Below are 72,089 nucleotides of genomic sequence, written 5' to 3' on the forward strand. Positions count from 1 at the left end.
AATGAAAAAGGAAAGTGTTTTCCTTTGAAAACTATATACTAGTTGAAGCAGATGGAAAGAGAGGAGGTCCGGGGTCCGTAGTACAAAGCAAAATTATAGTTTTAGGATTTTTCTTTTCTTTATGCTTTTGTAATGGAATAACTCTGTACTAAGGCTAGATGAATCCCTATGATGTTTGCAAGAGGATTTCCACTATTTTTATATAACAATTCAATTTGGTTCTTGTTATCGTTTCGTAATGATAGTAATTTTCTTCGCACGTCCTCGTGCTTATTTTATTGAGTTTTATATTCTGTTCATAGTGAACAACACTTTAAGTGAAGATAAATTATTAGTATTTTTGAGAACTTCAATACAGTGGGTTATAATGTTTTACCTTCCAAGACGTAAATATTCGTGTCCTAAATCGCCTTGAAGCAGTATTGAAGAATTTTATAGAAAATGGTTGAATAATCTAGTAGCCAACATAGTGGTGGAATCAAAGCCCTGGTGTGTTTCTTATTTGTTTATTTTATTAGCTTTCATTAATTTTTATCTTATATTATTCTTTGCCTCACTTGATTTAATTAGAAATTAAAGGTAACAAACTTAGTCCCCGTGGAACGAACCCGCATCTGTATACTGTCCAATCGACAGTCGTGCACTTGCGGCATATAAAATGTCCCATCAAGTCTTTGGCGCCGTTGCAGGGGACTAAAATTGTTATTTTTAGTTTCTATTAAATTTGTAAATAATTAAGATAGTTTAGATTTTTTATTTTTTTATTTATTATTATTATTTTCCAGATTATCTTGGGTATCTCTTTATTTTTGGTGTGCAGGATAATTGGAGATTTAAAGTGAAAATAAAATTTGCGCACTAAACAGGTAAGTATCCGAATTTTTATTTTTGTAAATAACTATATTAGGAAGTGTTTCGATTCTTTAGATTTTATTTTCTTTGTACATAATTATTTTAGGATTCTTATCAATTTTGTAAATATTTTTATTCTTTCCTCTTTTTTTTTTCCTTTTTTTTTATATAAAAAAAACACGTTGCACGCACCATTTGCATCTTCAGACAACCAATTTTAGGAAAACCGTGGAAAAGTACGCTGAACCGTGCCTTGGGCATTATGGGAGTTACCAACCGAAATTCCACTAGCCTCAGCTGATGAGTGCCAAATATTGTATATATTTATCCTTTTTTGTTGGCATTTAACTCATCTTTTATGCATTAATTCTACATTTTATCCCATATTCTGTATTTTCATTGTTTTCAAGAATAAATATTTTTCTTACTTAATTTTGCATTTTTAGGTAACAAATAAAATCTGGATGAAGTGCGGAGCGAAAAGAGCAGAAAAGTAGTGAAAAGCCGGGAGAAATTACGCGAGGAAGCCGCGAAGAATGGTGCGCACAACCTCATTTTCTACACACAAAAGCGCATCCGTTCTCAGCCATCAGATCAGTTCTCAGGAGCATCCGACGGTCGCTCCTTCATAGAGCATCAAAATCTGAAGTCTCTGCCGAGCACCACAGCGCTGAAATTCCAAGCCTTCAGATTAGATGGTAGTTGAATCCAGCGGTCACCTCATCACTGTGCATCAAATCCTGATGGTTCCGCCCAACACTACAGCACCTAACCTAATCTAGCACCGTTGACTTCGTTGTGTTCCGCATCCAACGGTCGCTACAAACTGCTTCTCTCTTAGACGTCCGATCTACCTACCATCGTCACATCCTACGGACCAGATAGCTGCTCATCAACTTCAGATAATCCCGCCTCACACCAGAACATCCCATACCCTAAAACTATCGAACCAACCTCATTCTTCCTCTTCCCTTCTCTTTCTTTTCCTTCTCCTTCACCCGACAGTTGCAGAGCTCTGCAACTGCAACTCCTGCCCCTGCCATGCCGCCAACACCATCACCTCCACAGTTCTGCCACCACCACCCCATCCCAAGTTTCTCTCTTGTCTCGTTTTTAGCATCAAACTAGGTGCTACAAGCTAGAACAGTGAGAAGCTAGGGTTACATAATCGCAAAGGGGACAAAACTTGAAGAGACAGGAGCAGAAGAAGAAGATAAAGCATGGGTATGAACTTAATCGCAGAGGGGACAACGAAATCAGTGAGTAATTTTGGGAATTTGAGAAAACCCTAATTTCAATTTAGGGTTTCGAAAAATTAGGGTTTGTTGTAAACTATAAATATGGATGTTGTTGCCACTGTTAAAACTTGTTCTTGGACTAGCCAAGTTTCCACCCAATTTGGGTTAGCCTAATTTCAATTGTTCTTGCACTGTTAACCATTTGCATATGTTTTTATTGTGCTGTGTATGATGTTGTTGTGTGTATCTGTTTGATGTTTGTTAGTTTAATGTTCTAAATTCACCACTAGGGTGAAGATGAAACCTTAATGCCACTGTGTAGGAGACTACAATTCTGGCCTCTCATCACATTGCTCTCACATTGTATGTCATGCATATAGTGTAGTTAGGATCCCCCTGTGACTGAAAGTGCAGCAACCCATGTGAATTGCTTATGGTCCAAACCTCAGACTAGTTATGCTTTAATCAGATAACTAGTACCTTGGGAGGACATTTTGGTTGCAATTGGAATATCCAACTTAGTCTAGGTTAAGAGGTGGAATCAATGCCCTAGTTTGCCATCCATCTTCAACTGTTAGTATTGTTTTCTTTCATTTGTTTTGTTTACATGCATTTTCTGTTTTGCATTTTCACTGCTTACTTTTGCTCCTGCTGCATTTCTTCTATTTGCTACAATTGCTGCTGCAGCTCTTGTGCTGCTGTGCAGTTCTTTTTCTGTCACTTTTGCTGCTGCTGCATTTCTGCAACTGCTGCTGTCAAGCTGCAGCTGCCTTTCTCTTCTACTGCAGCACTTGTGCTGCTTTGCTTCCTCTCCTGCCCTGCAACTGCTGCAGCCCTTGCTCCTGCTGTTGCTTCCCCTGCTAGTGCTGCTGCTGAAGCTGCTGCTGCAATCCCTGCTGTGCACCTGCTCCTGTTGTGCATTTCCCATGCAGTTGCCAAGCCAAGTCCAAATCACTCCCAAAGGCCCAGATTCTTTACTAAAACAGAAGCCCAAGGTCTAGACCAACTGTAAGACCAAGGCCAAAGCCTAGTTCTCTGTTAAGCCCAACTCATAGTTGAACTGCTGAGCCCAAAGCTCAAATCAGCTCACTGAAACAGAGCCCAACTTTCAAAAACCAAGCCCAAATCAAATTGAACTGTTGAGCCCAAGGCTCAAACCAGTTTCCCAAAACCAAAGCCCATTTGCACTTTAAAGACAACTGAGCCCAAGCTCAGTTCATTTTATGTTTACAAACCCACTAAGCCCAATCCATTCAAAGGGCATTCAAACCCAATAGTACATTAAGCCCAATACTTCCAAAGGGCTTCTAAGCCTAAAGCAAATCTAGGAACCCAATTAGCTAAGACACTTTTCCGAAACACACCCAATCTCTGTGGATCGACCCGTACTTGCACGAGCTACAACTGACGACCGTGCACTTGCGGTATTACTGTAGGCCCGTTTCCATTGCACCAAATTTATACGCCTTTCCGGACCTGCCATCAGCCTCGTACCTGTAGGTATATTTTGCCGAGGTAACCCGAGCCTATCAATTTTAGTCGACCCCGAATTTGCACGTGCACAAAAACAAAAAAATGTCGAGTTGGTATTATAAAGACCAATATAATGATCATTCGACTGAGTATTGAAATGGACAATATCCGTACAATGACCGAAATGTGTATAGTAGTTGGGACCACTACCGACCTTCTGAAGGTTATGGTTCTTACCATGGTGATCCCAATTACTATTCGCACGTCCATCAATCATACGAACAAGCTAATGAGCAATATTATAATGAAAAAAATGAGAGTTCTCCATCTTTAGAGGATTTAATCAGAAAATTGCCACCAGTTCCTGATGAATATAAAACTCATTCATTAGAAGATGCACTCAAACAGTTTCAACAAGTGACTGGTATATCACGTAGTGATGAATATTCAAGTCTTTCTTTAAAGGAATTACTTAAGAAGTTCAATGAAACTACACGTGAATCTGCGCGTCAATCTCGAATAATCCTGGATAGAATGAGTGAGACTGTTAATAAGTATGTGGAACAATATGCACCTAAAGATATTTCTCATAATGAACTTGAATTCCAAAATAGTATTTCCAATCTTATCCTTGAAAATACATATAATTATTCACCTAATTTAGAGGATGATATTAGATCTGAAAACACTGCATGTTTAGACAAGGTTCAACCATTTCAACCATCTTCGTACTTTTATGATGATGAGGATGGTGTCGATGAAGAAATTGAAATATATAGTCATAGTGACGAGAAAATTGTTACACCAATTGAGCCTTATGATTATAATGTTGTTTCTAGTTCAAATCCTGATAATGTTGATAATTATTCACCTATTCAAAAGGATAAGGATTTGACTAGGGATACCATAATTTTCGATGGTGTAGTATATCATTATGATTATGAAGTCGAGGATAGCTTAGAGGAAAGAGTTTATCTTAAGACTAGTGTTTTAGAGTCTAGTGATTCGAAAACAACAGTCCCTTCTGAGGATTATAGAAATGTGGAACCACATGATTACAACTTAGAAGAAATAAAAGACCATTTTCCTAAATCTGATAACTTAGAAATTAAGGAAATTGTGACTAGTTTATCCAAGGATATTGAAAATTCTAAGTTTGGGGGTGAATATCATTCTCCCCGTGGTTTAACCTTGACTCTTACAAAGGTCCCTATCTTGGGACTTGACGTTTGTGCCTCTACCATCTTAAGAGACTATCTTCATGCACGTTTTCCTGAACCTAGTTATGTCCAAAAAGAAACTCCGTTGATAAAAACCCATCCTCAGGTTGATGTGGTTAAGCCGGTCCATGATACCATAATTGACTTTGTTTTCCCACCAATAATTTATTTGTCAAATGTGGGAGTATCTCAATTTGAAATGTGTCGTTATATAGTTTTTAGAACTAAACCTAATTATTTTAGGAAATTAGAACCGTCGATACATTTTCTTAAGAATGACCACCACTTTCATTGTGGTCAATTGTGTGGGTCAAGTCTAATTGAATTTGAGGATCCACAATTATTCAGGTTATTATTATGTGCTTCTAAGTTTTTACTTGAGTTTTTCCAGACTCTACAACCTGATCCTCCGGATCCTGCCTATGAGGAAACTAAGTCAATAAAAATATTTTACTCAGACCTTTTCATAGAACCTGAGCCCGAACCACAGCTAGATGTAGTTGTCGTAAAAAGGAAACTAGATAAGGGTGTGCTTTATTTGTTCATTTTCTTGGCATTCCTTTTATTTGTGGTAGATATATTCGACTTTGATGACCCATAGAGGTTCCGAATATTGCTATATGATTTTATGTGGTGACTAATATACCGATGTCTGGCTGAAGACACTAAATTTAGCGCTTAATGAGAGGCAACCCACACATGGTGATTTTAAGGTCCCTCTGGAGGACCCTTTTGTACATTAGTTTTTTTTTATTTTTAGTTGTTTCTTGCTCCTCATGGAAGAATTGCTACGCTTCATCCAGGTACTACCTTTCTGACTTCTCTTTTATTTGATTCCTCATGATTTTTGGTGTTATGCTTTCATTATAAACATTGAGGACAATGTTAGATTTAAGTGTGGGGGAGAAGTTAACTTTTTGGTATTTCCTTACATATTATGACCAGTTGTTGAGCGGGTCTATCGTAGGGTATTTTCTTGCACGTAAAAAAAAAATATATATCATCATGATATGGCCAGTTGTTTAGCGGTCTTTATTTCTAGCTGTTTAGCAGACATATCCCGATATAGCTGTTTATCGGATCCGTCTAGCTGTTTAGCAGACATCTCTTGATCTAGCTGTGTAGCTGATCCGTTTGTTGTGTAGCAGACATTTTTCTCGGTCTTGCTTTTTAGCGGATCTGTCTCTCTGTTTAGCAGACATCACCCTTTATCCAGCTGTTGAGCGGGTATTCATTTTCTGTTTTGCTCGAGGACTAGCAAAATGTAAGTGTGGGGGAATTTGATAAGCACGTAAGTGGGACACTTTTTCACCCATAATTATATTAGCTAGGACTCATTTTATTGCTAATAAACTTGTTTTAAGTATTTTGAAGGAAATAAAGCTCGATGGACTGAAATGCGAAATTCTGCGGGAAAAATGGAGGAATGGAGTGATTTAATAAGATAGGACCAAAAGGAAACATGAAGATTTATTGGGCCAATTATTTGAATATGGGAGTGTGGTAAGCATGCCAAGTAAAAGTATGTCACGGCGTGTGTAGAAGTGTGGAGACCATTATAAGAGATTAATTATGATAAAAGATATTTGAATATATTTTGTTTAATGAAGAAAATAAACAAAATAAATAAGGAGATAAAGGATAATATATTTTCCAAATAAATAAAATGGTGACTTCATGATGAGGTATTATTTGACACGTGGCTCATTCTTATTTGAGGATTTTATGTTGTCCTGACACATGGCGCATTCTCATAGGGGCAATGATGTGGTAATGGAAATGAAAAAGGAAAGTGTTTTCCTTTGAAAACTATAAATACTAGTTGAAGCAGATGGAAAGAGAGGAGGTCCGGGGTACGTAGTCCAGAGCAAAACTGTAGTTTTAGGATTTTTCTTTTCTTTATGCTTTTGTAATGGAATAACTCTGTACTAAGGCTAGATGAAGACCTATGATGTTTGCAAGAGGATTTCCACTATTTTTATATAACAATTCAATTTGGTTCTTGTTATCGTTTCGTAATGATAGTAATTTTCTTTGCACGTCCTCGTGCTTATTTTATTGAGTTTTATATTCTGTTCATAGAGAACAACACTTTAAGTGAAGATAAATTATTAGTATTTGTGAGAACTTCAATACAGTGGGTTATAATGTTTTACCTTCCAAGACGTAAATATTCGTGTCCTAAATCGCCTTGAAGCAGTATTGAAGAATTTTATAGAAAATGGTTGAATAATCTAGTAGCCAACATAGTGGTGGAATCAAAGCCCTGATGTGTTTCTTATTTATTCATTTTATTAACTTTCATTAATTTTTATCTTATATTATTCTTTGTCTCACTTGATTTAATTAGAAATTAAAGGTAACAAACTTAGTCCCCGTGAACGAACCCGCATCTGTATACTGTCCAATCGACAGTCGTGCACTTGCGGCATATAAAGTATCCCATCACCAAGGCATGTCAACCATGCCAGCCGCACCACTGTGCCAATGGCAAACCATGCCAGCCACATCTTCGCGCCAAGGCATGCCAACCATGCCAGCCGCACCACTGTGCCAATGGCAAACCATGCCAGCCACATCTCCGCTCCAAGGCATGCCAACCATGCCAGCCGCACCACTGTTCCAATGGAAAACCATGCCAGACACATCTCCGCGCCAAGGCATGCCAACCATGCCAGCCGCACCACTGTGCCAATGGCAAACCATGCCAGCCACATCTCCGCGCCAAGGCATGCCAACCATGCTAGCCGCACCATGCGCCAATGGCATGCTTAACCCTTGGCCCCACCATGCCAATCCAACCGCACCTTTCCTTGGCCCCAACAATGCTAGCCGCACCAATGCGCCAATGGCATGCCAAACCCTTGGCCCTACCATGCCAAGCCAACCACACCTTGCCTTGGCCCCAACCATGTTAGCCGTACCATGCGCCAATGGCATGCCAAACCCTTGGCCCCTCCAACCGCGCCTTGCCTTGGCCCCAACCATGCTAGCCGCACCATGCGCCAATGGCATGCCAAACCCTTGGCCCCACCATGCCAAGCCAACCGCACCTTTCCTTGGCCCCACCATGCCAAGCCGTCCATACCAAACCATTGGCCCCACTATACCAAGACATCCGCGCCATTGGCCTTGGCCCCACCATGCCGGCCTTCCCTATGCGGCTACCAAAACGAAGGCGTGCGATGATCAACAGCCACCCTTCCATCCTAGATGCAAATCCTAGCCGTCCAAGGTCACCAAACAACGCATGGTAACCATTGGCCCAAAAACCCTAGTTTTGGCCACGCCAAACCGCGTCAAGGCATGGCATGCCAACCACCTTGCCGCTCCATACCATGCCGGCCTTCCCCATGCGGCTACCAAAACGAAGGTGCGACGATCAACGGCCACCCTTCCATCCTGGATGCAAATCTTAGCCGTCCAAGGTCGCCAACCAACGCATGGTAACCTTTGTCCCAACGCCAAAACCTTTGTTTTGGCCACGCCCAAACCGCTCCAAGGCATGCCAGCCATGCCACATGTGCCAATGGCATACCAACCACCTTGTCGCGCCATACCATGCCGGCCTTCCTTATGCGGCTTCCAAAACAAAGGCTTGTGAAGATCAACGACCACTTTTCCATCTAAGATACATATCTTATTCGTCCAAGGTTACCAGCTAACGCATGGCAACATTTGGCCCGACGCCAAACCCTAGTTTGGTCGCGCCCAAACAAAGCCAAAACCCTAACTTTTGGCCGCGCCTAAACTAGGCCATATTAGAGTCGTACCGGCCAAGCTTTCATGCCACTGGGTACCAAACGAAGGGTTGCAATAATCAACGGCTACCCTTCCTCTCAAGATGCAAAATCTCGACCGTCGAAGGTCACCACCGAGCCGGAAAGTATCCCAAGCTCAACATGCCGAACAACAACATGCTACATGTTTTCCACGAAAACACTCGAGACATCAACACATGTCACAAACTGGGGGATGCTCATTGGGTATTGGTTTGGCGATTTACAGCGTGCGGCGTACACTACGCTCGTTATAAGAAAGTGTCATAAGGATGAGGCGGTTAGTAAATACAAGAAGTAATGGTGAAACGCTTTATTTTATGGAACATCAATTCCAAGCGTTACCGGTTACCACCTCCTGCCATTTACTCACCCGTTTTCCATTTCTTAATGAGACCAGAGTACGTTTCACTTCGACTTGTATAAATAGGAATTACATATTTCCACCGAGCAACAGGTTCAGGTCAGGAGGATACAACACTGAGAAAATATTTGCTAGCTTTCCATCTGTTAGATTCCCACTTTCTGATACAAGTCGTGAAACAACTACTCTTCCAGAATCAACTATTCTGGTCTCAACACTTTCTTCGCTTCCCTCCCCAAAACCAACCCTTCTCCTTCACTTTGTGACCGAAGCAAGTCTGGAACGACCATTTCTTGGTTTAGGACGGTTTTGTACAGATCGATCTCTCGAATCTAGAGTACTCCCTTGCAGTACATTGTTTAGGATTTAAATTCGTTTCTCACCCACACACCCGAAATTACCAAAATCAGCAGAAACCATTTTCACCCTCAAACAGTTATATAATAGTAATATCACAGGTTGTGTGTAAGTTCAATCAATTGTGAATCCAACCTTTGGTTGTTGATTAAATTGGTTGACACTTGGATATTGGTTTTTGATACCATCCAAGTTATCTCTTATATTCAATCGGGCTCGCAAATTCCTATTTGTTTAATTGAGGATTGAATTGAGAATTTTAGATATAACTCTTTGATATACTTTTCTTAAGATTGAGTCTGACTGTCTAGTTGATTCTCTTGAAAGTATATTGGAGTTAGTCCATACAGATTGTTAAGCGAAATATTGGGTGTGGTTTTTAGACCCCCGCTTTTTCAATAGAGTAAAAAAACTTGGCATCAAAATTCAGTTACTTATGTGGAAATTGCTAAATGATGGAATTGCAGTTTACAAAAGATTGGCCAACCATATTACATGTATTATTCAAGATTGCAGACTGTGTGATAATTCTATTGAGTCTACTGATCAACTTGTGTTTCACTCCGATGTTGCGAGGGATGTTAATAAATTGTGAGTATCGAGGGATCATCAATTCAAGAGAAATGAAATAAGACAAGAGATTTAATGTTGTTCGGTCAACTCGACCAATGTCCACAGACAAAACTCCGAATGGTGAAATATTATTGATGTCCATACTGTTTGTACTGAGATAATTTACAATTACAATGACACTCTTTATGTATAGAGTGAATATGTAAATAATTAAGATATTATCTTATTCTTGAAAAAATATATCTTAATCAACTATAACATATTCTAATTAACTAGAATATAGAAAGTATAAGAAATTAATTAGATACCTCCCTGTACAGAAAACTAACTACATTACACAAGATTTTCTACTCATGGAAACTTAGATCGATCTCCGCCAATCTTCTGTATTGCTTGATCTCCGTTGATCTTCTAGTAGCTTGAGTCTTGATCACTTCATTTTGACCGTTGACTTATAGCTTGAGTCTTGGTCACTTCATATTGATAGTTGACTTTATCTTGAGATTGACCACCACGATATATTCCAACAGCTGTTTTTTTTGGATTTAAATGGGTCTATGAGTTAATAGAAACACCACTATCATGCAACTATTAAGCAGTTGGCTTCAAGAAAAGGGAGATTACTCTGCGTTTAGATTAGTGAGCTGTGCTGGATAGACAATATGGAAGGTTAGGATTGCCAAGATTTTCAACAACGACAATATCTCAATTCAAAGAATTATCATAGAGACTCATTTCTGGTACAATTACACTATACCTGAATGTGAAGAGAGTATGGAAAACCAAACATATTCTCCAACTGTGACAACTAGGAGACATACTGAGATTGATAGGGTTCCACCTGAAGGTAATTGTAAGAAACTCAAGTCAACACTGATGGTGCTTTTATTAATAACTCAGGTGCTTGTGATGTGGTGGCAAGAAACTCTGATGCAAAGTCTGAAGGAGGATGCACTTGCAAGCATAACTAAAACTCCCATATAAAAGCGGACACCAAAGCTAATTTATTAGCTTTGGAGCTTGCTGAGAAGATGGAATGGAAGGATATAATCATTGAAAGTGATGGGAAAAAATGATTAAAGTGTTGAATAACTAAACGGGAAACTAATTTAAATACCCCTCAAAATTACCTCTTGAAGTATACCCTTATTCAATTTTCAAAAATACCCCAACCTTCTAAAAGTGGAAGCAACTAGCACAAATTGCTTCCAGATGTGGACGCAACTAGCACAAGTTGCTTCTAGAAGACGCAACTATATACAAGTTGCTTCCAAAAATGGAAGCAACTTTCTCAAGTTGAGTCCAAAAAAAATTATTTTTTACCTCTCGGGGGTATTTGTGCAAGATCAACCATAATAGAGAGTATTAATAAGGCTATTGCTTGAACATGAAATCGAGATCGGAAAGACTTCATTCCGGTTATGCCGAGCCTGAATAGGGCATCGAGTAACTAAAATGACTTGTATCTTTGGAGGTTGGGACATGATTATGTAGATTACGGATAAAGTGAAAGAGTTTAACGAAGTCTGCTTCAAGTTTACAGAGAAGAGTGCTAATGAGGCAGCTCACAATCTAGCAAGTTTCGCATATAAAAACCAGATATTTAAATGGTGGACCAATTCTATTCCTCCTTGTATTGTCTCTCTGTGTCACAAAGGGTATTGTCATGTAGTTTTTTTCATTTTTGTTTTCCTGGCTCGTAAAAAAGAAAAAAAAAACAGTGGTGGTCGTAAATAATGTTCTCTGTTTTTTTTCTTTTTTTTTTCATAAAATCAACCTTTTATTTCAGAAAAAGAAAAAATTTGAATAGCAAAAGAAATAGAGAGACCAGATACCAGCTACGACCGTTTTGACTTCAAGTCAGCGGAATTATTGTCACACTTACAGGCTTACTGTGAGATCTACGTCCATTCAATGGTTAATTGACCTTGTTGTCAAGCTCCTGTTGCCGCGCTGATTAATGCCTACGGTTGGGGCGGTGCGGTGGCACGTAGTGGTAACCTTACGTGTGTGTGCTAGATTCAGATCGGTATTAACGTACCACTGTATTTCAGTATCTTTTGACTATTTCAAGTTTGCTAGAGTTTGCAATTCTTTTATGTTTTAAGTTCCAGCCCACCCTTGGTCCCTTTCAACACTGGGGATCAACATTTTCTTTATACAATCTTTTCTACCTTCTTGGAAGTTGCATACCGGAACCATACCCTTGTACCCATACCCTTGTACCCAGAACTCATGTCCATAAAGGAGTGTTTAAGTTCGATGAAACTACCATTTTATCCTCTATGAAATTTTAATACTACCAATTTATCCTCATTTAATCCTAATAACAAAAAAAATAATACTAAATCAAATCAAATCACTTTCATTTCCATTTCCACTTCCATCAAAATTAAGAATTAAAAATCAAAGACATTGTTAATAATCACCAAATTCACTAAAGTAGGTAATTTTTCGTTTTACCTCAAATCAAGTACTTTTCTATTAACCCAATCCTCTAGAATAGGTTTCAATAACAATTAATCACTCAAACAATCCAATTTTTTTAAATCAAAGTTTTTTGGATTTATAATACGGTCTACGTCAATGCATTTGTAAACCGATTTCATTTAAAAACGGTTGTTGTTTATGCCCACAAAGACCGATTGCTCTGGATGGCATTCTGGTCGGAGGAAATTGAACCAGAATCGGTCTACATTAATGCCCAATAGCCCGATTTGGTATGGAAAAGATAATTATTTTCCTGTGTTTTTTTCTTTTTGTTAGAATCGGTTTACACGATATATATAAAAATCGATTCCTAAGAAGAAAAGTTCTGTAATTTTAAGAATCAGATTACATGTATATATATGTAATCCGATTGTTATGAAGAAAATTTCCGTAACTTTAAGAATCGGTATACACGTGCATTACAAAAGTCCGATTTTAGGAATCGGTTTATGTGGGTATTGATCAAACTCCGATTCTGGGTTTACATCGTAACTTACAGAAAATCCAACCCAAAATCGGTTTGCAAATGCACTAACATAAACCGATTCTGGATCGAACCTTTTGAAAAAAAAAAAAAAAAATTTACAAGTGGTGATTCATAATTAATTTAAGAATTAACTTGATTAAACACTTTTTAATTTTTCGAATTAGCACTAATTGAACAATGTCATATGAGGCATTAACAAAAAATAATGGATAAGAGGTTTCCATGAATTACTTCTTAATGATCATATTTTGTCATGTAGTTATAGGCCCTAATTTAACCGGGATAAACAACGAAGTGAAAAATTAGGCAACTTCATGTCGGGTTCATACCGTTCTCTCTTTAAAATTAATACTAGTATGCTAGATTAAACCAAAATAAATAGTAGTAATATTTATCAATACTGTGTTCCGAAAATAGAACCCATTACATGATCAAGTACCAAATAACCAAAAAGTCTTTCCCTCTCTAGAAACTCGTACACATTGAAAACTACTAATTAAAGAAATACATATTAATGAAATAAGTGAATTTATAAAAACAAATTAACAATAAACTAGAATGATTAATGGATCGATAAATTAAGGGCATTTGCGTGCACCACCATGCCTAGTTAGTAAGTTCGCGAATGATTCGCGAATCATTCGCGAATTTTTCCGTATCACGAATTTTACCGTTTTATTCGCGTACGTTTGCAACTCCGAACCCAAGTCGCGTACTATGTGGCATTCCCGAATTATTCGCGAACCGTTCACAAATTTTACGTATTCCGAATGATACGTCCGCTTAATTCGCCATAAATTCTTTAGCTTTTACTTTTCAAAGACTCCATTTTTTGGGCTTTACTGCCTTCCGAGCATACACGACCGAATATTAGACGTGTTGTAATTTTTATGAAACAAAAACGACTGAAGAGATTTGAAGGTGAAGGTGAGAGAGATCTCAAACTCACTAACCAAGCATCTAAACCACCATACGACGTCCTCTTGGATAACTAATGTTGTATATATTATTAATATCATCATATTAAGTTTATTTTTTCTTTAAATAACTCACACATATGCATAAAAATTGGTCTATGACCTTATAAATACAAATTATTTGTTATATATAGATACCGAATTTTCAGAGCCGAACTCACATTTATAAATCGAATTATACACGTACGTATGCCGTTCCGAATTACTGACGAATCACGTCCCGTTGACCGAATTTTGGACCGAATCTGGATTTTACAAAACCGTATAATACTCGTACGTTTGCCGTTCCGTACGTTTGCCGAATCCCGAATTGCTAACTTGGCCACCATGAGTCTTCTGTTCAAAGTAGCATTTTCCGCAGGTTCCGTAGTTACCAGATGTACCAAGTGGAACACATTTGCATCGTGCACAACAAGTTTCACAAGCTCTCTTGCACACATTTTTCCTCGACTGAGCTGCGCATCGATCAACACATAATGCCGGGCAAGCTAATGGAAAACCAAACACACCCTTGATTAGTCATTTATTCATATTTTATGAATATACGGTTTCGCAAATTAATAAATTAGTAAGGCTTGAATAATGTTACCTGCAGGATATGTCAATGGTGTTGGAGCTGGTGCCTTCACTGGTGCTGGAGATGGAACCTTAACTGGTACTGGAGCTGGAATCGTGACTGGTGCTGGAGTTGGAACCTTAATTGGTGCTGGAGCTGGTGCCTTCGCTGGTGTTGGAGCTGGAACCTTGACTGGTGCTGGAACTGCTGGGACAGGTGCCTTAACTGGTGGAACTGTAGTCTTACCCGAGGCAGTTTTCGTCCCGACATTATCCGCACCCTGATTAACAAATTCAAACAAGAGACTTAATGTAAATTTAATTTACATTTTTTTCTTTCCAAATTACAAATTTGTAAACTCAAGATTGAAAATGAAACAAGTGATTTTTGATGATAATAATGTCAGAGCATGTTGGGCATGAGCAAGTGCAAACATGATTAAAGTGAAGGCATCTTACAAGATTCTAATGGACAAATGTTGCAGATAGCTTTATTTAAAAAAGCAAATATGTTCCTTTTTAGAAAAGTAAAAATAATTGGAAAATACAGCTTCTCAAAATGCAGGGGTTTAAGGTTTATGCTCCTTCCTAATTAAAAATGTTGTTTCCATTACTATCTAGAAAAATTTGTATTTGATCCAAAAGAGGAGCTTAAAAATATGCATCAGCTTCTCAAAACACAGCCTAAAATGAGTCAGTAAGACCTACTACACCAGCTCATACATCAAATGTTAGTTGCATGAACTTATTTGAGAATAGATTTAATAAATTTATGAAAAATGCTAGTATATGGAAAGAGTTCGAGTAGCATACCAAAGTGAAAACCGCAAACAAAGAGACAATCAAGAAGAGCAAAGCAACTTTCAAAGCCATGGTGCTAAAGACTTTGATCCAAGAACTTGTATCTAGCTACTTACTTGATCAATGAGAAGGTGATGAACTTAGCAATGAGAAATGAGAAACCCCAAAGGTTAGATTTATAGTGAAAGGAAATAGTAGAGCATAGAGGGAGATAAAGCTTAAAAGGGTTCTTCAGTACTCAATTATAGAGACAGCTTCGCTTCACACAGTAGTAGTTGTTAGGGTTTCTACCACTAGTCTCTTGTCTGCGTATATGCTATACTTGACTCTTTAGTCTTTTCACTCTGTCACTCCCCTCTCTCTAGAATTATTATTGATATTCACTCTTACTGAGTTATGACCAACTACTTTCTCTGCTAAATTTATTAATTAGCATGAATTGGACTTCTGTTCATTTGTAGCTGGACATATATACATACAACTTCAACCTGGTTGTAATGCCAATATTTCTCCTATGAAATATGATCCATTGATGTACAGCAAATGACACTGACATGAGCATAAGTCGCACAAATTCAAATACAGCTGAGCTGCGTATAATCACTCGCTCTTTGATATTTTATTGACAGTCATTGATTTTATTTCATTTGAACATGTTGTGTTTTATGCATGATAGGCAATTTTAATTTCCTTGGGACACAAAGATGCTTTTCAATGTCCCATTCGATGCATCGAATTGTGTTTGGGGAAAAGTTTTTGATTTTCGGAAAGGAGAAGGACACAATGCAAGCCAGCTGCTACCAGTAAGCGTGTTGAGATGGTGATAGAATTGATATTTGTTATGTTCACCATTAGGTCTCAACTCTCAACCCACCGATAGTTAACTTGTATTGCTAGCTAACCATTCCTATGCACACTGTATCCTCAAATGTTGGACCAAGAGACTGCACTGTTCAACACTTTCACGACCGTCAGCTATCATTTCACGGTGCTTGTCAATAAAATGTTAATTTTTGTGGTAAATTACCAGCTAGGTTACAAATCCCATGCATGGAGTACTAATTAAGTGAAGATTTATGTTACCAGTAAGATTCTCTATTGACTCGCATTTGCATGTGATTGTGCACTTTCACAAATGCTAGACAAGAGTCAAAACTTATCGAACGAATAAAGATAAGCAGAAAACTTTAGTAAAATGGAATAATTCTTTGCGAAACAGATAAGTTGGAATAATTAGGTTACAATTAATTCGTGTTTATGTTTTTATTGGCAGCTGTTAACGATTTTTATATTTTTAAAATGTCTGTAATTCGATTACAGTAGCTCGATTATCCCTGATTCGACAGCTTTTCATTGGTGTGTTTTTCCCCGTAGCATCTTCTTGGGTTTCAATTCCAAAGTGCAACTTGGAATAACTCCGTACTTTATCACATGCTGTAGTTTATTTAACGCCTAATGCAATAAAAATTAGGCAGTAAAGAGTAAGACTGGAGAGTAAGACGAGCTAAACTGGAATTAAAAGGAATTAAACTTATGTAAACTAAGTGGGATATGAGGAAGGTCGGTGTTGTGAAAATTGAACTTATCTATGCTGAGTGGGATTTGAGGAAGGTGGATGTTGCAAAGGTTGTCTGACATTCATCTCGCAGAGAATCAGAAATCATGTGACTGAGAGCTACATCCAAGCAAGATTTATTCCTGAAAATATGTAATAAATACATAGGCAGTTCATGTGACCGACCTGCATAAAAGCTAGAGTGAACTAAATGAGCATATGGTATATTCAGAATTCAGAAAAACAAAAATATATGGAGGTATCTGAGGTTACATCATTCAATACGTAAGCTAAATTAAGAATAAAAAGATTGGTTGAAAAAGAAAATGCACAGAATTGCAAAGTGTCACAGGGATACAATTCTCAGAGAGAGAAGAGATGACTGAAACATAAAAGCCTCTACAAAATATATTGCTCACTACCACCTATACGAATTTGGTGGGAATTCACCAGTCCTCTTTCTTCACTTTCCGTTCATAACCCACACAGTAATATGTTTTCAAATCAGATTAATAATACATTTGTCTATATTGAATACATCTACAACGCTATGCTAAAAATGCATTTTTGTTCGGAAAACAAATTGATATAGAATATATTTACATTGCTGAAAAATAGAAGAAGTGTTAAACAATTTAAAACTCACTGCATTTATGCAAGAACGGCCCGGTTGTTTTGAACAGATGATGCATCATCCAATCTCCTTAAACCTGCTAAAAGAATGAGTAAAGAAAAGTCAGTTTTTTCATCTTCTTAAACAAAATCATTCTTCCCTGTTATTGCAAATGGTAGTAGGAAACAAAGATGTAACTACTACCTTGTTTTTTCAGCTTATTTCGGAAACCTCTCTTCCTGCTAAATGCTTTTTCCTGCAAAACATGGACACTGGGTTATTTATGAACTTGGGGACTTGGGGATTTGATATGAAGTAGGAAAAACTGTTCAAGAACTTACCACAGGTTGACCTGTTTTCCCTGCTTGACGCAGTGCATCAACAAGATCCCTGTTGGATCTCGTGTACAAGCTTGTGACAAGTCCAGCTTCCCCTGCCCTTGCTGTACGGCCAATTCTATGCAAGAAATCTACAGCAGATGACGCAAACTCCGCCTTCAATAAACACATATATCATATTAGTAAAATCCCCTGGAAATATGCAGTAAGTGTCAGCTAAACAACTCAATACGAAAATTTCCAAGTTATTAAACCCAAACAAGATTGCATCCTACATAATGATTATTATACAAGTCTTAGAGTTGCAAAAATGTGAGGGTGGTAGATGACAGAAATTTAGTACGAGTACTAACCTTCCCTAAAACAACTGCTGAGCTTCAAGCTAACAGCATTAACGTGTCGATAGGTGATTAAGAAAAAACACCCTGAAAGAAGATAACATCCTATATGCAAGAATTGTATGTAGTGAACAACCATACACACAGAGAGACCAGAGTCAAGAACTAAGCATACACTGTTGCACATCTTTTAAAGTTTTCACGCTATATGAAGAAAATGTGTAAGAGACCACCGACGTTGACATATTCAGAAAACTTACCTGGATAACATGTGAAATATTTGGGATGTCTAGACCGCGTGCAGCAGCATCAGTACACACAAGAACACCACCTTTTTCTTGGAAATCAGTCAGATTCTTAGTACGTACTTCTAAAGAGCAGCTACTGTGGTAAAAAAAGCATTCAACACCAACTCTCAACAATATCTTAGCCACTGACTCCACAGCTTCAACAGTATTTGCGAACACCATAGTCCGACTAATCCCATTGTCATGCTGCATACCTTGCTTAACAGCATTTATGAGCTCATCTACTTGAGTATCAACTGTAACTTGAATCCACCTCTGCTCCAGTCTGAAGTCCCAAGTAAAACAATCAAGACGATTATATGATTCATCTTAATATATCACAGTTGATGCAGTACATTGGCATGCAATAATCTCGAGCATAATGATGAGATCGGTAAGATTGCAAAAGGTTTGTGGCCAAAAACTGGATCAAGAATTTGATCAGATAATCAGGCTGCAATGTGTCCTTAATCTTGGTCTTGGGGTTTCGAGACTAGACAAACATTAATCCGCAAGAAGATTACAACTATGGGATGGGCTATAACTGAGGGACAGGAACGATCGAGCCATTGACCCTTTAGTTGCCACATTTTTCAAATTAAGTTCACAATATAAGCTGCAAATCAAAAATAAAATTGCCAATTCTGCTGCACAAAATCATGTGAAAAATATAACCACAAATATCTGAAGAAGAACGTCTGATAAACAAATTTTATGAGTGAGGTACCTGGGGTTGTTACAATGTAGATAATTTCCACTAACCCAACTGGCATCCGGAAATAAACGCTTCAATACTCCACCAGCCATCTGCTTGCCATTTGCAGGAAGGGTAGCTGCAACAAATATGTATTGCTTGCTGCGCTCATAAATCTTTCTAGCCCTTCTCCAGTCTCTTGTTCTGCTCGACCCCGCTCCAATTTCCTTCGAGACCCTAAGGATACCACTGCTCTCAGCAACTTCAACGTCAGCACCTCCAACTTCAGCATCTTCCTCCTCCTCGTCTTCATCCTCAGTGCCTTCATCCTCTTTAGAATCGAATGCTGCTTTCAATTCCTCGTCCTCAGCCTCATCGTCATACTCAGGAAGTGATAAAGATTCAGCATTCAATTCTGCCGAATTTGATATTTGAGCACTTTTCGCCCTCGACAATACCTTCTCCTCAAACCGAAACATATGTATTAGCCGGATAACCTGATTCTGAAAACTTCCACAAAGCAACATATCTGTTTCATCAAACACCTGCATTACATTACGTGTAAATTGAGTATCATAGACTGTAATACATGCGAAACAACCAATCAAGTTAACTCAAAAAAAGAACTTTACCACATATTTCAGCCCACGAACAAAATCAGTACGACGTCGCCTATCAGGATCAATCGCAAAAAGATAATTTAAAAGAGCAGCCGGCGTTGATACAATAATATCCAGGGGAGCAACTGGCCATCCCTACAATAGCATCCCTCTCAAAGTAAGATATCCAAACACAGACATTAAAAAGAGTAAAACAATGAATTCTTTTATTTACCTGTCGCCCGCACACAGCTGCAACTCTTAATAGGGCTTCGCCGGAATCACCAACCAAACTATTTGCCATCTTCGTTACTTGTTCACACAACATCACATTAGGACACAGAACAAGGGAAAATTTACCAAACCGAGGAGCTCCATGATTCAAATCACTAGTACCCGACACCGAATCATCATCAGAGGAATCAGACTTGAGTAAGTTATTAATCAACGGGACTAAATACCCATGTGTCTTGCCACTACCAGTTTCAGCTGCAACAACTACATCATTTCCTGAATGTATTGATGGTATACAAGCAGCCTACAATATCAAAAACCAGAAAAAGTAACAAAATTTATCAAAACCCGAATCTCCAATTACAAAAATCTGTAAGGTGCAGCTAAAAGAATTCGATTTTGATTCATTTTTACCTGAATTAAAGAGGGCTTTTGAAGACCAATGCTGTGTAAGGCATTAGAAAGTTGTTCAGAAACACCAAGAGAAGTCCATGAAATTGAATCATCAGCAAAGAAACTAGTACTGTTATCATTTCTCCTCTTCACGTCTACGTCTTCAACTGAAGCTAATGAAGATGTTGCATAAGCTCTAATGCGTCTGCGAGAGGGTTTTAACCAAATTAGGGATTGAACCGAAGATGGTTTGATAGGTGAGAGAAATGATGATGAAGAAGAAGAAGAAGTATATGCTGACAGTCTACTACAACTATGAAGGATTGAAGATTGACGATATATCATCATCATTCTCATTGTTGATTATCAATTCTTATCACGGGTTAGGGTTCTACAAGGGTTTATGATTGGGGAGCAAAAATGATGACTGATTTTCTTGAAATTTTTGCCCCGGGAGATGATAAGGTCGTGCAGTGTATGGGCCTGTTATATCAGTATGCCTTGGGCCCGTTATCAGGATTTAACATTGACTCCACGTATGAAACCTATTTCGAGGCATACTGTATTTTTTTGGGGCATACTTATTCATTATCCCATTTAGGATGGGTTTATAAGGGGTGTCTAAAGGTACTGCAATTACCTATATATTTTTAAACAATTTAAATTATTAGAGTGTCCTTATCCTCAAAAACTTAAAATCAAAATAAGCTTTAAACTTAAACATCTTGGACTCCAATTCAATTAAGCAATTAATCAAGTAAAGAAAACACGAATCGTAGTGAGCGACGTTGGAGTGTGAAATCCAAATCTCAGTTGCTCTCAGATTTATTTTAGAATGTATTTGTAACAAATCCATCTTGTTTTTGATTTATTTTATTTTGTTTGATCGATGGAATATGATTTCAAAGATGAAATTAGGGTTTTCAGAATATCAGTTCAGCTGGTCTTGGAATATCAATTTTGAGCCGAATCTAGTATGTGATTTAGAGAAACACTTTGTTTGGCTAATGCGACTTTGCTAGATTTTGTTCGAATTAGCCGAACCTAGCCTTGTTCTTCGTTTTAAATTTTCAGAAGATCAGTTCGCTGATCTTGGAATATCAATTCTGAGCCGAACCTAGTATATGATTTAAGTAAACACTATGTTCGGTTGATGCGACTTTGCTAAATTTTTTTCGAATCAGCCGAACCTAAATTCATCAGTTACAGAGTGAAGTTCGGCTGACAAGCTATCAGCCAAACCGTTCATCTGGTCCGTAGATCTGGGTTTTAAAAATTCAATTTTTTGACAGATTCAACTTATAAAAAGGACATTAAACCTCGTATAGAAGTCTACCTCTGATTTGATCACATATTTTTGTCGCTTCTAATCACTAAAATCTCAAAATCCAAGTGTTTTTTCGCTTCTTTTTCTTCTTCCTCTTAAAAATCCCAACTCTCTCACATAAATTTGATTTCTCTACTAATTTACCACTAATAATTTAATTTTTAATCAATCCTTAAAAATTCCTAATTAATCAAATCTAATCATAATCATTAACACTATTTATGTAAGGGTAGTTATGCCATTATCAAAAAAGGTGGATAAGGAGTAATGTTTTTTTTTATTTAGTGACCCTATTTTGGCATTATTTAGTATGCCTCAAAAAAATTCGATATGCCTCAAAAAAGGTTTCCCGCAGATGACAGAACTAGGGGTGAGCATGGGCCGGTTTTTACTCATTCTCATCCAATCCAATCAATTATGGACCCTACTATATGGGTTCAACATATAGAAGCCCCACAAAATGGATCCTTCACTATCAACTCCATTCTTTCACATTTCGATATTTCTAGGCCCAAAGCTTTTAATTTTTGGGCCAGATTTTGAATTCTCCCTGATTGCTGACGTCATCAACTTTTTTAATAAATCTTTTAATACCAAAAATAACCTCCAGTATTTATACAGTAACAGAAACAGAAAATCAAATCAAATAGGATTTCTTATTTCTTCTTCTCTTTTCAGACCTATGAGATTAGGTTACGGTTATTCAATCAATTGAATTCATTTTTTTTATCTGTTTCATCCCGAGAAGAAGCACAATTACAGAGTTTATGTTGTTCTACAGCATTTGTTTAATTCACAGGATTAAACTACAGATTCGTTAAACCTATATTGTTGCAGATTATTTATATTGAGAAGATTTTTGCAGATCTGAGAAGATGAAGACATAAATCTAGGTATGTTTTTGTTGTGATTCCTTTTTTATTTTTGTTTTTTTAATGTTCGATCTGCTGATTTTGGTTATTTTTTTTTAATTCGATGATATCGACAAGAGGAAGCTTAAAAAACATCGTTTTAGAAGAAGAAATACAAACCTAGGTACTAATCTATTGTTGTTTGAGTTTATTGATTTTGATTTTATGATTTTGATTTTTTATGATTTTTGATTTTTGATTTTTTTTGATTTTGAATTTGTTTTTATTTTATTTTATGGAAAAACAGAGACAATGCTCAAAAGTGCACAGATTCATTGTTACAAAAGTTGGCCATCTGGGATATAATTAGCACCAAGATGAACCCCCAAGTTTTGATGAGTGTTATTATAGTTATCCATGACAGTTGGAATTTTAATAGACTGTAATACATCAAAAAACAGTTGCAAGTTGGGACCTTTCCAATTTAAGTTTTGGAGTAAAGTAGAGTGACTAGTTATGTGAGCTAGTCTAATAACATTATTGTTTTGCTGAGGAGCTAGCTTGATTAATTTGCCTAATGAAAAATCAATATCTTCAAAATTTCCACCATAGCTGAAGGTGAAACTTCCTTGAAATCTTTCCTGAACTTTCATTTGATAACCTTTTTGAATGGCTTGTAAAATTCCTTCATCCTCTGCAGCAAAGTCAATGTTGGATCTCTGCATCTCATTGCCCCAGTCCAGAGCTAGTTGAGCTCCTCTGCATGCTCTGTCTACTCTGCTGAGTCCAATTGTAGGGTCTTTGTAGTTTCTTGCTCCCACACATTGACCTGAGAAGGACAAATCAACAAGCGCAAAGTTAGTGAATGATTGTAAATCACCATTAGACATGTTATTATTTACTTCCAGAATATTCATGCTAATAGTGATTCAAAATTTCTCTTTGTGATTTCTGACCAAGCTCTCAATTCTCAGTTGCTGATCATTATCAGTGTCATGGTAATATAGATTGTTCAGAATATTCCCTGGATTATTTATCACTTTATTATAAGAGCACAGGTGTTGTGTGATCTTCAGAGTAGTATTCTCAGCAGAATGGCTAGTGTTTCTGAATACCATATCACATCTGGCTTTCCTGTAAACCAACGGATAGTAGAAAAAGTAGCATTCCAGCTTGAGTTAGGGTTGCCATTGAATAACCAGCTATTGAGCCAATCATGAAAGGAAACAAAAGCATTAAAGAGCTGGTGAGATTCTCCAAATAGTTTTTCCCAGACTTTGGAAGCAGCTGGGCAGGCCAAAAGAACATGAGTAATATCTTCTTGAGCATTCTTGCAGGGAGTGCATATGGGATCACTAGATATTTTGAATTTGTTGATACGAAGAAGAGGAAGAAGAAACCAGATTATTTCAGAAGAATAACAACAAAACTATATACGAAATCTGTTGTTGTTGTTTGATTTCAAGTTTGTTTTTAATTTTTCAAGTTTGCTTTTGATTTTGTTTTTGGATTATTTGCATGTTTTATTTGAGAAGAGATTTAGTACTAGACGAATTCTGTTTATAATTCTTGTTAGGTTTTGTTGATACTGAGAAGAAGAAAAAGAATTAACAACATTGTATCTGAAGAAGAACAACAAATCTAGGTATAGATGTTGTTTTATAAAATGTGTAACTTCAAGTTACATATATTGTTATGTAGTTATTGCATGTGCGATCTGAGAAGAGATTTACTAGATGAATTGTGTTTATTATTGTTGTTAATATTTGTTGGCACAAGAAGAAAACAACAAATCTAGGAAGACATGTTGTTTTGTAAAATGTGTAACTTCAAGTTACACATGTTGTCCTGTAAGATGTGTAATTGTAAACAGTTATAGCATTTGTATCTATTCTTTTCCTTTGTTGAGTATGTTGATTGCTCATTTTATGTTTAGCTTGCCGCATAGTATATAATTCTCATGAGGGGGCAACGGCCCCGAGTGAATTGTGTTCGTTTGTTTTTTGATATTTTTATTGTGCGTTTGTATTTTTCAGGTTGTCATGGATGTTGTAAGTTGCATTGTTGTTTTTCGCTACTTTTCAGATTTCATTACCACTCGAGTTGATGTTGAAACCACACTTGATGAGTTTTAGGTCGAAGTTTGCAAGCAATGGAAACAATTTACTCCACTTGGCATTTGTTTCTTCTTTCGAGAAGGTGGTAAAGATCTTCCGGTTGACTGTGATTATTCTCTTCAAGCTCTTACATCGCTCACACATAGTAAAAAGAAAACATGTTTTGATATTTTCTTGCAAAATGTTACTCATGTGGCCTCTTCATCTATCTCTAGGGAAGCTTCTTCTATTTCTAATGGTTCTAGTACGTCTTCATCGAGAAACAATCGTTCTGTTGGAATGTATTTGGAAGATAAAAGCAAGCCTGCAAAACCTTTGTTATCGGATGGTTGGCCCAAGGTCCTTGGTGAGATTGGTCGTGTGTTTGTTGAAGGAGTTAAGGAATTCAGGATTGCTTATACCAAGTATCGTCTTCGCACTGGTTTCAACATGGTTGTTGTCGGGAAACCGAGGTTATGTTCATCTCGAACCGGCATGTTTCCATATAAGTCAATTCCATGAAACATCCTACTTTAGATAACTTATCTCGAATCCGTCTCTTACATCTTTAGATTAGAATAACCGGATAATACTAGCACGAATATATAATCAATACGATAATAGACAATCACACACGACACAAAGATTATGTGGTTCACCTTTGTAGGCTATATCCACGACCAAAACCACCATGAAAATCTTTCTTTATCATAACAAGTTATTACATCGACACGCTTCGTATAATCAACTAGTTATGTAACCCACTAGCGGTAAAGGTTAGAAGCAACAAGACATATTACGAAGAGTTTACCTCTTCCTTTGTTCTTCTTCTTCCATAAACCTCCACCGCCATGGTTGCTTCGACTTTAGACAAGAAAATGAAGAACATCATGAATTATAGATTCTCCCATATGAACCCAAGAAACCCTAGATTTTCCCCATACCCGCTCTTTATACAAATCACTCGTCTCACATGAATTTTGCCCATCACCAACCATCGTAGGACTCAACAGTTGTGACCATCAATCACTCTCGTTAAGAGAGGATTCTACAGTAGAATGAATTTCTACTCACAATATAAGCCCTCTTATATAGTAGTCTAATCCTTGCTTCCCAAGTATTCTAGAACTTCCAAAAATAGTCTAACACCTTAATTAGGAAACCCTAAACTTGGAAAACACTCCTCCGAACCGTCATACAAGTTTCCTAATCCAAGTAAACCTTGTAGACATTCCCAACCCGAAACTGCCCTTTAGCTACGGTTTTGAAAGCATTAGATCACTGTTTTCTGCTACAAAATTGTTACCTAAAGTCTGTTTTCAGCTTTATGGTTTTGTATACGAACAAAACCCCAACAATCACCACCTTTTGTGACGTGAACAAAACCTCCGTCTTCACTCCAAAAAAGCATGAATGCTTACCACCTTATACAAGGCCATCCTTGCGGACATCATCACTAGCACGAATAAAAATTGTCTTGTACTTTGAGCTTGAACCACCACCTAAGCCAAATTCCTCCTTTGCACTTGCACCATCAGAATCGCTATCTGTCGACCTTCAAGCCTCACCATAAACAACTTCTTCATATAATTTATACAATTTTTTGCACGACTTGCATCAAACTACTTCATCGCCATGATCACTCATCATTCCACCTTTTGTAGAATATTTCTTCTTCAACACATGTCTAACACTTAACATTATTTGATCAGAGCCATCAAACAATTTCAGACGGATTTCACCAACTTCAATAACCAACAATCTTGAGTCATCCTCCATGTAGACAAAACATGCTACAATCTTCATATGTTGTGTATAAACAATTCTTACCTAACACCACCATGATTCAGAACATTCTCCTGACAATATTTATAGACGCCAGTTGAACCCACGAACGATCTTCTTAAAGAAAAAACACCTTCAACACGAATCATAGTCACATCAATAAAAGTTGTCGAATCTTTCTTGATGTCGTCATATTGTTTGTTCGACCTTGATTTACTCATCATCATCATGAACTATATCGTTCTGCTATAAACCAAGATTTTCTATTCTTTGAAACCTGTTGTTCGAATTACCGAATCACTGCCATCTTTATCCACGCTCACCGCACCACTTTTCGGGAAATCGAGGTTACGTTCATCTCGAACTGGCATGTTTCCATAGAAGTCAATTCCATGAAACATCCTACTTTAGATAACTTAGCTCGAATCCGTCTCTTACACTTTAGATTAGCATAACCGGATAATAGTAGCACGAATATATAATCAATACGATAATAGACAATCACATACGACACAAAGGTTACGTGGTTCACCTTTGTAGGCTATATCCACGACCAAAACCACCCCGAGAATCTTTCTTTATCATAACAAGTTATTACATCGACGCACTTCATATAATCAACTAGTTATTAACCCACTAGCGCTAAAGGTTAGAAGTAACAAGACATATACGAAGAGTTTACCTCTCTTCTTGTTCTTCTTCTTCCATAAACCTCACCGCCATAGTTGCTTCGACTTTAGACAAGAACATGAAGAACATCATGAATTCTAGATTCTCCCATATGAACCTAGAGACCCTAGATTTTCCCCATACCCGCTCTTTTTAAAAAACTCATCTCACATGCATTTTTCCCATCACCATCCATCGTAGACTCAACGGTTGTGACCATCAACCACTCTCGTTAAGAGAGGATTCACAGTTAGAATGAATTTCTACTCACAATATAAGCCCTCTTATATAGTAGTCTAATCCTTGCTTCCCAATTCTTCTAGAACTTTAAAAATAGTCTAACATCTTAATTAGGAAACCCTAAACTTGGAAAACACTCGTTCGAACCGTCATACAAGTTTCCTAATCCAAGTCAACCTTGTAGACATTCCCAACCCGAAACTTCCCTTTAGCCACGGTTTTGAAACATTAGATCACTGTTTTCTGCTATAAAACTGTTACCTAAAGTATGTTTTCAGCTATATGGTTTTGTTACGAACAAAACCCCAACACCACCTTTTGTGACGTGAACAAAACCTCCGTCTCTCACAAACAAAAAAGCATGAATGATTACCACCTTATACAAGGCCATCCATGCGGACATCAACACTAGCACAAATCAAAATTGTCTTGTACTTTGAGCTTGAACCACCACCTAAGCCAAATTCCTCCTTTGCACTTGCACCATCAGAATCGCTATCTGTCGACCTTCAAGACTCACCATAAACAACTTCTTCATATAATTTATACAAGTTTCTGCACGAATTGCATCAAACTACTTCGTCGCCATGATCACTCATCATTCCACCTTTTGTAGAATATTTCTTCTTCAACACGTGTCTAACACTTAACATTATTTGATCAGAGCCATCAAACAATTTCAAATGGATTTCACCAACTTCAATAACCAACAATCTTGAGTCATCCTCCATGTAGACAAAACATGCTACAATCTTCATATGTTGTGTATAAACGATTGTTACCTAACACCACCATGATTCAAAACATTCTCCTGACAATATTTGTAAACGCCAGTTGAACCCACGGACGATCTTCTTATAAAAAAAAAACACCTTCAACACGAATCATAGTCGCATCAATAAAAGTTGTCGAATCTTTCTTGATGTCGTCATATTCTTTGTTCGACTTTGATTTACTCATCATCATCATGAACTATATCGTTCTGCTATAAACCAAGATTTTCTATTCTTTGAAACCTGTTGTTCGAATTACCGAATCACTGCCATCTTTATCCACTCTCACCACACCACTTGTCGGGAAACCGAGGTTACGTTCATCTCGAACCGGCATGTTTCCATAGAAGTCAATTCCATGAAACATCCTACTTTAGATAACTTAGCTCGAATCCGTCTCTTACATCTTTAGATTATCATAACCGGATAATAGTAGCACGAATATATAATCAATACGATAATAGACAATCACATATGGCACAAAGATTACGTGGTTCACCTTTGTAGGCTATATCCACGACCAAAACCACCCCGAGAATCTTTCTTTATCATAACATGTTATTACATCGACGCACTTCATATAATCAACTAGTTATGTAACCCACTAGCGCTAAAGGTTAGAAGCAACAAGACATATTACGAAGAGTTTACCTCTTCCTTTGTTCTTCTTCTTCCATAAACCTCCACCGCCATAGTTGCTTCGACTTTAGACAAGAACATGAAGAACATCATGAATTCTAGATTCTCCCATATGAACCCTAGAAACCCTAGATTTTCCCCATACCCGCTCTTTCTAAAAATCACTCATCTCACATGCATTTTTCCCATCACCAACCATCGTAGGACTCAACGGTTGTGACCATCAACCACTCTCGTTAAGAGAGGATTCTACAATAGAATGAATTTCTACTCACAATATAAGCCCTCTTATATAGTAGTCTAATCCTTGCTTCCCAAGTCTTCTAGAACTTTTAAAAATAGTGTAACATATTAATTAGGAAACCCTAAACTTGGAAAACACTCGTTCGAACCGTCATACAAGTTTCCTAATCCAAGTAAACCTTGTAGACATTCCCAACCCGAAACTTCCCTTTAGCCACGGTTTTGAAAGCATTAGATCACTCTTTTCTGCTATAAAACTGTTACCTAAAGTATGTTTTCAACTTTATGGTTTTGTATACGAACAAAACCCCAACAATCACCACCTTTTGTGACGTGAACAAAACCTCCGTCTTCACTCCAAAAAAGCATGAATGCTTACCACCTTATACAAGGCCATCCTTGCGGACATCATCACTAGCACGAATAAAAATTGTCTTGTACTTTGAGCTTGAACCACCACCTAAGCCAAATTCCTCCTTTGCACTTGCACCATCAGAATCGCTATCTGTCGACCTTGAAGCCTCACCATAAACAACTTCTTCATATAATTTATACAAGTTTCTGCACGAATTGCATCAAACTACTTCGTCACCATGATGACTCATCATTCCACCTTTTGTAGAATATTTCTTCTTCAACACGTGTCTAACACTTAACATTATTTGATCAGAGCCATCAAACAATTTCAGACGGATTTCACCAACTTCAATAACCAACAATCTTGAGTCATCCTCCATGTACGTAGAAAAAACATGCTACAATCTTCATATGTTGTGTATAAACGATTGTTACCTAACACCACCATGATTCAAAACATTCTCCTGACAATATTTGTAGACGCCAGTTGAACCCACGAACGATCTTCTTATAAAGAAAAAACACCTTCAACACGAATCATAGTCACATCAATAAAAGTTGTCGAATCTTTCTTGATGTCGTCATATTCTTTGTTTGACCTTGATTTACTCATCATCATCATGAACTATATCGTTCTGCTATAAACCAAGATTTTCTATTCTTTGAAACCTGTTGTTCGAATTACCGAATCACTGCCATCTTTATCCACGCTCACCGCACCACTTGTCGGGAAACCGAGGTTACGTTCATCTCGAACCGGCATGTTTCCATAAAAGTCAATTCCATGAAACATCCTACTTTAGATAACTTAGCTCGAATCCGTCTCTTACATCTTTAGATTAGCATAACCGGATAATAGTAGCACGAATATATAATCAATACGATAATAGACAATCACATACGACACAAAGGTTACGTGGTTCACCTTTGTAGGCTATATCCACGACCAAAACCACCACGAGAATCTTTCTTTATCATAACAAGTTATTACATCGACGCACTTCATATAATCAACTAGTTATGTAACCCACTAGCGCTAAAGGTTAGAAGCAACAAGACATATTACGAAGAGTTTACCTCTTCCTTTGTTCTTCTTCTTCCATAAACCTCCACCGCCATAGTTGCTTCGACTTTAGACAAGAACATGAAGAACATCATGAATTCTAGATTCTCCCATATGAACCCTAGAAACCCTAGATTTTCCCCATACCCGCTCTTTCTAAAAATCACTCATCTCACATGCATTTTTCCCATCACCAACCATCGTAGGACTCAACGGTTGTGACCATCAACCACTCTCGTTAAGATAGGATTCTACAGTAGAATGAATTTCTACTCACAAATATAAGCCCTATTATATAGTAGTCTAATCCTTGCTTCCCATGTTTTCTAGAACTTTTAAAAATAGTCTAACATCTTAATTAGGAAACCCTAAACTTGGAAAACACTCGTTCGAACCGTCATACAAGTTTCCTAATCCAAGTAAACCTTGTAGACATTCCCAACCCGAAACTTCCCTTTAGCCACGGTTTTGAAAGCATTAGATCACTGTTTTCTGCTATAAAACTGTTACCTAAAGTATGTTTTCAGCTATATAGTTTTGTATACGAACAAAACCCCAACAATCACCACCTTTTGTGACGTAAACAAAACCTCCGTCTTCACTCCAAAAAAGCATGAATGATTACCACCTTATACAAGGCAATCCTTGCGGACATCATCACTAGCACGAATCAAAATTGTCTTGTACTTTGAGCTTGAACCACCACCTAAGCCAAATTCCTCCTTTGCACTTGCACCATCAGAATCGCTATCTGTCGACCTTCAAGACTCACCATAAACAACTTCTTCATATAATTTATACAAGTTTCTGCACGAATTGCATCAAACTACTTCGTCGCCATGATCACTCATCATTCCACCTTTTGTAGAATATTTCTTCTTCAACACGTGTCTAACACTTAACATTATTTGATCAGAGCCATCAAACAATTTCAGATGGATTTCACCAACTTCAATAACCAACAATCTTGAGTCATCCTCCATGTAGACAAAACATGCTACAATCTTCATATGTTGTGTATAAACGATTGTTACCTAACACCACCATGATTCAAAACATTCTCCTGACAATATTTGTAGACGCCAGTTGAACCCACGAACGATCTTCTTATAAAGAAAAAACACCTTCAACACGAATCATAGTCACATCAATAAAAGTTGTCGAATCTTTCTTGATGTCGTCATATTGTTTGTTCGACCTTGATTTACTCATCATCATCATGAACTATATCGTTCTGCTGTAAACCAAGATTTTCTATTCTTTGAAACCTGTTGTTCGAATTACCGAATCACTGCCATCTTTATCCACGCTCACAGCACCACTTGTCGGGAAACCGAGGTTACGTTCATCTCGAACCGGCATGTTTCCATAGAAGTCAATTCCATGAAACATCCTACTTTAGATAACTTAGCTCGAATCCGTCTCTTACATCTTTAGATTAGCATAACCGGATAATACTAGCACGAATATATAATCAATATGATAATAGACAATCACATACGACACAAAGATTACGTGGTTCACCTTTGTAGGCTATATCCACGACCAAAACCACCCCGAGAATCTTTCTTTATCATAACAAGTTATTACGTCGACGCACTTTATATAATCAACTAGTTATGTAACCCACTAGCGCTAAAGGTTAGAAGCAACAAGACATATTATGAAGAGTTTACCTCTTCCTTTGTTCTTCTTCTTCCATAAAACTCCACCGCCATAGTTGCTTCGACTTTAGACAAGAACATGAAGAACATCATGAATTCTAGATTCTCCCATATGAACCCTAGAGACCCTAGATTTTTCCCATACCCGCTCTTTCTAAAAACTCATCTCACATGCATTTTTCCCATCACCAACCATCGTAGGACTCAATGGTTGTGACCATCAACCACTCTCGTTAAGAGAGGATTCTACAGTAGAATGAATTTCTACTCACAATATAAGCCCTCTTATATAGTAGTCTAATCCTTGCTTCCCAAGTCTTCTAGAACTTTTAAAAATAGTCTAACATCTTAATTAGGAAACCCTAAACTTGGAAAACACTCGTTCGAACCGTCATACAAGTTTCCTAATCCAAGTAAACCTTGTAGACATTCCCAACCCGAAACTTCCCTTTAGCCACGGTTTTGAAAGCATTAGATCACTGTTTTCTGCTATAAAACTGTTACCTAAAGTATGTTTTCAGCTTTATGGTTTTGTATACGAACAAAACCCCAACAATCACCACCTTTTGTGACGTGAACAAAACCTCCGTCTTCACTCCAAAAAAGCATGAATGCTTACCACCTTATACAAGGCCATCCTTGCGGACATCATCACTAGCAAGAATCAAAATGGTCTTGTACTTTGAGCTTGAACCACCACCTAAGCCAAATTCCTCCTTCGCACTTGCACCATCAGAATCGCTATTTGTCGACCTTCAAGCCTCACCATAAACAACTTCTTCATATAATTTATACAAGTTTTTGCACGACTTGCATCAAACTACTTCGTCGCCATGATTACTCATCATTCCACCTTTTGTAGAATATTTCTTCTTCAACACATGTCTAACACTTAACATTATTTGATCAGAGCCATCAAACAATTTCAGACGGATTTCACCAACTTCAATAACCAACAATCTTGAGTCATCCTCCATGTAGACAAAACATGCTACAATCTTCATATGTTGTGTATAAACGATTGTTACCTAACACCACCATGATTCAAAACATTCTCCTGACAATATTTGTAGACGCCAGTTGAACCCACGAACGATCTTCTTATAAAGAAAAAACACCTTCAACACGAATCATAGTCACATCAATAAAAGTTGTCGAATCTTTCTTGATGTCGTCATATTCTTTGTTCGACCTTGATTTACTCATCATCATCATGAACTATATCGTTCTGTTGTAAACCAAGATTTTTTATTCTTTGAAACCTGTTGTTCGAATTACCGAATCACTGCCATCTTTATCCACGCTCACCGTACCACTTGTCGGGAAACCGAGGTTACGTTCATCTCGAACCGGCATTTTTCCATAGAAGTCAATTCCATGAAACATCCTACTTTAGATAACTTAGCTCAAATCCGTCTCTTACATCTTTAGATTAGCATAACCGGATAATAATAGCACGAATATATAATCAATACGATAATAGACAATCACATACGACATATAGATTACGTGGTTCACCATTTTAGGCTATATCCACGACCAAAACCACCCCGAGAATCTTTCTTTATCATAACAAGTTATTACATCGACACGCTTCATATAATCAACTAGTTATGTAACCTACTAGCGCTAAAGGTTAGAAGCAACAAGACATATTACGAAGAGTTTACCTCTTCCTTTGTTCTTCTTCTTCCATAAACCTCCACCGTCATGGTTGCTTCGACTTTAGACAAGAACATGAAGAACATCATGAATTCTAGATTCTCCCATATGAACCCTAGAAACCCTAGATTTTCCCATACCCGCTCTTTCTACAAATCAATCATCTCACATGAATTATTCCCATCACCAACCATCGTAGGACTCAACGGTTATGACCATCAACCAGTCTCTTTAAGAGAGGATTCTACAGTAGAATGAATTTTTACTCACAATATAAGCCCTCTTATATAGTAGTCTAATCCTTGCTTCCCGAGTCTTCTAAAACTTCTAAAAATAGTCTAACACCTTAATTAGGAAACCCGAAACTTGGAAAACACTCCTCCAAACCGTCATACAAGTTTCCTAATCCAAGTAAACCTTGTAGACATTCCCAACCCGAAACTGCCCTTTAGCCACGGTTTTGACAGCATTAGGTCATTGTTCTCTGCTACAAAATTATTACCTAAATTCTGTTTTCAGCCATATGATTTTGTACACGGAACAAAACCCTAACAGTTGTAACACAGAATGAGCGTTCTAGGTTTACGGCTAAGTGTGCAGTAAAAGAATGCGGTTGGAAATTTTATGCAGATGTTACTGATGAAATGAACGAAGTGTTTCAGGTAGGTTTTTGTGTTATGTGATCTTTGCTTTGTTAGCATATGTAATGTTTTTTTACAGTATGATCTTTGCTTTGCTGATGATTTCCAGACCAACTATGGAATTACTATGAAGTATTATCAGGCATATAATGGTAGGGAAAAGGTTTATGTGACCATTTATGGTGACGATGTGAAGTCATACGCGCACTTGGTATGGTATATTAATGCTATAAGGGAAACAAACCCCGGTAATATGATTGATTTTTGAATGTGATCCTGCAAAGAAACAGTTCCAATGGATTTTCATCTCGTTTGATGCATGCATCAAAGGGTACCGGTTTTGTCGGTCAATGGTATGCTTGGATGTTACTTTCCTTACTGGTAGATTCATAGGTTGCTTGATGGAAGCTACTGGGAGCAATGGTGAAAAAGGTATGCTACTTTTCTGAACAACTATAACTGATAGATAACTGAGAGTTACACATGTGTCAGTTACACATGGATTTCCTCAGTGTGTAACTCTTAGTTACACATTAGGGAATAACATATGTAACTTTATACTACATAGTTGGTTAGGATGTGTAACTTGTATTTACACATTGTTTTCTATTTTTTTGCAACTTATTATATTTTCATTTATGCATACTTGTAGGATTTTTCCTGTTGCTATGACACTAGTCGGCTCTGAGAATAACGACAATTGAGAGTGGTTTTAAAGGAATTTGACTCAAGTTGTTGGTGATGGGAGGCCAATCACCTTCCTTTTGGATCACCATGAAGGACTTTTGCATGGTTTTCCACTTATCTTTCCAGATTCGTACCATAGATTCTGCTACTATTATTTGAAGAATAATCTTCCCATCACTGGCTCAGATCTTAGGTACACGCTTATGCTTGACAATTTCCAAGAAGCGACATACGCACTCTCACCTGAAAACCATGCTAAGGACATACAAGAAATCAAATATTTGAATCGCGATTGGGTGGATGATTGCATCGATAATATCCCACCTGAATCATATGTGAATGCCTATTTCAAAGATTGTCGTTATGGACGCATAACTAGTACTTTAGGAGAATCATTCAATAGATGGATTCTGGTTCACAAGAAGATTCCTGCATATACTCTTCTTGATTAGGTTAGTAGAGTGCTTTTTGTTTTTTTGTCTTTGTTTCTTGTTTTGTCACTTTGTACATTCATAAGTTTTTTTTTCAGATTAGGAGGAAAGTAATGGTAATGATGGCAGACCGTCGTGATGATGGCGCTAATATGATGACTCCATTAACTCCAGAGTATGAGGAAAGCTTGAGGCTCTTCAGGATGAAGGTTTGTCTTGGCAAGTATTGGTGGCTAGTCCTACCGTGTTTGAATCTTTTAGCGAGAGTACTCATTGAGTGGACCTAGAACACATGACTTGAACCTATCAAAGGTTTTGTTTCTTATACTTTTTTTTTTTCTTTTTGTATGTTTTTTTTTTGAAATTTTAAATGATGTGTAACTTCTATTTACAGTAGATATATGCATATGTAACTCCTAGTTACACATCTTATTTGCATGATTAACTACAAGGTACACATCTTATTTTGCATGTGTAACTGAAAGCTACACATCTTGTATGTGTAACTAGCTGATTTTTTGAGTGTTTATATTCTTGTTTTTGTTTTTTTGAAGGTGGCGCGTATACGGTTTCCATTGTGCTCATGCTCTTGCATCCATACGGAAGATTAAACATCAAGCTATTGATTTCATGTCACCGTATTTTACAAGTGACTATTTTTGAAAGACTTATATGCATTGTATCCAACCGATTCCCAACTATAACAGGCATGTTGATATTGAAGAAGACAACACCATCAACCCTCCTATTGTAAAGAAACAACCAGGAAGACCCCAAGGGAAAAGGATTCTAAGTAAAGGTAAGAAAGTAAAGAGGAAAGTTCATTACAACAATTGCACGAAAGCAGGTCACAACATGGAAGGTTGTAAGAATCCTCCGAAGTATACACCCCCTAGCTTGAAGCTAACAAAGTTCATTTATGCAAGTGTTGATTTATGTGTGGTTGTTTATTTGTTTTAGATTATTTGTTTTTTACTTTTCTTCATGTCGATGGCATGCACCAAACTTTTTTATTTTTCTGCAACATTTATTATGTGCAAGGATCATTTATTCAGATTTTATATTTTGTGAGTACACAGGTTCATTTTTATTTCTGGTAGGGTATCTTCTGAACACAGGGGAAATGCATGTGTAACTTTGGTTTACACTTATAAAATATGGATGTGTAAATATTACTTACATATTGTTATTTTTACAATTTTTAATTTAGAATGTATTAATTGCATGTGTAACTATGAGTTACTTAACTTATTTTTCAGCATTTGACCATGTTACACATTCCACTGTCATGTCGTACCTGTTGACTGGACACTGTTATTTTTGTTTAGAATATGTAACTTCAAGTTACACATCTTAATTTGATATGTAACTTCAAGTTACTTAACCTTTTGGATACTTCTGAAACCCCAGCTTACACATTCCACTATCATGTGGAACTTTAAAATTCACAACCTCTTTATAGCAAGAATGGTAGAACTTTTCCAAACATCAAAAAGTTCTAACAAGATATTTTACAAGTCTAATAACAGCTTGTAGTTAACAAAAGTATAAAAGTTTTTAATCCAAGGAATATCAATCCAAAAGTATATAAGTTTTCAATCCAAGGAACTGCTAAGATCTAGTAACTGACGAAGTTTAGAAGTTCTAACAACATATGCAAGTCTAACAGCAGCTTGTAGCTAGCAACATATTTGCAAGTCTAATAAAAGTATAAAAGTTTTTTTTAATTCAAAGAACTGCTTTACATAATTATGGATGGATCTGAAAGAATCTTGTAAAATATGTTTGCTCTCATGCGGTTCACCTTGTTAACCAATACCGTCACCATTGTTCTAGCTAGTTTTTTGTCAAGTTGTAACACCCCGTATTTTTAGCATGGCGCATGCTAAAAGATGTGCCATGTCCTGAGATGAAGCTTCATCTAAATCTTCCGTTGCGTAGGAAAAGGAATATTGGACTAGGGCCAATGCATTGACAATGTGCAACCAACATGGCTGAACATCGGGTTGGAAGCGGACAACCAACATGGCTGGACATCGGAGTTGGCATTGGCAGTAAACAACCATCTTGGTCGGTCATCCATAAATTCATGGAAACGGTCAAGAATAGTGAAGCAAGCATGTCAATATGCTCCCCTTTCCATACTTGTAAAAATTCCATTAAGACATATATAGGGAGGGGTACTTGGTCGAAGGTGCACATACGGACCATGCACCAAGTAAGATAGAATTAGAGATGTACAGAAGTTACGGCTGGACATTGGAGTGTCCTATGGGCCAAAGTCGGAAGTACATCCATCACAGACCTTCATGGGACCTGGCTCAGGAAATATTCAGCCGTCATGGTCGGACATTAGAACTGACCTGTGATCCAGAATTGAATGTACAACCATCACGGTCGTACATCGATGTTGGCCAGGGTGGTGAGGTGCATCCATCACAGCCCCGGGAGTTGATGAATGATTTTTGCTCCCCTATCTAAGTTGTAAAAATGTAAAGTTAACATATATAGGGAGGGATAGTTGGTTGAAGGTACATATGCGGACCATGTACCAAGTAAGCTTCATAGTAGCTGGAAGAGTATAAATGATGCTTAGGCCTCATTTATAGATGTGTAGCCTTACCAATGAGCGTGTTAAGCACGTGCATCACTATGCCATGCCGCAGACCAATTATTCAACACTTGGATGCACTTTGACGGAACGGCCTATACGGACTAGGACATTACCATTATTGTTTGGCCATGGCCATGCAAACGTGTTGGCATGAGTTACTTGTCCCTTCGCTGATGAACTACGGTTTGTGCTTGATCCCTTTAGAGTAGGGAGGGGTACATAGACATCCGCAATGAGTTACAGCATTGCCGGTCCAGCACGTTGGCCCCTCATATCATCTAATATCGGTAGCTCGATACCAGAGATGATTGTGTCCAAGCTTGATGAGGCTTAGTTGCATGACACCAAGTGGATGCTCATACTTCCTATCAAGCTACAAGAGTTGGTATGCGAGGTAAGGTAGGGAATGGCAAATGGCTTAAAGCGGCCTATGCCTAAGTCCAAGGCGTATGTCCTATGCCTGGAAAAGATTCGGTATTTTTACGGTTGCTCAGCTAAATAGGAAATTCAGGGATGAAATTCCTACGTAGAGGCAAAGCCAGTGATGCGTGCAAAATGCATTGGCGTTGGTCCTATGGCCTTACACCCTTTAGCGGACAAGGGTCAGTTTAGAACGGTGTGGAAGCTAAGTTAGCCGCATCATGCTCCACGAGCATGCTTGCAAGGGAAAATGGACGTGCATTTTCCTATCCTTAAGGCCCGGATCGTAGCTTCATCATGGCGCATCGGGGAAGTTACGGCCCGGGGGGCGACGCGCCAAAGGCGTAATTTTCCGATCCGTCTATATTCTTCATCCTGATCTTTATGTAATTGCATACAAATAGAAGACAGTCGGGAAATGAACCTTGTCTGGGCGGAGCAAGATTTTTGGCAGTTCCATTCAACCCAAGAGGACAGCGGAGTGTCAGTTCTGTGGTTATTGCAGCTGCATATTTCTTGGCTTGACTTAAGTGTTATTTCCCGAGGTTCTGAACGTTTGAAGAGTTCATGTGGGACCAAGGTTCAATGCTCCTCAAGTCATACTCCAGTACTGTGTAGTGTGTGTTGTTGTTACACATTGGTGCGAAAATTCTGACTGCATTGCGGCACTCGCGATAGTTCTTAAGAAGTTTAGGAATCTAGAATTTCTTGAAATCACCGTCATTGTCCATAAAAGATTTTTGCATAAACCATTTGGAATATCAAACACACAATTTAATTTTAAACTTAAAGTTATAAATGCAACAATGAATTTGTAACTAGAAGTTACACATAAAGTCTTGGGTTTACACTTGAAAAATATGGATGTGTAACCTCGGATTACACATTATAAATGCATATGTAACCTCAGGTTACACATTATGCAAACCCAACATAACAATCCCACTATCATGTATAACTTTAGGTTAGATAACCTTTTTTGAAGTTACATATACAAGAAGTTTTTAAATTTTTCGAAGTACTTACATATGCTTTCGGCGAGAGGAATATCGCTTGTTCATACTTGGGGTTTGAGTTCATCTTTCACCTCAACCTACTAATGTAGAAATCAATGAATTTTGAATCAAAGTAGACCTCTTTCTTGGTAAGCTGAAGTATTAGTTCTCCACTTATATCAAACAGCGGGCTACCATCGTATTTGAATTCCATCCAAGAAATGTCTCAACATTAGAAATAAGAAATAGTTAAACAACATAACAGAATCAAGTAGTGTTAGAGCGCTGCTCAGTAGAACTCGCAAGCGTTGCTATATCAAGCTTGTTGTCAATTTTAATTGCCAAAACTATAAGTCTTGATTTCTAATCAACTCATAGCTAAGTCTCGGACTAGGATAAAAAGTGTAGTTGAGATCTAGACTCCATGGCGATCATCATACAAAGACGAAGAACTACTCAAGGAACTGGTGGAACTTCATCAACTAAAAGGTATGTGGAGACTTGAACTTATCTATCACTCAAAAGTCTATCTACCCTATCTCCTATCTTGAGACAAAAGTCGTATTCTATATAGACTATGATTATACACATTTGTCATTTCGAGCCGAGTTTATCTCGCTTATCTATTTCTCGAAATATGTGTTGGTAAGCTTTCTCTTTGGCCAAGTTCATCTTTACTAGTGACGAAAGCCATATTAGTTTCAATTACTTGAATATTGCTTTGACGAAAAATAGCTTGTGAACAACAACTATAGAACGTCCTCTAAGAATGTTTCATTGATTGAAATGAGAGATAAGAATATAACCTTGAAAGGATATAAACATTGTGTGATAAATCATACGTGTGTAAGTCCTTATTCCTTGAACCAAAGTATGCGTACTTTGCTGCTCAGGAAAACCGACACTGAAGTTCGCGTACCAGTACGCGCACTGTCGGAAGTTCACATCCCGTGAATTTCTGCTGGAGTTTGTGAACTGAAAACAAACTTATTTCGGGTACTTAAGTCCGCGTCCAGTATGCGTACTTAAGTGGGTTATTTTCTAACGATTATTCGTGAACTTAAACTTATATAAACTAAGGAATGCATACTTGTAAACCGTGACTATAAAGTTCATGAATTGATTCGAGTGAATCAAATTGTTTTTGCTTCAATTATGTCGTATATATTCTATGAGATCTAAGAAATTGAACAACTCTCTAACTAGTTCTCTTGAGTCATTTGAACTAGTTATGGTTAAGATGAATATGGTTGATATGAAAGTGCTCATATGGCTAACCATTTGGTTAACTACTGTTGAACCAACTAAGTGTACATGTTTAGGTACGGTTACACAAACCTAAATAAATGTGCATTTCATTTGTGTGTAACAAGCTAAGTTCGATCTGACGGTTGAAAGATATTCGCTTGAATCTAATCAGGTTTTCATATAACGGTGAATATTGAATGCTTTGTTACCAAGGTAACTTAGATTGCAAACCCTTATTTGAAAGACTATATAAAGGAGAACTCTAGCAACTGGGAAACCTAATCCCCACACCTTCTGTGTAATACTAGTTGTATTACCTAGAGTCGATTCTCCTTTAACCTTAGGTTTTGTATCGAGACCCTGTAAGTTAACGACTTGAAGACTTCATTGGGATTGTGAAGCCATAACCAAATATTTTCTCTGTAGTTGTCTGATCTGATCTTGTTGTTTCTATCGCATTAAGTACAAACGTAAGATTGGCTTGAGATTGATTTCTCCGATAGGCAAGATATAAAAGAAGTCACAAACATCTTCGTCTCATCGTTTGTGATTCCGCAATATCTTCTTTCGCTAGTCGATTAAGATTATTGTGAGGTGATTGATAATTCTAGGCTGTTCTTCGGGAATATAAGTCCGGGTTATCAATTGGTTCCTGTTCACCTTGATTTATCAAAAGACGGAACAAAAACTTGTAGGTATTTATGTAGGAGACAGATTTATCTATTACCGTAGACTTTTTTGTATGATACATATTTGTTTATTAAAGTCTTCGACTTTGGGTCGTAGCAACTCTTAGTTGTGGCTGAGGTCAACTAAGGGAATCAAGTGCGTAGTATCCTGCTGGGATCAGAGACGTAAGGAGCGAAACTGTACCTTGGACCAGTGTGATATTGATTGGGGTTCAACTACAGTCCAGACCGAAGTTAGTTTGTAGTAGGCTAGTGTTTGTAGCAGCTTAATACAGTGTGTGTTCAATCTGGACTCGATCCTGGGGTTTTTATGCATTTGCAGTTTCCTCGTTAACAAAACTTCTGGTATCTGTGTTATTTCTTTTCTGCATTATATTTTGTTATATAATTTAAATATCACATGTTGTGTGTTGAATTGATCAATTGGTAAATCTAAGCTTTGGTTGTTGATTGAATTGATTGATACTTGAACATTGTTCTTTGGTACCGTTCAAGTTAATTTCTCTTGTATTCAATTAGACTCGCAAATTTCTATTTGCTTGAGTAAGTATTGAATTGAGAAATTGAGATATAACTCCTTGATATACTTTTTATTAATATTGAGTCTGACTGTCTGGTTGATTCTCTTAAAATTATATTGGAGTTAGTCCATACAGATTTCCAAGCGAATTATTGGGTGAGGTTGTTAGACCCCCACCTTTTCAAGTATTAAGATACAACGTTTAATATTACATTTAAACACCATAACAGAATTAATAAGTGGGGAACCTTTTGGTTTCAGTTATTTCTACTTACGTTTTGGGATGTGTATTAATGTATTCAAGTACTTTCCGCTTTTGATCTCCATCCAACATTTCAATAAGTGGGGAACCTTTTACAGCCGTACTCATTGACCCATCATCTTCTTCTAGGATTCAGCCATTGTTTCTTCTATTTCTGGGACTGCGTCCATTGTTTCATCAATAACAATACCTTTATTCTTCTTTGGTTTTCATTCATACTGTTTGAGATATTGGTTTTCAGCTTTTCTGCTCCTCAGCACTCGTTGTTGTATCATCCCTAGCTGGATTTTTTTATTCACAACTTCCTTGAATAGTTCTCCGACGGGTTTTGGAGTTTTATCTATGCCAAGGCTAAAAGTGATTTCACCACTACCAAGGTTCTGCTGAGTTTGATCTGTGCAACAACAAAAATAGGTAGAATCAAAAAAAAGTTGCACATGCTCAGCTTGTGTAACCTGAATTTACGCTTGCCTTGCATATAATGTGTAACTGAAAGCTACACCTACGTTACACATGTTTTATACTGTGTGTAGCCTTAAGTTACACATGCATATACATTGTGTAACTTGAAGCTATACTTGGAATCAAAAGATGGAATTAAAAGGGGAAAGAAATCATAAGAAGTTACACACCGGAAGATGGATTACTACTGGAGCTAGGTTCTGCATTCTCCATCTCTGCAGGTCCATGTTCAGAAATTCCTTCACCTTGGTTAATGTCTCTGATAACCACATCTAACATTTCATTTATTTTAATATCTGTCATATCATCTTGGTTAGGTCATATTCGCACCAACCTGTAGCTCTCAGGATTGTCACCCTGAGTTTGCTGAGTTGTAGCAGTTATCACCAAAAAGTCATCAAACTATGTTGGCTAAGTTGAAGCAGCATCACCAAACTGTCATCAAAAGTTGCAGGTATCTCTTCATTCGTGAGTTTCTATGGCAACAAGTCATAAACATCTGTAGTTACATCTTCACCTTCCGGTTTGTTCTCTTCACCCGCGGCTTTCTTATGCGCCTCATCCACAACACCACCTTCTGAGGCCTTCTGCTGTGACTCATCAACAACATCTGCAGGAGTGGGCTTTTTCTTTGCAGTGGGCCTTTTCGAAGTGATATTTTCCTTGCAATGTGTCACACTCTTCATACTGGAACTGTATGTTCTGAGAGGTGTTTTTCCCTCTTGTCCAACTGTTTGAGCTTGCAGAATCGTGGGAGTATTTCCAACTACAAGACTAATACATGGAACTGCACAAAGATTCAAAGTATAAACAATATAATGGCTGTTTAATTAAAATGATGATATTGTTAACTTTAAAAAAAATGGACTAAGAACAAACCACTTACACTCTTGTTGGAAGGAAGCTTGCCCATCGTCTTTGTCTTGCTCACTCTCTTCCTCGGACTCTTTAGTAAGATCAACACCAGTTTCTTGATGCTCAGTCCCTCCATGTCCTTCTCCACCATCTTCTTGTTGCATATCCTTTTCCTGGGTCATTGCGTAAGGTTCAACACCTATTACTTTCATAATCTCGCAACATATAATTGCACCCTGTAGGTGTGTTGGAAAAGTCCCTTTCTGTTATTCCTCCCCTGACAAGTTTTTGCATTGCATCAAACATTTCTTGGTTTGCTAGTAATTTCTCTTTCAGTTTTCCATTCTCAATTGTTTTCTCTCGGATACACCCTTTCAGCTGGTCCTTGCTTGGTTCCACGGTTTATATACCAAACTGCTTTTCAAGCTGTGAAAACTCATCCACAAAGCTAGAAGTTGGCTGTAATTAACAGATGGAGAGGTTAAAAAGAGATAGCAAAAATAGTTACACGATATAAATATACAAAATTCAATTGAATTCGCTGGTATCTTCATGTGTAACTTATAGCTACACAAGTACATTTGCATGTGTAACTATGACATATACAAAATACATTTGATTTCACATGTATCTGCATCTGTAACTTATAGTTACACAACACAATTGAATTCACCAGTGTTATCTTGCATGTGTAACTATAAGTTACACAAGCTCATTTGCATGTGTAACTTGTAGCTACACATGAGAAATTTGATTATATCCAACTACCAGATGCATTTGTGTCATAGTTATACAAAAATATAAACCAAGTAACATAGAACACTTACTAAAAACTCTGTCATGTTTGCACTAGATATGAAATCCGAAATATGTTGTACGTCCCACCTTCAAATACTTGGGATATGTTGTTCGTGGTTCGGAACTTTTGGGATTAAGCAAACAAGATCTGCAACATATAAATTTAATTAGTCGATCGAACAAAAAAATCTACTACGTAACAGTAAAATTAATTTAACAATAATAAAGTAAAAATATTATCCTTACAAGTAGGTACGACATACAAGCTTTGACGTTTGAAACACTATTAGCATTATGCAGAAGTTGGGTAAACAAGTACTCATGTATTAAATCCGGCCATGACACCTTGAGCATAGTCTCATAAGTCTCGACAATAGCAAGAAATTTCACATTCACCGCGCTTGCATTTATGTCGCCAAAAAAGAGTACACATTACAGATACAATCCTATCATACAGAGTACATGCTGATCATCAAGTTTTGTTCTTTTGTTTTTGCGCATAACTTATTTTTGTCTTCTCTATAATGTTCTTCTTGCTCACTGACGTTGGATATGCTTTTTGTTTGATATCTGTAAAGTACTTGTTGTATAAAACGTTTTCATCCAAATCAGCTAGAGTAAACTCTCTTAGCAACTTCTGACCCTTTCTACTTCCAATAATTTTCATGGCAAGTATACAAGCACACTTTTCCGGTGTAGACTCTATAAACTTATCACCAAACTTTAATGAACAGGGTATCTCACCATCTCTATCAAAGAAGTTCAAAATCTTTACAACCTCGTGTTTGTTAGTAGTGATTTATTTCACTTTATTCTCATCGTATTCATCATAATACATCATTACAAGCTCACCGTAAGCGGCTTTATTAAGATACCTTACAGATCTCTCGGTTAGGCATATCCGTTTTATTTCCTTGACCAAATCCTGAATCACATTGAACGAATGTCTTAACGTTCCTGTACACATCATACAAAAAAAAATAACATGAATCAGTATGTTGTGTACTTATCAAATACACTCTTTTTAATTTTGCAAAATTATAATCATGTTACAAAGAATGTGTATCTTTCCAAGTACACAATCTGAATCATGTTATATATAATGTGTAGTGTAACTTAATATTACACATCCACATGAAGGTGTAACTTCCTCTTACACATGCATATGAATGTGTAACTTCATATTACACCCCTCCATTTTCTGCATGTGCAAATAGAAATTACACATCCATATGATTTTTACACAAGTTCATTTTGCATGTGTAAATGAAAAAGCGGGGGTCTAACAACCACACCCAATACTTCTCTTAGCAATATGTATGGACAAATCCAATATAATTCCAAGAGAATCAACTAGACAGTCAGACTCAATCAATGGAAATATATCCAAGAGTTTGTATCTCTGTTTCATAATGTAATCAGCAAATCAAACAGATAGAAATCCGCGAGCCTGATTATTATGTGAAACAACTTGAACGGTACCAAGGATCAATGTTCAAGTGTCAATCAATATAATCAACAACCAAATGTTGGATTCTCAATTGATTGAACTTATGCATAACCTGTGATATTTCTATTATATAAAAATATAATGCGGAAAAGAAATAACACAGACACCAGAAATTTTGTTAAAGAGGAAACTGTAAATGGAGAAAAACCCCGCGACCTAGTCCATATTTGAACACCACACTGTATTAAGCCTCTACAGACACTATCCTACTCCGAGTTAACTTCGGACTGTAAATTAGTTGAGCCCTAACCAATCTCACACTGATCAACGTACAGCTGCGCTCCTTACGTCTCTGAATCCCAGCAGGACTCCACGCACTTGATTCCCTTAGTTGATCTCACCCATAACTAAGAGTTGCTACGACCCAAAGTCGAAGACTTGATAGACAAATCTGTCTATCACAGAAAAGTCTATTGTACATATAAATATGTCTCCCACAGATAAAACTATGAGTATTGTTGCTTCTTTTGATAAATCAAGGTGAACATGAACCAATAGATATACCAGACTTATATTCCCGAACAACAACCAAGAAATATCAATCACCTCACAATAATCTTAATCGTATGGTAGCGAAACAAGATATTGTGGAATCACAAACGATGAGACGAAGATGTTTGTGACTACTTTTTATCTTGCCTATCGGAGATTAAATCTTGAGCCAATCTTAGAGAATATAGTACTCAATACGATAGAGACAGCAAGACCAGATCACGCAACTACAGAGAAAATAGTTTGGTTTGGCTTCACAATCCCAATGAAGTCTTTAAGTCGTTAACCTACAGGGTTTCGTGAAAAACCTAAGGTTAAAGGAGAATCGACTCTAGTCGCAACTAGTATCACACAGGAGGTGTGGGGATAAGTCTTCCCAGTTGCTAGAGTTCTCCTTTATATAGTCTTCAAATCAGGGTTTGCAATCAATGTTACCTTGGTAACAAAGCATTCAATATTCACCGTTAGATGAAAACCTGATTAGACTCAAGCTAATATCTTTCAACCGTTTGATCAAACTTAGCTTGTTACACACAAATGAAATGTACCTTCATTTAGATATGAGTAACCGTACCTAAACGTGTACACCTTGTTGGATCAATAATAGTTAACCGAAGTTAGCCATATGAACACTTTCATATCAACCTCATTCATCTTAACCATAACTATATCAAATGACTCAAAATGAAACTAGTTCTAGAGTTGTTCAATTGTTTATATTTTCATAGAAGTATACAAGACACAATTGAAGCAAAATCAATTTTGATTCACTCGAATAATTTCATGAACATTATATCCACGATTTGCAAAAGATTGCATTCCTTAATATATAAATGTATTAGTTCATGAACAAACAGATTTTAGAACAGTATCCACTTAGGTATGCATACGGGTACGAGTACCTAAATAGCCGGACTAAGTTTGGGTTTCGCCAATACTGGTACGCATACCGTCCAAACTCAACATAAATTCCTGGACCTGAATCTTATGCCAGTACGTGTACCGGTACGCATCCAGGTTCCCGGACTTCACAAAACCAACAAGTACGAATACGGGTATGCATACCATGGTTCCCGGACATGGATTACATATATGCAAGTACGCATACTATGTTTATATCCAATTGTTCTAAACTCTCACTGCAACCATTGAAATATTCTTGGAATACGAGAATAGCTGTCTCATACAAACTATTAGCTTCAAAGAAATTTTCAAGTGATCGAATGATCAATACGAAACATTCCGAGTCTACATCAAACGACTGTCTCACACAAATCATGTAAGATATTACCAGGCGATTTTCACATGATCATCTTTTGACTTTCGTGAAGAATATAAGATGAACTTGGTTAAAGCAAAAGCTTACCAACACATATTTCGAGAAATATGTAAGCGAGTTAAACTGAGCTCTAAATATCAAATGTGTATAATTGAAGTTTATATAGCTATATGACTTTTGTCTCAAATAGGAGATAGAGTAGATAGACTTTTGAGTGATAGATGAGTTCAAGTCTCCACATACCTTTTGTTGATGAAGTTCCACAAGCTCCCCTTAGTAGTTCTTCGTCTTCAATCGATGAACGTCGTGAAGTCTAGTGCTCAACTATACTTTCTATCCTAATCCGAGACTTAGCTATAAGTAGACTAGAAATCAAGACTTATAGTTTTTGCAACTAAACTTTATAAACAAGCTTGAGATAGCAATACTTGCGAGTTCGACCGAGCAGTGCTCTAACAATCTCCATTTTGTCAATTTTAGTGACAAAACTATCAATACATATGGATTACAAAATAAATAAACTTTGTAGCTTCTCATACAAATGCTTTATCTCTTTGGTTCTTCAACATTACTCGAAATATTCGTCACTTCCAAGTACTGCGGTGATTCTGAACGTGTTCAACTCAGCATCAATGTTGTTGAAGATCCGTAGCTATAACAATGAGAAAACAGTTGCTCTTAATCATTGTTATAAAATGTCATAGTATCATTACACAACATCAAAGTTCAATTGTAACACAACTTTGACAACAATACTATCGTAATATGTATGTATCACTCCCCCTTAGTCAATACTTCATCTCACAATGAAAACCACTCCCCCTTACATAATGATCCGTAAACCATATGTATTTGTAGTGTGAACTACACATTAATTCTCCCCATTATTGTCAATAAAAATTGGCAAAGGTACGAAAACTAGTGGGATCCTAATGAAATTTCCATAGAGATACTTAATGACCAAAAGAGAAAAACATATCAACTTCTTTAGATGCAATCATATAGCCGAAACTAAATGCATTCATCAAGGAGTTTATAAAGATACAAGATAACTCCTACAATATTCCACAGTCGCACTCCCCACAAAGATTTGGCAATTAAGCACAAGTTCAATTAAGAACTCTCCCCCATAAAATGCCATTCCCGAAAGAACAACAAGAGCGACCTTACTTTCACAAGAAAAGAAGGATTTTTTTGGACATTAACAAATCACATGAAAAACGAATTTGTATCCAAAATACTCAATTAAATTAACCACAAGAGAACCCATGATTAATTTAATCGGAAATGCTCACATAAGAGAACTTACGGAGCCGCACAATATTTACACAAAGATGTGGATCATGGAAGATCAATACTGCGGAATAAACAAAAATTCATTCTATCTTTCATCACTATTTATATAGAGACATACAATAGACTTAATCTTTGTAAACAAAAGTTCATCCTATCTTCCATCAATATTTGCATAATGACATCATAGGCTTAACTTTTGTTGTCAAAAGTTCATTTAATCTTTTATCAATATTTGCATAATGACATATGAATGACTTAACTTTTGACATATATGGGACAATCATAGTTCATGGACGCAAACACACATATCCCATAACAAGTTGCAAATATATGAAACCATAAAGATTAATACTGCAAAATCATCTTCCAAATAAACTTTAGAATTTAAATAAATAAATCTAAAAACATTGCAAGATGAAAATCGTTGGAAATATCTATGCGTACTCACAATAATGGCTATTCCAACCCCTGGTTATCCTTCTTAAAACACAAGAATAAAATCTCATAAGAAGTTTCCTAGACAAAAATTTAAAAACCAAACAACTCTAAGACCAACACAACCGAAAAAATGTTAAAATCAGAGTTCGTTTTCAGAATCTTCACGGGTTTCAAGACCTTCAAGCTTGTGACTGACAGCACGATAATTCAGTTCCAAATATTTGATGAGTACCAAATATTGCATATTTCTACACCTTTTTATTGGCAATTAACTCATCTTTTGTGCTTTAAAATCATATATTATCCCAAATTCTGTATTTTCATTGTTTTCAAGAATAAATACTTGTACTAATTAATTTTGTGTTTTTAGGTAGTAAATAAATCTTGGATAAATTAAGGCGCCAAAAGAAGCGGAGAATTGATAAAAATGGAAGAAAGACAACAAAGTTCCCGCCAAAAGAAGTGAAGAATGTTGTTTGTACCTCATCCGCAAGTGAAGAATGTTGTTTGCAAGAAGACATGGGCCTGGAAGTAATAAAACCCAAGGTCCAAAACCCAAGCCTGCTGCCATATCTGAGCCATCAGATTGACAGAGCTGCACAACATCCATCAGCATATCCATGTGGTACATAAGATCTCCCTACTCACACCTTCGCTCCTACCATTCTTCACCAAATCGAACAGAAATCCAAACACTCCCTTGTACGACTTTCTTATCTTCTCCCTCTCCTGCAAAACATCAGTTCACCATCATCTCACCTTCATCTCCATTCCACCTCCATCAATCACTCCCATTCCCGACCACTTCTGAAGCATAGCCACCCTGTAATCAATCAACTTCCTAGTCTCTGTCTATCTCCATCACAGCTTCTTCTCCACATCAATCCTAGAATCTAGGGTTGAGAGAGATAAGGCTAGGGTTATCTTCAATAGAAAAAAACAAACATCAAATCAAGGACTTGCAGAGATGAATATCAGAAATCGCAATTTGAGTGAGTGGGTGTTTTCTAATTTTCGAATTCGTGAGATTGAGAAGAAATTGAGGTATAAATAGGGGCTACTGTTGTGTAAGAAATCATCCGAGTTTAGTGGGATCAATTGTTAGTTTAATACAATTTGTGTTTTAATCATCTTCATAATGTTCTAAATTCACCTGCTAGGGTTTAGATGAAGCCATAGTTTGCTACTTGTTATTCATGTTAATGGAAGTAATCTTGTTGTGCTTAAATGTTCATATTGTAATTCAGTCTTAGGGCTTCAACACTTTACTTTCACAGTGTATGTCAGACCTCCATTATAGTTAGAATAATCCTGTGTTGTTGAACTGCAACTCATGCTTAACCTTATATATTTTATCTTTTGATTATCTGTACCGTAAAAAGACAGTTAATGCTTAGGAGAAATACCTTAGTTGTGATTGGATCATTCATATCAAAGTAACCTTAGATAAGCAGAGGATTGACATCCCTCTTGTTATCAGTTATAGGGACATGGTTAGTATCATTGAAGAATAACTAGTATAATTTAGCGGTGGACTCAAAGGCCCTAGTACCCTCCTCATCATTTGTTCTACTTACATCTTGTTTTGCATATTGCTTTACTATTTCTGTTACTATCAAATATATTTGACGTATCGACACAACCAAAACCTTGTTGTTACTATCAGTTTGAATCAGTATAGAAAGACCATAGATTCAACTTACACCCACCTTGTCCCTGAGGATCGACCTGTATTTGCCTTGTCTACAATAGGATGTTGTGCACTTGCAGTCATTGTAGGTACTGTTTAAATACCTGCCAAGTTTTTGGTGCCGCTGACGGGGACTCGGTAGTGGTGTAGTTGATTTATCGTGTAACTTCACTGATTTTAGCTTAATCCAGTATACTTGTGTTTATATTTTTTTTATTGGTAGTATAATATAGTTGTTCAGTTACATCTGTGTATATTGCATCTAGGATTTTTAGCTGCATCTTTGATTTTCTGTTCCTGTAGTTTTTAATTTTCAGTTCATCTATAAAAAAATTAAAAAATTAAAAAATAAAATTGTGCTGATTAGCGAAGGAATATGCAATTATATATAGCTTAGCCCTGTTACTTCTTAGCTGTAAGTTTTGTTTTCATCCTCATTAGCATAATTGCATCTAGTTAGGATAGCTTGATTTTTGTTTCTCTACCATAATCTGTAGCTCAGTTGTATTTTGTTAAGATCCTTTTTTGAAGTTCTGAGCATATCACCATCTGTGTATAGCGCATATTATTCCAGTTGTTGCTTTCTATGTTTACAGTCTGTAACATACCTGCATATTGCATTCTGAAAAGACGAGGGTACCCAAATATACCTCAAACTAAAACTTTTCCACCTATAAGTCCTTTCTCCGAAAGTGATTGTCTATGGACTGAGTCGAGACAATACAACAAATCGTTCACACTTCGTGTGGTCGTTGGTAGGTGCATTATTTGCACTAGTTAGGTACTCAAATACTTTGCTTTCTTGGTAGTTTTTGTATCATTATGCTTTGATTTTGTTTCTTTTGAGTTTCTTAGGTGTTTGAGGCTATCTTAACCAAAAGGAAGTGGAACTCATTTAAATCCTAGATTTATTCACATCATCTTGAAGAGGACGAAAAGACGAAGACAACGACGAAAGAATAAGTTCATTCCAACCTCGTATGAAGAAGTTAGAAGCGGTTGAAGCAAGTCAAAGTTGTCGCAAAAGTGAGACCGCACAGGATTTATGAAGGCACCTGATGTTTTACTAGGGGCAGCCTTTCTGTCTCATGAATATTAATCAGAACTGCCTTGATAAAGACACCACTGTTTTGTTCAGGGTTGCCACCTTCCTCCTCACGACACAACAGGAGAAGACGTGGAATATACAGCTGAGTTGGAGTCGATCTGTGCTGTTGCATGATAATCATGGGAGGAAAGGATATGGAGCTCGAGAATATGTTGATGATTGTCTACGGTGATGGTCGCTGCCGAGAATGGAGGTTGATTGATCAGCGATGATAGAGACAGGTGCTGATATATACCAGCGATAGTGGTATTGATGATGAAGATGGCTGGTGATGATCAGTGGAGCTGTGAACTCATGATGCTACTGTCGTACATGAAGATAATGAAGGCTGTTGACTGCTGCAATTGGTGACAGTGATAAGAAGTTTGCTTCCGGTAATGATGAAGTTGGGCTTTGGTTGAATTCAAATGGCCAAGTAAAATCCAGGGACGAGTTTATCATATGAGAAAGTTGAGACGAGATGAAGATATTGCCGACGTTTGATCGGTGTTGAGCTAATGGTGATAGAACTCGAGAGCGATGGATTTGAGTTTGCTGGATTGATGGAAATGATTGAGACTCGAGTATGTGTTTGCTGAGATGATATCGTACTCGAGATGGAAGTTGTGGAAGTGACTCAGGCGAGTTTGGTTCGAGATGGTAATGGTAGAGATGGATGGCAGTGGTGATTGCGAGATGGAAATCGAACAGAGAAAAATGGCTTGCTGCCATTGTTCGATAGTGAAGGACTGGTGGTAGCTGTTGAGCCAAGGAGTCACAGAAGGTGTTGCTGTGATGAGCTCGAGATAACATAGGAGAACTAGAGTTTGCTTTGGTGAATGAATACGGCAGAGAATGGAGAATATAGTTTGTTGCTGTGAATCTCAAGGGAAAAACAGTGGAAAGAAAGAGTTCGAGAATGAGTCGTGGAAGTAAAATCTCAGAAGAAATAAAAAGTCACGGCGACCAGGCTGTCCGCGGAAGTATTTGCCTGAGTTGAAAATCCAGGGGAAAATACTATTCACGGCGACCAGAGTGTTCGTGATTCTGGTGGAGAAACAATGAAAAGTCAGGGGAAAATATTATTCACGGTGACTTGTCTCTCCGTGGGAAATGCATGAGTATCGATAGCTGAACGATGAGATTATGGGCTGGGTTTATTCTTTGTGCAAGCCCATTTGTCTGCCTTTGCGATTTCTATTCACGACGTATAAATTGACGTTTAGTCCCAAAGTTACTGGACTTGGGACGCTTTAGCCCTCTCATCTCAGGCCTAGTACTCTCTAGTCCAAAAAAGCCCCGTCTCAAATAATTTATCCCAAATATGGACGAGTTAGTCCAAAATTGTGACCGATCCCGATTTTCCTGTATTTCCAATATCCCGTAACTACCCTTGATACCATTCCATACATAAAACGAGGATTTGAAATCGAAAATTTCAGATCCCAAACATGAGTTGAAAACAGGGAGCCGGACAGAGAAGAAATTCATAAGCGATTTAACAGTTTCAGAGAGAAATTTGGTTGCGATTCAACTTCAGATTACTGGTAAAGTGTAGTTGCGTGATTATTTTTGGACTAGAGATTTGAATTCACGTCAGATTTAAGAGATAGATGATCCAGAATTCAACTTTACAAGTAATAGCGATTTAACAGTTTCATAGAGGTTATGTTGGATATCACGAATTCCTGATATTTAACGGAATTCAAATTCAGGTTGGTTCTGTTTTTGCTTCATCGTTGAATCTCTTTTCTGATATTTAGTTTTTTTTTAACAGTTGATGATATGAATTCAATCTGTTACATCTTATTGTTTGTATGTTATTGATTTGATTTTTGGTGTATTTTAGTTTTTGATTTGCGGGGAATGATTTTGATTACTGTTTTTTGGTGTTTGGTGTTATGATGCATGATATGAAATCGAACTGATATTAGATCATATGCTTTTGGTTTATTCAATTTTGTGTTCTAGTAAGATTTTGAAGCTTTTGTTATATCTTCGATTAATCGATGGAATAGTTTTGATTTGAAGTTTACTGTTATTTGATTTTTTCCTTCGATTAAATGTGTAATTTCCTGTACACTCTTCAAGTTTTAGGTTATGCGAATCTGAAACTATTATTATATCTTTTGTTGTAGGTGTATCAAATATGTCTGAGAAGTTTGTTCATGCTGTTTTGAATCATGGTGAACATTCTTCTGCGTTTCGTGTTAATACTTTAATCACCGTTGATGAATTGAAGCATTTTGCCTATAAGCAGTGGAGGTCTTTGTCCCCTTTGAGTATACGTTTTTCCTATATGGATACTAATCAAGTAGTTTTTATACAAGGTGATATACAACTTCAAGGTTCAGTTTCTCTTGTTATTCAGATGAAAAATGAAGATTTCTATTTGAATGTTGATGTGATTCCGAAGCATACTGGTTGTAGCACTAGTTCAAGGTCTTTGTCTCGTTCTAATTCTGGTTGTAGAAGTAGTTCTGGTGCTAGTACTTCAAACTCTTGTGTAAGTGAAAGTCCTAAGATTGTAAGGGTGGTCGATCATGACGCGGACAAGGCCAAGACTCTCATTATCGATGAATGGCGTTATGTTTTTGACAATATTGGTAGAGAATTTGTGGGTGGTGTTAAAGATGTAAGGACTGATGTTGATCAATACAAGATGTGTATTGTTTACAATATTATTATTCTTAAAAATGAGAAGACTCGTTTTACTGCAAAGTGCGAAGAAGATGGTTGTGGTTGGAGGATTCACTTTGGGCCTGTGAATGGTGACATTTCTCGGTTTGTGCTGAAAGATTCTAACGTTATTCACAAGTTAGTGGTGTTCACTTGTTTTTTTGATCCATGTTATTGATTTTTAGGTTTTAATATGTAGACTTGTTTTAGGTGTACATTGTGGTGCACATTACTTATTGTAGGCTTTTTGGGTGGCACTTGTGGTGTAAATTTCATATTCTTGCTTGGTATGTGCTTTCTTTTTGCATATGTGTTGTTGTGTTGGAGATTTTATTAAGTGTACAATGTGGTGCGCATTACTTATTCCAGATTTTTTTTTGTAGCTGTGGTGTTGGTTTGAGGTTGAAGAGTCCTGTGGTGACAACCAAGTTAGTTAAGCATTTGATCGCTGATAGTATACAGGGTGATCCCACTTTAAAATCCAAACAGATCATGTCACTCTTTAAGAAGACTTATGGGTCCAATATTAAGTATCACCATGCCCCTAGAGGGAAAGAAGTTGTATTTGAAGATCAATATGGTGACGACGAGAAGTCGTATAGCGATTTAAATTGGTATGTGAAATCCATTGAGCAAACTAATCATGATAGCTTTGTGAGACTTGAAGTTGATGAAGAAACTGGAAAATTTAAGCGGATTTTCATCTGTTTCGATGCTTGCAAGCATAGATATAGGTATCTCAGGCCCATGATTTACTTGGACGCTACTTTCCTCATTGGTAGATTCAGGGGTACTTTGATGGCTGCAACATGTGTCAATGGAAATGATGGTTTTTACCCATATGCCTTTGCTATTGTTTTATCTGAAAACAAAGACAATTGGTTTTGGTTTTCTGGATAATCTTCAACAAGTGGTCGATGATCGTCCGATTGTTTTCCTTAGTGATCGTCACGAAGGACTTCTGCAGGGCATTCCAAGAGCATTTCCTGGTTCATATCACAGCTATTTCTTTTACCACATCAAGTGCAATATCCCTATTGGAAAAGGTGATGCGAATTACAATGCCTTTATTGATTTGTTTTACAAAGCTGCTTACTCTTACACAACAGCGAACTTTGAAGAAGCTTTGCGGGGCATGCATGCAATTGGTTGTGGACATGTTGCTAATTATCTCAGGACCATTCCAAAGGAGAAATGGGAAAATGCATTTTTCCCTGTATGCAGATATGCTGCTCACTCTTCATCTATTGCCGAGTCATTCAATAACTGGATTCTTGAGTTCAAAAAGCTGCATGCTTTTGCTCTTATCGATGCGATATGGTGAGTTTTATGTTTAGTGTTTCATTCATTTATTTTTTACTGTCGCACACATGGATTTGCTTGATGTGTACATACTTGTACACATGTTATATCTGTGATTCTGCAACTGTGTGTACATTGTTGTACACATGTTTTATTTGTATTTATTCTATATCATGTTTTAATTTTATGTTTTGTGTTTTTATTATCTTAGTTTGAAGGTTATGCAGATGAATTCTAAGAGAAGGTCTTGCAAATTTTAACACTAGGCTCACTCCCGTATACGATGATTTACTAAACGAGAACATCAACATTGGTCGTACTTGGACTGTTGTTGAGTCTATGGAAAGATTGTATGAAGTCAGGTCTCCCCGAACTCATTCTGTAGATTTGTTGGAGAGAAATTGTACGTGTCACAGGTGGCAAGTAAATGGTTTTCCCAGCGCACATGCTTGTGCTACCATTCAATCTACAAGGGAGGACATTTATTCATTTGTTGAGCCATACTTCACCACTAAATGATACAACAGGACATACCAAGAGATCATCTTGCCAATCCCCAATTATGACAAGCCACAGTCTTATGATCCTAGTGATAGGATTATTGTTCCTATTCCCGTGCCTCCACCCGGTAGACGAAGAGAACAGCGTTTCAAGAAGGCTTGGAAGAAGCAAAAGAGGCCTATGATGTGCACAAAGTGCTTCACTCTTGGTCACCACAACAGAGCTACCTGTCCCATGCCTTGATGATTTTTATTATGCTTGATTTGTTTGAAAGATTCTATGTTTTTTGGTTTTTACTTTTGGTAATGTCTTTTCATTTTTCTATTCATGGATAATTAGTGTCAGGATCTGTGTACCATTATGTACACCTTCCTGTGCACTTCACTTTTCTTACCTGTCTTTTTACATGTGTAGCATTAACCTTGTTGTACAATGGATGCTACTAGTTTATTTTGTTTAGTAATATTCATTTTTTTTAGTTCTAATGCAGTAATTAGTTTTTATTTTTGATGTTTAATGATTGATACTAGGTTATTAATTTTTCTATTTTATGTTTCTGTTAGTACATGTGTACCATTATGTACACCTTCCTGTACCATTGCCTGTCAGATTTTCTACTCTGTCAGAAACTATGCACAATCATGTACACCTTAATATTTCCTAACCTGTAATACATACTTTAGTACTGAAACAAGTCTATTTTCAAAACATCAATATTGAAACTAATAAAAAACATTAATTCAAGGTCTTTATAATAGTGACAAGTCTTAAACAGAAAGTTGAAAACTTAAATTTGTCTAAAGATTAAAAATGTTTAGAAGAAATTCAGAAAGTGATCTTGAATGAAGATTAAAAACTCTTCTTCCCCTTCAATGGTTGCTTTCCTGTAGTCTTGCGCCACTAATTATGCTCCTCGTCCTTCGCTATATCCCACACCTTTTCATACCATCCGACTTTTGTCAACATCTTGGCCACCAATTTTGATCTCATTTGCTGACAAATGTCTTCGGCCCTCTGCTGACCTTTTTCCATACCTTTTGTTGTCTTCATACTTCGTTTCATAAAGTAACAAGTATATATTAGACAGTCCGGGTTGATTCCTTGTGAAGGGCATGTCATGATGTTTAATTCGTGCTCTTCTATAGGTGGGTGACCCTTCAATGATCTCTTCTTATTGAGTTCCACTTGTACCACATCTGCTAGTTTCTTTGCATTGTCTTTATATGACTGCTCATTTTCTGAGTGTAACGAGTTATACCATTTCCATTCCTTAGCTTCGAAATCAAAATTCAAAAGAGACCAGTGCAATCCCATCGTCGTTTGATCTGTAGAGTGATTGATAGGGATTAAAAGAACTTCCAGATTCTCAGGCATATCTCGTATGAAATCAACCACAAGCTTTTGCACCTCGCTGGTGACATTATACTTGACATAGTACTGCAACTGATAATTTGTTAGAAAACAAAACTAATTAGGCTCACCTTAATCAGAAAACTAACAAGCATGTACACTACTACAGAAAACTGACAAATCAAACATTGTATGCCTGAAAACAGACCATATATCCATGTATGATATACAGGTGTACACCTATGTACACACCTATATAAATCGAACAATCAAGAATTAGCAGACCATGTGTCAATCATAGATGCATATTGGTGTACATCTATGTACATAGCTAAATAAATCTAACAATCAACACTTAACAGACCTTGTGTCAATCATATATTCATATTGGTGTATATCAATGTACACAGCTAAAGAAATCTAAAAACACATAGAACACGCCATGTCAATTAGGTGTACAACTATGTACACAATATTAAAGTAACTATATATGACATTTCTTATTTGTTTTGAGAAACTTACACATGCAGTCCAGCTCAGGTACTTTTTGTCATCTGGATGACGAATGCTATCTATGACAAGTGCTCTTCTATGTCGATGGATGTATAACTGGAGTACCTCTTGGTCCAGATATTTGTTGAACATCAGTTCACAATGTATTCTTCCAACAATTAAAATATCTTCCTTGACTGTTGGATCATCCAGTCTTGTTAGTTGCCAAGCTACAGAGCTGCCAAAACATAAAGGAAATGTTAACATGGTGTATAAAGTTGTTCACATAATTTTTTTTATAAGATTCAATCATGGTGTTTTGTGAACTTACTCCATGCTTGCTTAGTCGAAGAATTTTTGTACCATTTTTTTGTCCTGTCCTGGTTGCATAGCATGGTATAGTGGTGATAGACGAACATCTGGCAATGGATTGTGAGGACGATATACATCTCCCTTTCTCTTTATTGGGGCAGGATAGCCTGGTTCTTGTCCCACTTTGATCCCCCTGCCTTTTGGATCTGCTTTTATCACAACTCGTTTGGCTTTACCCTCGGCAGCGAATTCAGGATCTAGCTTTCTTTTTGCATTTCTATTTTGTGGTGTCTTAGACAACTTTCCAGTGACTTGTGTCTTCAACATCTTTGCTTCCTTCATCCTCCCTGCTCTTGTCCTCACTGGAGTGGTCTTCTCTTCTTCTACCTCTTGGCTGCTAAAAAATTCACTAGGATTTTGTTTAATGAACTACACTGCTTCTTCAATGATCCTTTCTCGTACATATTCATTGGATAATGATTTTTGCGACGACTCTTCTTTTGTATCTTCTTGGCTCAATAATGCAAAGGTTGGACAATCGTGGCGGATCAGGGTTGCCATCTTTTCCTTCACTTCATATGGTGTCGTTCTGTAACAACCTTTTTCAAGCTTTACGAATACAGTTTCAGACAAGTTATCTATAAGGTCCTCAATTGATGTATAAGTCTCATTCTGTGATTCTTCTCCTTGTGTGAGTAAAAGGAATTCTTTAGGATCCAACTGACATATGGCTTCAGCTGCAATTATAGTAGCTTCATCAATTTCAGCTGTTCGAGTGCCATCCATCACATTCTGGTCATCAAGGTTCACTTGGTATTGTTTATCTTCATTGATTACACTTGTCTTTGGCATAGAAGTACTGAAAAATGAAATTTTTATGAGAATTTTCAATGGTGTACAGAGTTTTACACCAATGTACAGGTATGTACACAAATTCAGAAGAAGTCATAAAGGTTTACATCCTCGTACACACATACTGGAAACAAAATAAAATAAAGTATATAAGCTGAGATCATTTTCTTTATACCTTTGCTTGTTAGCAGCTTCACACCCAGCTACTTTGTCAATTTCATCAGTTTGAGCAGTATCCTGGTCATTAAGGTTCATATGCTCTTCTTGACCTTCAGGGATTTCAACTTCCTTTGGCAAAAGAGTGCTGAAAAAAATGCAATTTTTTTAGAAAATGAGAAATCACTAAGGTGTACATATTGGTACACATATATAGAAAATGAGAAGAAATGCGATCTACACATATACCTCGGCTTGTTACCAGTTTCAGACTCAACTCCTTGCCATCCTCTTCTTCATTTGCCTCATTGGTCTTTGGTGAAGGAGTGCTAAAAAGATTCAAGTTTTGAAAAAAGGTATTAGCTTTCACACACTGGTGTACGACTATGTACACACATAAAAAAAGAAATGACTTTCAAATTTAAAAAAAGTGATGTTGTACCTTTGCTTTTCAGAAGTTTCAGACGGAACTTCATTCCTTTCAGATTCAGTTCCATGCTCCTCATCACCACTTTTGCTATCCTCTTTGTCATTGTCATGATCATGCATATCACCACCCTTGCTACCCTCCTTGTCATTGTCATCACCATCACCATCATCATTATCATCATCATTATGATCATGCATATCACCATCTTCATTGTGCTCCTCCCTGTCATTGTCATCACCATCATCATCATCTTCCTTGTGCTCCTCCTCAACCTTGTCATCCTCCTCATCCTCATAATCTTCCTTGTGATCCTCCCCATCATCCTCATACTCCTACTCCTCCTCCTCCTCCTCCTCCTCCTCTTCATCCTCCTCAATCTCCTCATCCTCCTCAGTTTCAAGCCGTATTTCCTTTGCACATTTAAAGATTTCATGCAAAGTGTAATTACGGAAATCATTAGCTTCTCTTTCTGTCAAGCTCATTAGACCAACTTCATTAAATTTTAGTCTTTTCTCTTCAATGAAACTAAGAAGCCTTTCTTGCCTATCCAGAACTTCAGTAAGCTCCTCATCTAACTCCTTTCTTCGCATATCTGAAATGCGCAGCTTTCTTTCACAGCATCTATGCTATTTTCTTGTTTCTGCCTCCGGTACTCATCCAAAAGCAATCGCTCTTCATCAGTATAAGCCTTCACCCATCCTGGTTGCATCTGAAAACATGCCAAAGTATCAACATTGATCACAGGTGTATAATTTTTTACACATGTTGTAAGAGTGTACATTGTTGTACACAAGACAATTTTTTTAAAATCTATCAACAATGTAAAATCCTGTACACCTTATTAAAGGTGTATATCAATGTACATATACTATTCTAAGAAAGTATTTTGAGATACCTTTTTCATGGCATCATTCAGGTCTTTCTCGATTGTATTACTAACGTCGCTGATGATCCACCTAAGAAGCCTTGGCACACCTTCCTCATTGCTTGGCTTCATGATTTTGTTGTGTTCAGCAAACCAATGCTGCATTAACAGATAGGTGAATAGTTGGAAATGTAAGAGAAAGGAACAAACACAATGAACAGAATTATTTAAAATGGTGAATGGATATATCAGGTGTACAACTGTGAACTCACCAACAGATAAAGCACACAACCATTAACTTTAAGTGGTGAATCCTGATGTTTCTTAATGCTCGCCATGAGATACTCATGTATATGAACTGGCCAGCAAGTTCTCTTCATCCTATCCAAAGACTCAAAAAAGTGTGCAAACTGGTTCTTGCTAATCATACTTCCGTTTGCCTGGGTAAAAAAGACCGTGATACACAAGTACATAGTAAACAACACCACTAAGTCTTCAGCATTTCTTTCAATCTCCATTTTCGACTTTGGTTTTAGCTTCATGATACGTACGATTTCCTCCTCCACATCTTTTTTTCCCAGCTCAGTTCGTTTTTTAAGAGTCAATCTGTTTATCAGCGGACCGTATTTATTTTCAGCTGCAGTTTTTACATCTTCCCCTTTTTCAACTTCCATTGGCACCATCTTAATACCATAAAATAGAAACTAATCCTCAGGTTCACTCTTTACTGCCACTTGCTTGTTCTTCTTGGTAGTATCAAACATGAAATAATGTCCCCCTGAGTCACAAATTTCATGGCGGTACTGTCTCACAATTTTCAGAATTGAGTTTGGGTTCTTAGTCCATATATCATCTCTCTTTTTACTTGTATGTTTCTCATCTTTCAGGTCTGCTTTTTTGTGGACAAAGATATCTACAACAGGCCAGAATGGTCCTTCTTTTTGCTTCTCTAGTTGATAATTGGTGAACCATACTTTTTCTCCTCTTTTTGTTTCATCTTCCTCAAGGTTTCTAATCACAAAATCACTGAAAGCATGGAAACTTGACCTATATGGTTTGTTGTTATTTACGAAAATGAACCAAGAAGAATAATACATTCATTATACTCATACAAGTATAAATCATATCACTGTACGCATAAATAGGACCATATCATACAGGTGTATAGCTGTGTACACTCCTACAGAAAACTAACTAAAGCAACATTTGTTCCCGCACAACATGCCATAAATCAGTGTGTGTGTACAAATCTTTACACTCATACATAAATCTATCAAAAACAGCTTTAAAACACACACAACAGGAAAATTAAGGTGAAATAGCATGCTGGTGCAAAGATGTGTACACCAGCACCAAAAACGATGGGATAATATGTTGAGAACATACACATTAGTCCATATGAAGATGAAATAGCATGTTGGTGCAAAGATATGTACACCAGTAAACACAAGTGACAACATAACAGGTTGACAACACAGACAACATGCCATATGAAGGTGAAATAGCATGCTGGTGCAAAGGTGTGTACACTGGTAAACACAAGTGACGGCACAACGCACACATTAGGCCATATGAATTTGAAATAGCATGCTGGTGTACAAACCCGTACACTACTACAGAAACATCTTTAAAACAGACAGAACATGACATGAATCACTGCAACAACATTGTTAGGCCTGTCAATATATGTCCGATATCCGGAATCCGTTTCCGATTATTCGAGATCCTATAGGATTTTATCCGTTTTATCGGATATCGGATAAAAAAAATTATCGGATATTTCTTCCTTAACCTATCTATATCGGATTAGGCTATATCCGTTTGGTTAACATCCGATATCCGATAGAATTAGGGGTATAATTGTAATTTCATCTATTAATCGATTATCACTGCCTGGATTGAGTGGATTCAGTCGAGAACCGAGTCATTTTTTTCGTTTTCTTTTTTTCCTTCTCTTCTCTTCTCAGTTCTCAATCGATCACTCTCTGTCTCTCCCGATCAATCACTCACTCAGTTGCTTTGCTTATCAATCAGACAATCACTCACCCGCTCAATCAGGTACTTCTATTTCCATATTCGGTTTTTGTGTTCGATTTTCATGAAATTAGGGATTTGTGGTTTCTGTCTTGCAAAAAAATTTATGGTATGATGAAATTAGAGAAAGATTTGAGATGGGTTTATTCTTAAATAAGAATATGAGGCCTAACAATCTGAGATTATGAAAGTTTATGAAAGTTTTATGGAAATAGGGAAACTGATGAATATCTTTTGATGTGAGTTTTCTTCTAATTTTTGGTTTTTGAATTTTAGATGTTGGATGGATATATGGTTTTTAGTAGTTTAGATCGATTATTGTATGATTTTCCCTTTTTTTTTTTGATTTGAGAAAAGTGAATTAGGGGTTCAGCAAATGCATCATAGAGATTTTTAGAATAATTAGGGGAATGTGATTATGTGACCACTGTTCTTGAAAATGATTTGGTAATGTTGTATCATACACATGATAGTATTGGATGAACTAGGGACTGGGGAACAAAGACTAAGCTTTCAGTGTCTTTTCTTTAAGCTGGTATTATTAGTGCTCTGTAGCATTGATGCTTGAGAGTTTCATGTGTCTTAGTTTCCCTCTTTGTATGATTCCTGCTCAAATTAAATTAGTGAAACTGGATACAGAAATCTAGCTTAGTAGCTTTTACTTCTAGTTAGCTATAGTGAAAATATCTTTTGTAACTTACTGTTTTATTTCTTGTGTCCTTCCACTGCCTTCTAGCTTATGATACAATATCCTTCTCACCCTATGGGCATCTACATTTCAATACAGGAAATTGCAAAAATGTTTAAAAAACCAGCCAAGGGAAAGACAGTTGCAACCTCAAAGTCAACCCCTTTGCCTCAAACTACATCAAATGCTATCATTTCTAGGGATGGTTCACAATCACAAAGTGTTCAAGCTTCAGCAATTGGCTCAATAGAACCAGAAGAAAACCCAACTGATGATAACATCAACATGCCAAGCTCTCATACAGGTGGCTCAGGTGATGAAGATAGAGAAGCTGGTGAGGATCCACTGATAACTGCTCTGAAGAAAAAGCTTAGATCAACAAGGTCACCAGTGTGGGATGAATTTGAAAGGGACTGTAAAGTAAGATACAACAGTAAAAAGAATGCGAGGGAAGCTGTTGTACTAGGTACAATTCAGATGCCATCTTATGAGTACTGTTTCCAAGTTTTATGTATGATAGTATGAGAATAATTTCACCTTTACAGATTTTTTTGTTACTAACGGATATTATCGGATAAATATCCTTTATCCGATAGCTTAACCTATCGGATATCGATATCTGATTTTGATATCCTATAGGATATTCTCGGATATCGAATATCCGATAGTTCTTAACCTGTCGGATATCGGATATCCAGATATCCGACGGATATTCTTCCATTGACAGCCCTAAACATTGTGGTAAATATTGCTAAAAAAACAGATAGAACTGGAAATGAATCACTGCAACAACATGGCGGTGTACAGATCTATACACACCAACAACAATTCTCACAAAAATTGTTTAAAAACAAGATAGAACTAGACATGAATCACTGCAACAATATGGTGGTGTACAGTTATATACACATGTACAAGAAATTGAATAAAAATTGCTCAAAAATAGACAGAACTAGACTTGAATTGTTACCTTTTTTTTGAGATAACAGATGTTGAAGGCTTTGAAGACTTTGGAGGCTTTGGAGGATTTGAAGGCTTTGATTTCTTCTTAGCTGGTGATATTTTTGAAGTTTCTGGTACTGAAATTGATGTTGAATCTTCTAATGATCTCTTCAATCTCGTTTTTGGTCCTGTTGATTTCCGAATCTCTTCTGCAACAACTGATGGAGTTGGGGATGAAATTGGTGTTGAATCTTTTAATGCTGACTTTGATCTCGTTCTTGGTGATGTCGACTTTTGAATTTCTTCTACCGCAACTGATGGAATTTCTTCTTCAGTTGATGTTGAATCTTCCACTGTTGGTGGTGCGTTTTTCTTTGAATCTACTTTTTTTCCTTTCAACATGATGTTACTGATTGTTCAACCATCTAGTTGTATTGATTAGTAGGATGTTAGAGTTTTTGATTGAAAGTTAAAAAACTCAGTTTTTTTTTCCAAGCTACGTGTCACAACTACGTTTATGGTGTCAGTTACAAAACTGTATCCATTCGCTACACGTGTGCTTTATTACAAGCGTGCGAAGGATAGCAGCGTCTTATACATTTTTTGGACTAATCTGTTCCTAGTTGGACCAGAGTTGACTAATCTGTTCTTTTTGTGCGGTTTTGGACTGAACCGTTTTTTGCACATTCACGACCTGTTTAGACGTGAGTTTCCTAAGTTGGGATTTTGGCAAGTCTTGGCAACTATTTTGCACAGGATTGGGCGCACGGGCACAGCCACAGTATAAGAGATATTATCTTGGAATATATCAGATATCATACTTTGGAGAAGAAAAAGAGGAGCTAGGGCTTGGAGTTGCGATTGCTATCACGATTCTTATGGTTTGGTTATTTGATTTCTTCTTAATATTTTACATGGGTTTTAAGAAATCCATCATGAATAGCTAAACACTCCATATTGGTTAAGGATGTAGTTGGATATCATAAACACGTGACTAAATTAATATATTGGTTTTGTTATCTCAATCAAATCATCATTGTCTTGTCCTACTATTTATTATCGTGTATGATTAGGAGCGCTACTAAATGAGCATGAATGCATTTCTAAAGCTAGGCTAGGGTTTTGAGATACGTAATTGTTGATAAACCTTTTCATAAGTAGCATATTGTGATTAGCAATTGTATTCAAAACCTTTGTGTGATTTCAAGTAGAAGCTTGACCTATGTTAAATAGTTTACTCGTAGTATTTCTATTGCATGGATTAGTCTAATTCATCGAACTTAAGGCTCTTAGAGGATTAAACCTAATAGCACGTTGCATTAGGTTGTTCGATGAGAAGTATTCACATATTCATCGTTATGGTATGTGATGATATAAGGAATTTACCGGAGTACGCTCTCGATGGGGGTACTTTAGGACTCTTGATAATGAATGATTGAGTGACAACACTAGTTATTAGTCGAAGTGCATGTATTATGATTGATGATGAACCCTGAACCAGTATTCTCAACTTATTGATTCTCTTTATTCATTCTTTGCTATTATTATTAGTTTAATTATTTTAGACTCAAATCAAAAATCCACCCAGGTTACTTAAGTTTTCAAATGCGAATAACAACCCATATCTCCCTGTGGTTCGAATTTGTTCTTATAACTATACTATTATTTCTAATTGTGAAGTGAAAGAACTTAAATTATTTTTGCGTCGGCTGACAACCGACCAATCGTCTATGGATAAGAGATCCAGACAATACACCAACGAAGTATGTTTACTTGATAAAAGGTTCGGACTTAACCAAACGCAATAGGATTACTTATCAAGTAAATATGAATTAATGTTTGTGTAATTTACTTTAAATTATAATAACAACAATTATAATTGCGGAAAATAAAAGTAAATCACACAGCAAGATTTTGTTAACGAGGAAACCGCAAATGCGGAAAAACCCCGGGACCTTGTCCAGAATTGAATACTCTCAGGATTAAGACGCTATACAAAATCAAACCAACTTCGTATAGTTGAGACCAAGCAACTAAACCTATAGTTCACCTAGTTCCGTCTGTATTCCCACGCCTCCGACCTGTAATAAGTCACGTACTTGGAACAATTCCTTTGGTTCGTATTCCAAACAGTAAAGGAATAACAAATCTGTTTGGTAACAACTCTTTTCAACCAAGTGATATGAGTTCGACAAAAGGCTCTTCTGTTTATCTCAATAAACTCCTTTGTCAGGTTCTAAGATCTATCTTATTATCAATTACCAAAGTAATTGTTAAGATTTTTCAATCAATATTTTTAATCACAAAGAGTTGTATTGATGCCGATCTACACAACTAATCAATATAATCTACCACAAGGATAAACCTATTATAGTTGGATCCTCTTTTACCGAAACAAGTATTGTGCACACCAAAGATTATGAATCTCAAATCAGAAATCTTCAAAGTCTTCTTTGTCTTCAAATCTTCTTAGATCTTCAATAAACACCTGCACACAATCAACTTGAATCTTTTGTGATCAATCACGCACAAAGCGGAGTATGTTAACAATGGATTATCACAAGACGTCTTTAGATCTACAAACAGTCTAAAGATCCCCGTAGAAACTTCCATCTAGTTTGAGTGAATCTTATATCAGGAGAGAAGATCCTCAAGCATAAACAAACTAGGTGCAATCAAAGTTCAACCACCGTTAGTCAATTAAATCAATCAAAAACAAAAGATAAACCGCAATTATCTAGTTTCCCACCAACGGTACTAATAGAGCTTCTCAATCCCAAATAAGACTTTAAACTGAGCGGCCGTAAGAGATTTCGCCTAATTAGGTTACTCTCCTCTCCTAATAGGCGGCTTCACCAGTAGCAGCATAACTGAGATAGTTCTTGTTGTACGAGGACTAGTTTACTCGAAATGCAAACTTTCATATTTATAGACCAAGGAAGTTTGGACACCAAGGAATTTCCAAAACCAAAAATATTCTCAAGATATGCAATATATTCCAGATTCGGTTTCTATAATTCCTAGAAATGCTTTGTCCAAAATAATGACCAAAAATCTCTTGGAAAATCTCCAACTAGTAAATGCACATTACTAATTTTCATTTTCCTAAAATAAAATTAAAAACCTTAAATAAAAGATTCTCAATTTATTTTATTCGATCTGGGAATTTCTTCCTTTAGCTATTAAGGAATAACTTTGAACAATTAAACATAAGCGTTATTGCACCTGTTCAAAGTATGTCGACATCCTTACTTTGTAAGTCCTCTTTCATACTTACAATCTTGAAAACGATTTGCCACACTTCCAAACAAGTTTAGAATTGGTTCATATGACTTTCCAGAACTATGTGATTGATCAAGAACACTCAATCACAAATCATGGGTTTAACGGTTCTACCAAAGCAAGTTTCGGTTCTACCTCCATGTGAGTATTGTGCATAGTCACACTAGCTTTCCAAAATTCGGTTGACTAGGTACTAGGATCGGTTCCCTACATTTATGTGGTATCTAACTTGTACTTGCTGCACATATCCATAGGACCGGTTCCCCTTTGCCTAAAAACGTGTTGCACATGTCCATAGGATCGGTTCCCCTTTCTGCTAAAAACCTGCTGCACCTCATACAAGGATCCGTTCCTCTTTGTGATAGGTTGCACCTCTTACTAGGATCGGTTCCCCTTTACCCAGAGTCGGTCATACCAATAACACAAAATCGATCATACCATCTTAGGTGATTACTTAAGATCGGTTTCACTAATAAAAGTCATACCAATACAAAAGTCAGGCCTTTGTGAGTAGTTTTACCAAGAACATAAACAAGTAATGAGCGGTTATACTAATCACACATATTGGTGGTTCAAAATATATGCAATGAATAACAATACCAAACGATTATGTCGATGTCTTATCTACAAAGTTTAATAGTTTCCTAGGATGAAATCTTCACCTTATACCCATACATAATCGCAATAGCATTCAAACGATTATGTCGATGTCTTATCTACAAAGTTTAATAGTTAGGCAATAAACCTCGTATTGTATTCCTTAATACTATGTCTAACTAGAGTATAATCATTCATGCTTTGCAGTTTTGTTTTTAATATGCACGACTTGAAAGATATGTTTAGGGAATGAAACAGTTCAATTCAAATATCACTAACCTCAAGTGGAAGGATGATGTTGTCGTTCTAGATCCTTACTTCTTCACTTTTTCAAGTCTTCGCAATACTTGTAATGTCTCATATCCTAATACTTTCAAGCTAACCTATACGAAGTTGAGTCTAGTACATAATCAAGCGACTCTTAAATGAGTTTTGGCTCACTAAAATATGACAACCAAACTTGACATACCAACGCTTGGTGGGTTCAACAGAGCTATGCTCTAACAGTCTCCTCCTTGTCAATTTTAGTGACAAAACTCTTACATCATATGGGTAAACAAATTACAAGAATTCATTACACGTACGCTTGATTCCACAATTCAACAACACAATAACCTGTATACATTCAATCCTTAAATGCCGCTGTTGACATTATAATAACAAAGCTAATACTCCCCCTAAAGGTAAGATAGGTAGATTTTATCAATCCGCACGCCTTTTTTATTTCTTTTGTAGTCCATATAACTACAAGTATATGATATGTTACTCCCCCTTAGTCTATGCTATCACTCTTTCGTTAGATAAACGTTTAAGCACCAATTTCCTTTCCCTTAGTGATACCAATCAATATAAATCAACACCAGTATCACTAGTTTAGTCCATATATTTCTCCCCCTTTTTGTTACAAAATGACAAAGAAACGAAAAATAAAGGACAAACTGAAAGGATATTACAAATCTCAAAATAGAATTGCAACCTATAGAGTTAAGCACGAGGATTCCACACACCATTTTTGATAGCCGATATCAAAACCGAAACTACAAATTAATTTGTTTTGATATGTTACCAAGGAAACAATTGCCGAAGCAATTTTACCTAATAGTTTAGCAAACCAAAAATCAACTGAGCACCTTAGTTCCTTTACTAAACCGATTGTACAAATACAATCGCTTGTTCGATAAGACCAAAATAAATATAACTCTATTTTTCTCATCAGGTTCTAATTATCCATATAACTTAGACCTTTAAATTTTAACAAGACAAGTACTAGGTTAGTTAACTAGCATTTCTTGTTAAGGCATTCGATTTGACTTGAATAACCGAAACCTTCACTTTGACAAGTCTAACTAAGATCAGAATTAACTTAATTTCTCTTATCCGGAATCGAATTGGACTAAACAATTCATCCCGTAAACATTTTCTTTCGTCAAACCATAAACAATTCATACAAACCAAATAAATCAACTTGCATAATTATTCACCTCAACCGGAAGCAATTGAAACAACATAGACATTAAAGCACCGTAATTGCACCGAAATTTTGTAATCCTAAACAATTGATACCACACAAAAAGCAAGATAAAAAAAGTTTTTCTTAACTTGAACCAATTGAATCACACACACATCCATAGAGGTGTCAAACAGGACGGCCCGGCCAGGCCTGGTTTTTGTCGGCCTAGCCAAGCCTGCGGCCAGGCCTGGAATAGCCCGTATAACTACCTGTCCAGGACGGCCTGGACTATTGTCACTATAGCTAAGCCTAGCCTGGGCCTGATCCTGGCCTACTTTTACCGGGCCAGGCTTGACCGGGTTCAGGCTAGCCTGTCTTCTCCCCTTATTTATTTAGTTTAATCTAAAAAATTAGTTAAGGCTACCGGGACTTGAGGGTGCAACCTACAGCTCCCTACTCAAACTGAGAAACCAACTTAGCCACGAGCGGTTGTTGGTACGCTTTGACCCTGAAACAAAGATATAGATACACTACAATTTTTTTTGTCAACGCCATCACTATCAGCTGATTCGACTTCTCAGAATGGGCATGTGAATTGTCCATTCAAAAAATTTGACAGTTGCGGCAACGGAGTTAATGGGAGGGGTTACGTTAGAGGTTCTATCTTGCATCACTTGCAACCTAAGCATTCTTTTTGAAGGATAATGCTCAGTGCAGAGTTCTCATCTCCGACGACAATGGAGTTTTCAGCGACTGGGAAGACTTGCTGCAGCAATTACGCATGTGGCTTTGCACCCGGTGTATGACTCTCCATACCTGGAAGTCTCCTTGAAAAGGGAAAGGCGTTCATTGCGACACCATTGCAGGTCCCTTTAACGGCATCTCTGCGGATTTTATTCTTCACGGTATCGACAAGCCTGCAGTCTCACCTTTTGAACCTGCTGCTATTTACATTGTCTCTGCTCCTGCCAGTTGCGATGACAAGGCGTTGTATGTTGAGGTGTTGTTTGCCAAGGCGTTGTCTGATGAGGAGTTTTCTTTAACCCCTGACTTGCTTTGTGTTGTTTTCCGACGCTCTTTTTCCACGGTTGCCAGCATCCCTCATAAGTGAAGGTTGAGTTTCTCCCGCACTTTGAAAGTTTGCTTAGACAGTGTGTTAAATAAACCTTCGGATATTGTTGCTTGGATTCGCTTAATCCTCCTCCTCATTTGCATGCTGGTACGTTACAGACCCAAAGCAGATGAGAAGTCATGCAATCGTAAGCGACTGCAGATAGCGGCCATTCAGCAGGCTTTGTTGGTTTGGAAAGAACCAGGGGGCTGTTTTAAGATGATTACAGAGTTGCTTCAGTTGTCATGTCACCATAAAAGCGCCAAAGAAGACAGTGAGAAGAAGGCAGATTCGTCCAACTTGAGTGCTTGCTGAAAGAAGCTTGAGTTTGGACATTATGCAGCGGAGATTCGTGTACTATCTTCGAACGGTGTTGCTCCTCGCAGCGAGAACACGTTTTTAGAATTACAAGCGAAGCATCTTACATATCCACCTCCTTCCATTCCATAGGAAGATTTTTGTGGTGATCCGGTCTCGGTTGATTCACGGGCTGTTCGGGATGCTATCAGGAGTTTTCCTAGAGGAACTTCTTGTGGTCGTGATGGTTTGCGTGCGCAACATCTGGTTGACGCTTTGAGTGGTGCAGCATCGACAGATGATTTGTTGGCTTCGATCACGGGTGTGGTCAACTTTTGGTTGGCGGCAAGTGCCCTAAGGTCTTGGGGGAGCTCATCGCCAGTGCACCTCTTACGCCTCTACTCAAACCTGGTGGTGGTTTAAGGCCTATTGCGGTAGGCATTCTCTGGCGACGATTGGTCTCTAAGGTAGCCGCATTCTCAGTTGGCAAGGCCATGTCTTCTTATTTAGGAGATCATCAGTTTGGGGTTGGTGTGCCAGTTGGGGGAGAAGGTATACTTCATGCTGTAAATGGTTTGCTGGAGCTAAAATGGCACTCGGATAAGATGTCAATGTTGTTTATTGACTTCTCGGATGCTTTCAATATGGTGTGTAGGTATCATCTCATTAGATAGGTTCGGCTTCGTTGTCCATGTATTTCTGGCTGGGTTGAATTCTGTTATGCTAGGCCTGCTAAACTTTTCTATGAC

General features: G+C 37.2%; 2 protein-coding genes across 9 annotated transcripts; both read right to left on the reverse strand.

The window, feature by feature from the left end:
- Positions 1 to 13,197: 13,197 nt before the first annotated feature.
- On the reverse strand, positions 13,198 to 15,515 carry LOC113276386 (gibberellin-regulated protein 14-like). 2 transcript variants are annotated; one of them, XM_026525986.1, is made up of 4 exons: positions 15,179 to 15,513; positions 14,400 to 14,646; positions 14,137 to 14,298; positions 13,198 to 13,434 (listed from the first exon to the last, which is right to left on the reverse strand). In XM_026525986.1, the coding sequence occupies exons 1-4, from the start codon at positions 15,236 to 15,238 to the stop codon at positions 13,412 to 13,414; spliced, it is 492 nt and encodes a 163-aa protein (XP_026381771.1). In that variant the 5' UTR covers positions 15,239 to 15,513; the 3' UTR covers positions 13,198 to 13,411. The 2 variants fall into 2 exon arrangements, with proteins under 2 accessions (XP_026381771.1, XP_026381770.1); XM_026525985.1 differs by lacking the exon at positions 13,198 to 13,434 and having other exon boundaries at positions 13,838 to 14,298; positions 15,179 to 15,515.
- Positions 15,516 to 16,377: 862 nt separating this feature from the next.
- Positions 16,378 to 20,657, reverse strand: LOC113276387 (DEAD-box ATP-dependent RNA helicase 22-like). 7 transcript variants are annotated; one of them, XM_026525992.1, is made up of 9 exons: positions 20,239 to 20,657; positions 19,826 to 20,128; positions 19,624 to 19,746; positions 19,025 to 19,536; positions 18,271 to 18,583; positions 17,676 to 17,828; positions 17,539 to 17,590; positions 17,368 to 17,431; positions 16,378 to 16,907 (listed from the first exon to the last, which is right to left on the reverse strand). In XM_026525992.1, exons 1-8 carry the CDS (start codon positions 20,572 to 20,574, stop codon positions 17,373 to 17,375), a joined length of 1,851 nt encoding a protein of 616 aa, XP_026381777.1. In that variant the 5' UTR covers positions 20,575 to 20,657; the 3' UTR covers positions 16,378 to 16,907; positions 17,368 to 17,372. The 7 variants fall into 7 exon arrangements, with proteins under 7 accessions (XP_026381777.1, XP_026381776.1, XP_026381775.1 ...); XM_026525991.1 differs by having other exon boundaries at positions 16,378 to 16,918; XM_026525990.1 differs by having other exon boundaries at positions 16,378 to 16,864; positions 17,368 to 17,434.
- Between the last annotated feature and the right edge of the window lie 51,432 nt (positions 20,658 to 72,089).

This window comes from Papaver somniferum, chromosome 4 (genome assembly GCF_003573695.1).
Source record: "Papaver somniferum cultivar HN1 chromosome 4, ASM357369v1, whole genome shotgun sequence".
NCBI lineage: Eukaryota > Viridiplantae > Streptophyta > Magnoliopsida > Ranunculales > Papaveraceae > Papaver > Papaver somniferum.

Coding starts and splice junctions, on each gene's coding strand:
- LOC113276386 (XM_026525985.1), bottom strand. CDS start 15,238: ATGGCTTTGAAAGTTGCTTTGCTCTTCTTGATTGTCTCTTTGTTTGCG. Junction 14,647..15,178: donor TGTTTGCGGTTTTCACTTTG/GTATGCTACTCG, acceptor TTTGTTAATCAG/GGTGCGGATAATGTCGGGAC. Junction 14,299..14,399: donor ACCATTGACATATCCTGCAG/GTAACATTATTC, acceptor GTTTTCCATTAG/CTTGCCCGGCATTATGTGTT.
- LOC113276387 (XM_026525990.1), bottom strand. CDS start 20,574: ATGAGAATGATGATGATATATCGTCAATCTTCAATCCTTCATAGTTGT. Junction 18,584..19,024: donor CTACATTGTAACAACCCCAG/GTACCTCACTCA, acceptor TTGGGACTTCAG/ACTGGAGCAGAGGTGGATTC. Junction 17,435..17,538: donor AAATAAGCTGAAAAAACAAG/GTAGTAGTTACA, acceptor TCATTCTTTTAG/CAGGTTTAAGGAGATTGGAT.